At 43.6% G+C, this 60,948-nt stretch overlaps 3 protein-coding genes and 1 long non-coding RNA gene across 6 annotated transcripts; 3 read left to right on the forward strand and 1 right to left on the reverse strand.

The window, feature by feature from the left end:
• Positions 1 to 908: 908 nt before the first annotated feature.
• LOC115208536 (uncharacterized) lies at positions 909 to 2,556 on the forward strand. Its single transcript, XR_003881196.1, has 3 exons — positions 909 to 1,345; positions 1,714 to 1,866; positions 1,989 to 2,556. It is a non-coding gene; the product is annotated as an uncharacterized LOC115208536 (long non-coding RNA).
• Positions 2,557 to 33,138: 30,582 nt separating this feature from the next.
• On the forward strand, positions 33,139 to 38,563 carry LOC115208540 (mitochondrial import receptor subunit TOM20 homolog). The gene is made up of 5 exons (XM_029776670.1): positions 33,139 to 33,373; positions 34,666 to 34,712; positions 35,304 to 35,385; positions 35,626 to 35,768; positions 37,652 to 38,563. The coding sequence occupies exons 1-5, from the start codon at positions 33,250 to 33,252 to the stop codon at positions 37,697 to 37,699; spliced, it is 444 nt and encodes a 147-aa protein (XP_029632530.1). The 5' UTR covers positions 33,139 to 33,249; the 3' UTR covers positions 37,700 to 38,563.
• Position 38,564: 1 nt separating this feature from the next.
• LOC115208539 (RNA-binding protein 34) lies at positions 38,565 to 51,682 on the reverse strand. Its single transcript, XM_029776669.1, has 11 exons — positions 51,648 to 51,682; positions 41,708 to 41,861; positions 41,266 to 41,384; positions 40,948 to 41,164; positions 40,716 to 40,775; positions 40,486 to 40,529; positions 40,276 to 40,359; positions 39,875 to 39,938; positions 39,641 to 39,683; positions 39,418 to 39,536; positions 38,565 to 39,207 (listed from the first exon to the last, which is right to left on the reverse strand). Exons 2-11 carry the CDS (start codon positions 41,843 to 41,845, stop codon positions 38,788 to 38,790), a joined length of 1,308 nt encoding a protein of 435 aa, XP_029632529.1. The 5' UTR covers positions 41,846 to 41,861; positions 51,648 to 51,682; the 3' UTR covers positions 38,565 to 38,787.
• tbce (tubulin folding cofactor E) lies at positions 46,633 to 59,152 on the forward strand. Of its 3 annotated transcripts, none has more exons than XM_029776667.1 (17): positions 46,633 to 46,795; positions 47,063 to 47,244; positions 47,421 to 47,505; positions 52,555 to 52,731; positions 53,126 to 53,211; positions 53,597 to 53,696; positions 53,798 to 53,900; positions 54,337 to 54,413; positions 54,517 to 54,609; positions 54,918 to 54,982; positions 55,224 to 55,288; positions 55,631 to 55,783; positions 56,243 to 56,396; positions 56,682 to 56,750; positions 57,510 to 57,569; positions 58,299 to 58,390; positions 58,628 to 59,152. In XM_029776667.1, the coding sequence occupies exons 2-17, from the start codon at positions 47,112 to 47,114 to the stop codon at positions 58,721 to 58,723; spliced, it is 1,608 nt and encodes a 535-aa protein (XP_029632527.1). In that variant the 5' UTR covers positions 46,633 to 46,795; positions 47,063 to 47,111; the 3' UTR covers positions 58,724 to 59,152. The 3 variants fall into 3 exon arrangements, with proteins under 3 accessions (XP_029632527.1, XP_029632526.1, XP_029632528.1); XM_029776666.1 differs by having other exon boundaries at positions 47,074 to 47,244; XM_029776668.1 differs by having other exon boundaries at positions 46,748 to 46,795; positions 47,068 to 47,244.
• Positions 59,153 to 60,948: the final 1,796 nt, after the last annotated feature.

Genomic DNA, 60,948 nt, shown 5'->3' on the forward strand with positions numbered 1-60,948 from the left:
ATGTTTACCAAAAATGTACACAAATTCACAGAGGCCCCTTGAACATTTTGTTTCTTATATGATTTAATTAGTGCACCATTTACATTTAACAGCCACCCATATAGTTCTGTTATTGTTAGACCCACTGGCGCAGTGAGGTTGTGCTTTTCTAATCTTTATGATCTGTAACTGAACAAGGCGGCTTTGTCAGGGCTTCATATTTCTGGCCTTATACAATACTTGTGATCAAGTTATAAAGGTGACACTTTACAATAACACGTACTAACACGTATAATTCTCCCATTTTAGGTAGATATGGCACCACATTAACACCGGATGGCTCAGCCCACAGAAGAACGCTGTCATTTTTCATCATACCCCAAATTGATTGGTATCTACAGGATTTATTGAAGAGCAAAACCATTCACAAGACCTCAATGTTCTTCAATTCAACTTTTTTTAATTTAACCTTTATTTAACTAGATTAAGAACAAATTCTTATTTACATTGACGGCCTTCCAAAAGGCAAAAGGCCTCCTGCAGGGACGGGGGCTGGGATTAAAAATAGAAATAAATTCAATAGAAATATAGGACTATCTGGTATGTGCTGATAGGGGGCCAACTGGAGTGAGTTATATCTTTCACATTGAGGCCCTCAAGGTCGGCATTTTCTATTCAGTCCTCCCCATTCTATCCACTCAGCATTGTGGAGGTTATTTGATCTGCCGGGGGACAGACACAGATTCGACCTGGCTGGGAGGCAACATCACTGATTCATGGGGCGTTGTCTTGGCACAAACACAGTTCAACAGTTGTCTGTCCACGTTCTCTTTTTCTTGCCATGAATTGCCTGACTAATAAATCGGACTGCTGTCTGAGTTTGTTTCCAATTCATCCACTTGTTTTTGCACTATTTGCAAAATGTATGACGCTACTAACTCGACAGTGGCGATTGATTTGTGTAGTTGGTCGCAACCAGAAAAGGCAGTGAAAATGACACACTTCTCCTCTCACATTTTAATTACAACCAAAAGGCTTTGTTTGAAAACGCAGCCTGACAACTCCGTAGCTGAACTATCTGTAGAATTTCACCCAGCAATTAACATGTTGACACATCCTGAAAGAGAGAGAGACTCTGGACTCTGGAGCAGACACACCTGAGAGGCATTATTCAACCCTTGGTTGTTATTTACATAAACATGTCACAGGAGAGTTGGTTGTGATTGATAATGGAGAAGTGCCAGAGGAAAAGGCACAAAGCATCTGGTATTTGGTTGAGTGGTGAGGTCACTGGGGCCATTTAGAGTCTAAAATGGGAGTCCGGTTTGGGTGAACTCGACTGACCTTGCTTAGGTACAGAGAACTGGTGAGACCGCATGTTTAAAGTGTTTAAGGTGTAGTATCAGTCATCTAGTTGAAATGTAGAGAGTGAACAAATGTGAACCACGATGAAGACCAGTGTTTAATTGAATTGCATGTTTTATGGTTGGTGTATTTTGGCTGGTTATCGGGCACATTCCTGTTATCTGGTCATAACATTCAAATTAAGTTGATTAGATAAGAATCTGGGTGTGTTGTTCCTGCCTTTTGTTTTCACTGTAAGAACATAACTGTTACCAAATTAAATGTAAATACCCATTGGAAATATCTGCAATTTGTCTTTAGACTGTCACAATACATGTTTTTAAAATATAGGGGGTGGGAAATATGTTAACATAGTGTGTAATTTCTTAGGTTTCTGGCTGTAATGCTAAGGACCTGAAGTTAACAGTGTGGCCGATGCTCTACATTGCATTCTGTCAAACCGCCTTGCCATTGCCACAACCTGGACTGGGGCAGAGCATAAGGCCTGTTTCAGGGACTTGTTTCTGAAGACCATTCTTCACAGTAAGTTTTGATATTATTAAATGTATAACATTTGTTTTCTCAACTTTTAAGTAAATTATTAAACTCATGCGTAAGACCTTGTGCTATTCAAATCTAATTCAATGTTCTATCTTTGTGTATAGAAGCCATTCGGAAGAACCCAGGATGCCATGGATAAGGGGGTCCAGATTCAGGTCACCCTTTAGCTGAAAGGGGCCTCCGATTGTGAAGGCGGGAGAAGGCGGCGGACAGGGGAGAGGGATCCGCTGCAGTGAGGGTCAGCATCAAGTCTCGGACCACCTATCTCAAAATCAGCCTCTACCCCCAAGCCACAAGACTGATCCAACAGCTGAACCCTGGGCTGACTCCTGCACCCTACCACACACTTACCATTTATTCATATTCTGTACACACTTAAATCACTTTAGTCTACTGGACCAATGAAATAATTATGTCACCTAATTGCACTACGTAGATATACTTTCATTATAATTCTATGCTGATACTGCACTGTTGTTATTCCACTCTAAGCACATGGGCAAAAAAGTGTCCATACTATATGAATGTAGGCTATTTTGGTTTTAATCTTAAGGCTATTTTGGTTTGATCTTATTCTTATTTACATCTTATTTTCTTTGATCTGCATGCTTCTTTTGCACTTGTTTTTATTGTTTTATTGTTAGTACATCACATAGTAAAGGAACTATTACACATTGATTACTGTCAGTTTTGTCGCCATTGCCAAGAGCGGTTGAAGGGCGGGTGAAGGGCGGGTGAAGGGCGGGAGAAGGGCGGGTGAAGGGCGGGTGAAGGGCGGGTGAAGGGCGGGTGAAGGGCGGGAGAAGGGCGGGTGAAGGGCGGGTGAAGGGCGGTTGAAGGGCGGGAGAAGGGCGGTTGAAGGGCGGGAGAAGGGCGGGTGAAGGGCGGGAGAAGGGCGGTTGAAGGGCGGTTGAAGGGCGGGTGAAGGGCGGGTGAAGGGCGGTTGAAGGGCGGGAGAAGGGCGGGTGAAGGGCGGGTGAAGGGCGGGTGAAGGGCGGGAGAAGGGCGGGAGAAGGGCGGGAGAAGGGCGGGTGAAGGGCGGGAGAAGGGCGGTTGAAGGGTGGGTGGGCTGTGTGAGGAAAACGACACTTGAACGGCAGGAGCACAGCTGCCGCTTGACAAAGTGGCATATCGCGGGCGCCCCGTGAGGCAATGGGTACTCTGGAGGTACGCCGGCCTCCTAATTGCTCATCGCTAACTGGGTAGCAAAGTGCAAATAAATGTTAATTCAGGTTCGGGGGAGTTCCTGCTTGAATTTGATTAAAAGGGTAGTGAATTCGCTCATACTTTGAGAACTTGTTAGCAAGCTCCTGAGACACATCATTTTTTTCTCTGAGATTATTATTAACTGAAGACACGTGTCACCACTTTAAGTCTCATTTAGTCAACAGTCATTTACTCTGTGTTATTATGTAATGTATCATATATTTCATGTACTCTGTAATAGTTTAGTGTCAATTATTTCATGACTAATAAATCCTATTAGTGAGTGAATGCATCCCTCGTTTTACAGAGTAACACTTTGACTATATGTTCATCATTTAGTAGGTCTATTGGTAAATATAATTCACAATACACATAGCATAAATGCTTGTCCTCTAACTATGCATCTCTGAGCTAAGGTTAGCTCAATCATTTAATGCTAAGACGTAGATCGCAAGATATTAGCTCTTTTGGTCACATGTAACTTCTAGTATTCCGAGTGGTGATGCAAGGCTTGCTACCTTAACAAGACCCAATGAATAGGCCTATGGACCTATGGTATTTATTCACCTAATAATGGAGTCAGATTGATGAATGCAGTTTATTAGAGTCAACATCATTTCCATTCAACTACAGTCGGAAATATTGGTTGTTTACATAAGAGGATGTAAATAATAACACAACATCTCAATTTAAAGCCAAGAAACGGCAACATGTTGTTAAAGTTGGTGTATGTTGTACTTGGCTCTTCCTGTGCTGTGGAGTTGTGGAGACCAGCAACTTAAGAGCATTCAATGGCGCTTGTTAGAGACCTATATTGTTGGTGTGTCTATTTAGTGTTCGGGTAGGTTTAAAAACTCCCCAAAACAAGCTACATTTAAACAAGAAGGGTCCCGACCCTTGTGATACACCACTCTAAACAAAGTCATAGGATAAAAGTGTCCCCTGTCGCCTCTTTACTGTCAACACTCTGATGTCACTTCCTTTTTCATAAATAACATTGTTTTGACCAGGACTTTACAAAACAACCTCCAATGTCACGTCTCCACACATTGGTCGATGTGATTTACTTTTAAATCTGACTCACCCCGGGGAATGATTGACTTTCCTTGCTTGTGTTAAGCTCTCTTTTTTCACCCTGTTAGCAATGTGTACTCCATGCTGCAAGCTGCAATTACTCACATTCCACCCCCCACCCCATCCCGACTAGAGTTAGTATATCTGGGTGTCTATGCTGCGCTAGGTTGCACTTTGGAGGGGGGGTGGTGTAGTTGATCTGGAGTATGGAATTCCCCTCCATCAGCAGACCACACAGTCAGACACACACACACACACACACACACACACACACACACACACACACACACACACACACACACACACACACACACACAGAGAGAGAGAGTTCCTGTCCCTCCCTTCCTTTTACCTATCCGCCTCTCTTTTTGTTATTGTGTGTTTAGTGGACACAGTGAGCTGCATGATACCCTCTGATCAATGACTCACATTGACTCAACGTGAATAATTTTATCAATGGTTTGAAGAAATATAATTTTTTACGACCCGTGACCTCAGATGCCTTGAGGGCCACAATTATTTTGTCATCTGTCAAGGATGAAACTCTTTTTTGCTCTGGACTCCCTTGGCCAGTTTCCTGGACAAAGATTAAACCTATAGTCCTGGACTTAAAAGCACTTTAAATGAAGAACCTCCAGTAGCCATCTTTTTAAGGAACATGGAATATGCTTCTTTTTCCAGGACTAGGTTTAATCTGTGTCTGGGAAAACAGCCCTCTGTGTGCAAATATACAATATTTTTGGCTGAGACGTCCAGTTGTAGGCCGGTCTGTCTGTGTTTGTAAAATCCAGTTTGAGTCTGTCCAGAGGCTCCCTAATGTGTACTTAATGGTCTGCCTGAGGGGTAGAGCGGGGTCTGCTCTGGTCAGCCAGTGTGAACACACACCAACCTGTTTTTCAAAGAGTGCCCTGTTCTCCCCTCAGCATTGCCTAGCAACACCAGAGGTCAAAGCCAGTTGAGATTTTACAGGGTTCCAGCGAATCAGAGGGCCGGTTGGCCAACACTCCCCCACAGACTGACAGAGGTGCTAACCATGATTCATGGAGGGGGGACTGAGTGAGTCAAAACATGGGGACTGTCTGACTGCTCGTTCTGTGCTTACATTGCAATGACAAATGCATATGCACTACTTACGTTGCTTGTTTTGACAAAATGCTTTCATCTATATAATTCATTGTTTAACTTTTGTAGAGCCAGTTGACTTTCAACTTTCAAACGTTCAAATCAAATATTAGTGCAATGTGATGGTCTATGACTCTTACCTCAAATGATGGCTTTGCTGAAACGTGTATGCAAGTTGTCTGCAAATGTGCATGAATGTGTGTGTGTGTGTGTGTGTGTGTGTGTGTGTGTGTGTGTGTGTGTGTGTGTGTGTGTGTGTGTGTGTGTGTGTGTGTGTGTGTGTGTGAGTGCGCGTGCATGCATGAATGCGTGTGTGCCAACAAATGCACGTAAGAGAGTTATAACATTCACTAAACTAAGCCTTAGGGCTTATGTCGTTTCCTGGTTTAATGGACGCTGATGTTGTTGTTGTTTTATCCTGAAAGGACGCTTTAGCGGGCAAAATATTCCAAGATTTCCAGTAACAGGAGCAAAGTGGTGCTTCCACCCCGGTAATTACTGAACGCTGGCTTGGCACAAGTACACTGGAGGTTATATGGAATGTTTCAACAGCAGTTATCATTACGATAATGCAACGGAATGTGACCCCCCACACCCTCACACACAGACAAACACACACCCGCACACACGTGTATATGCACGCACAGGCACTAACGCACACACACACACACACACACACACACACACACACACACACACACACACATATAGTTCTAAATATGCATGCACGCACACTCACACAAACATGCACTCACACATGCACGCATACACACACATATGTGCATGCATGCACACACACACCGCTATCTAGTGATGACCACAGAGGAAACTTAGATTTGGTTCCTACAGTAAATTGTCCATATTGGGTTGCAAGGAGCAGAGGAATGTGGCATGGAAGTTAGAAGTAGATTGGAGATCTTGGCTTGGTGTCCCAAATGGCACCCTATTCCTTATATACTGTACATATGTTCTTATGTGAACTACACAGCACATTTCTAGTGTTGATTCAGGAGTTAAATTCACTCTGTAAGAGTGGAATTAACACTAAGTGGTGTAAAATAACCCTCAGTGTTGGTTTTAATAACCAGAGTTATTGTTTTACACTGTGGAGAGTAAAACAGTCCCATTAAAACGACATCATTCATTCTCATATTTCCCAGCATGCTCTACTGCAGGTAGATTTTTTGGGTTTGTTTTTAATATCTGTGTTTTTGCATGTGTACTTATGCTACACAAAGATAACTTACATTTGAACTATTCCACTCAGTTAGTTAGATTTATTGCACCCGTTACTGTAATGTTTTTTTCCAGTTTAAATGGTTTAGGTTGTTATTTTAAAATCAAGTTTCCTAATCCCGATGGTCATTCTGAATGCAGGTTGTGGGTCAATAAAAATTCCAACTGTTGGATATCCTAACTCTGTCTGGATTCCAATAGGAATTACACATCACTTTGCAAGCCAGCATAATGTCACACCACTGTGTTATGGTAAAACTAGGCCAATATGTAAAGCCTTACGATATATGTCATATATTGTCATAACATTTTCATTGATAACATTCACTTAGGAACTCACTTGGTGAAAACCACAGGCCTTTAAAAGGAAAAGAATTCAACAACCATGCCTCTGTCACAAACAAATACATTCATGGTGTAACGGCTGTCGTAGAGAGGGGACCAAAGGGCAGCGTGTTGAGTGCTCATGATGAAATTTATTATAACTCAAAAACACTAAAGACAAAATAACAAACAGAAATCGAAAGCGCACAGTTCTGTCATGTAGCTAGACTAAACAGAATACAACTACCCACAAACACAGGTGGGAAAAAAAACGACTTAAATATGATCTCCAATTAGAGACAACGAGGACCATCTGCCTCTAATTTGAGATCATCCCCCCCAAAAAACATAGAAATAGAAAACTAGAACTAAACATAGATATAGAAAACATAGAAAAACACAAAACACCCCCTGTCACGCCCTGACCAACTCTACCATAGAAAATAACATTTTACTATGGTCAGGACGTGACACATGGGTGTTAACTGTAACACTTTACTGAAAAAGTAAAGGCACACTGGGAAATAAGCAAATTAGGCTTTACACCATACAGTGTTAAAACAATACCCCAAAATGATTTACAGTAAAACTACAAGTGTTAATTTCTTGCACTGAGAAAGTGTAACAGCTTACTGTAAATCAAGTGTTACGTTTTACACTGCATATTACTCTACATTAGAGCTATACAGACACCACAATCAAGTTCCTCAAGAGTTAAAAGGGGAACACTGCAACAGAGTTAAATCTTTAACACTTTAAACAGTGTTATTTTAACACCAGTACACTGGGACTCATATTTTCACTGAAAAGAGTGTACATTTGACACTTTCAGAGTTAAATGTTCACCATTTATATTGCTGTGTACTTTTGACCAGGGCCCATAGGTCAGTATGGATGATGCATTTTTCCCTTACTTTTTTCCCTCTGCTTCATCATCAGAAAAATTCTCTGTTACAGTAGTTTGTGTCACAATAATTAAAGGAATCCAGAGTAAGGCAGAAATCTAGATGTTAGTTACAGAAACAGATCAAATCCTGTTTCGTTACAGCCATGCTGTACTTAGTCAATAGCAACGCAATAAAATTAGATAACATGATAGTAAAAAGAGACAGAGAGCTGGAGAGAGAGAAATTAGGGGCCAAATTCAATCCAACGTTATGTCCGCAATGCATGTTTGAGGAAACCACATTCACGGTGAACACTGCAGATGTCGGCTCAATCGGAAATGATCTTTAAATATCAGTATCTTTCGTGGTCCCGATTGAATCTCGACCAAAGAGAGACTCTAGTTTGTTTACAGTTTGACCCCGGGGATACATGCCGACATCCTTGGGGTTTTCCCTTTCACACAGTAGGGTATTGCAGATGTTTACACCCAACACAGACAAGGGTTAGGGAGGAATGACTGTGCCATGTTATCTCTCATCACAATGTCTGTATGTGCATATGAACGTGTGCGTGTGTACGTGCATCTGTGCATATGCTGCCCCAGCAGCGTGGGGGGGGGGGGGGGGGTCATTCAACGGCCAGTTCTGAAAGGAGAGAGGCCTGCCCAGCTGGGGCTGGCAGCCGCACAGTTCCACCCTTTTACGAAAGATTACTGCATTCTTCTGAACAAACGGGAACCCTCCACACACACACACACACACACACACACACACACACACACACACACACACACACACACACACACACACACACACATGCTGAGTAGAGTGGAATGCTAAGAGGAGAACGGGAGGCCTTTCCTCCTCCTCCCTCCTGAGTTTCTCCCTCCACTTTTCACTGCTTTCTCACTCTGTTGTTCAAAATGGAGGATATTTGAATTGCACCCTTTACAACTTTTCATGTGTACCATATTTCACTGCAAGGTGCTGTTTACTTGATGTGTTTGGTTGTTTGGTTTGGTTATCGGTATTAGTAGATATAATGGAAAGGGTGGATGTACTGCAACATAAACCAAAACAAAGATGGTCATCGATGGTGGTGATATAGTCATAAACTCAGCAAAACAGAAACGTCCCTTTTTCAGAACCCTGTCTTTCAAAGATAATTTGTAAAAATCCAAATAACTTCACAGATCTTCACTGTAAAGGGTTTAAACACTGTTTCCCATGCCTGTTCAATGAACCATAAACAATTAATAAACATGCACCTGTTGAACGTTCGTTAAGACACCAACAGCTTACAGACGGTAGGCAATTAATGTCACAGTTATGAAAACTTAGGACACTAAAGAGACCTTTCTACTGACTCTGAAAAACACCAAAAGAAAAATGCCCAGGGTCCCTGCTCATCTGCGTGAACGTGCCTTAGGCATGCTGCAAGGAGGCATGAGGACTGCAGATGTGGCCAGGGCAATAAATTGCAATGTCCGTACTGTGAGACACATAAGACAGCGCTACAGGGAGACAAGACGTACAACCATGTGTAACAACACCGGCACAGGATCGGTACATCCAAACATCACACCTGCGGGACAGGTACAGGATGGCAACAACAACTGCCCGAGTTACACCAGGAACGCACAATCCCTCCATCAGTGCTCTGACTGTCCGCAATAGGCAGAGAGAGGTTGGACTGAGGGCTTGTAGGCATGTTGTAAGGCAGATCCTCACCAGACATCACCGGCAACAACTTCGGCTATGGGCACAAACCCACCATCGCTGGACCAGACAGGACTGGCAAAAAGTGCTCTTCACTGACGAGTCGCGGTTTAGTCTCACCAGGGGTGATGGTCAGATTCGCGTTTATCGTCGAAGGAATGAGCGTTACACTGAGGCCTGTACTCTGGAGCGGGATCGATTTGGAGGAGGAGGGTCCGTCATGGTCTGGAGCGGTGTGTCACAGCATCATCGGACTGAGCTTGTTGTCATTGCAGGCAATCTCAACGCTGTGCGTTACAGGGAAGACATCCTCCTCCCGCATGTGGTACCCTTCCTGCAGGCTCATCCTGACATGACAATGCCACCAGCCATACTGCTTGTTCTGTGCGTGATTTCCTGCAAGACAGGAATGTCAGTGTCCTGCCATGGCCAGAGAAGAGCCCGGATCTCAATCCCATTGAGTACGTCTGGGACCTGTTGGATCGGAGGGTGAGGGCTAGGGCCATTCCCCCCAGAAATGTCCGGCAACTTGCAGGTGCCTTGGTGGAAGAGTGGGGTAACATCTCACAGCAATAACTGGCAAATCTGGTGCAGTCCATGAGGAGGAGATGCACTGTAGTACTTACTGCAGCTGGTGGCCACACCAGATACTGACTGTTACTTTTGATTTTGACCCCCCCAGGGACATATTATTCCATTTCTGTTAGTCACATGTCTGTGGAACTTGTTCAGTTTATGTCTCAGTTGTTGAATCTTATGTTCATGCAAATATTTACACACGTTAAGTTTGCTGAAAATAAACGCATTTGACAGTGAGAGGACGTTTCTTTTTTTGCTGAGTTTACATGCCAGTCATTGTAACTGAACCAGTTAGTTGTCTGAGACCAGGGGAGTGTTCATTAGGGCATGAAACGGAAAACATTTAAAAACCTTTTTCAGCTGAAAAGTGTTGAAGTGTTTCTTGTTGGACAAGTCCAGGTGGGTCCAAACCGCTGATGCCACTCTATCTCCACTGACCCCTGTTCTCTCTCTCTCTGTGTATGAATGGGACAGAGAGGGCTTTCCAGAGTCACTGACCGGTGGTGAAAGAGAAAGAGAGATGGAGGGAGAAAGAGATAGAGAGACTGATGACATGGCCTGTCTGTTGGCCCGGTCACAGTGGAGCCACTGTGGTGTGTAGCCCCCTGTTCATTTGCAGCAATCGGGGGAAAGGATAGACAGAGAAAGAAAGAGAGAGATAGAGAAAGCAAGAGAAAGATATTTTGTGTGTGTCAAGTCCAATAACATCAATGCACTCAGCCTCGCCGATATGAACTGTTCTATTTTTAAACCTACTGGGTTTGCGTAGGGGGCTGGGGTCCGCCCTTGACGCTAATGGCCCAACCCAGTGAACTCATACAACACACACACATCTCCCCCCCACATATGGCACCACTACGTGTCCTCGCTTATTGGGGTCCTATAAGTGGGGGGGCAGGGGGTCATGTCCGCCTCTCTCTCTCAGAGAGAGAGAGGCTGGTGCTTTGGTCTCCCCCTATACAACACAAAGATCTTTGTCGGAGAACCAATACCTGAATTTTGTGAGACCCCACTTCGTCCTCCCCCTTTAATTCCAGAGGGGGACTTTCAGCAGTATTGGGGGGGGGCTTTTGGGTGGTCTTCTCGAGTAAGAGGTCAAGGTGCCAGGAATAAGTTGGCAAAGCAACAAAAAAAAAAACAGACACACATGGGGGCTTTTAACGACGAACATCAGAGGCTGTCTGCGTTCGCGGACTTTGGTATTTTCGAGGGAAAAAAACCCTTATTGTTAAAGTGCAGTGGACTTGTGTGTCTGCAACTGTGAGCAATGAAGAGCTGCAGTTTAGATGGAGTGCATTTAGCTCACTCAGTAAAGGAACAGTAGACAGAAGCCCTTAGAATAGATCCTACCAGGCTTACGTAAACAGTGTTGTGAGGATTTGGGCTGTGTTTGATGTCTCTTCCTCTCCTCTCCTTCATTTATTTTCTGTTCACTCCCTCCTTTCAGAGAGGAGAGTTAGCAGGTTGTGTTTCCGTGGATACTAGGCCTCTGTGGATGTGTTGCAGGTAGTAAGCTACCGATCGATGTGCTCTGGTGAGGAAATTCTGCTCGGTAACTCGTCGTCATGGCAGAGGCCCTGCGTGGTGATTGGAGGATAGCTGTCGCCTGGGGGGCTCGCTCTATGATTGCAGTGCATTTTTTATTTTCTCCCCCCCTCCCCTCCCCTCCCCAGCCAGACCAAACAGAGCTAACGCTGTGGAGGGAGCCGCCGTTGCATAACAGCCCCAGTTTCATCTCTTCCTCAGTCTGTCTGTCTTTCTTTCTCCTCACCTCTCTCTCTACGCCTCGACTCTCATTTCTCTCTCCCGTCTTTCACTCTCCATTTCTCTCCTCCAGTCTCTGCCCTGTCTTTCTCTCTCTCCCTCTTCATCTCTCTCTCTCCTCTCTCTCCCGTCTTGCGGTGTCCTCAGGGGTCGTCCAGCGGAGACTTTATACAATTACTGGTAGTGGAGCGGTATAATTTAATCGGGAGAGGGGGAGGATGGAGGGAGGAAGGAGACGAACGTAAAGGGGGCACGACAGCTCGAGAATACATAATGGATCAAAGGGAGAGGAGGATAAAAATAGACAGGGGTAGGTGGCGGAGGAGGGGAGGAGAGAGAAAGGGAGTGAGTGAGGCAGGGATAAAGATATGGGATGACAGGGAGACATAAAAAGGCAGAAATCCTTAGTTATGGCTAGGTTGTTGTGCCGGTTTATTTGAGTCTTATAAACCACCAGTCTGCCACAGAAGTGTTTTTGGACGGTGGTTGGTCCTGGTAGCCATTACTAAAAGCTTACTGTTGGCTACCTTATGAAAACATCACAGAGCTTCGAACCACTACCTCATGTTGAAACCAGATGTAGTTTGAAGACCTTTGCAGAGGCCAAATACACAATCAAGTTACCTCAACCCCTTCAACCAAAGTTGATACAGAATTAACTATGTCAACGTACTGTATTAAATCGGGACACGGAATGTTCTTAGAAAGATGCTACTTAAAGTGCCGGAATTCAGTATGCTAGCTTGTAGGCTACATACTGGCCTTAAGCAGGAAGAGACATATTAGTCAGTGTCTGTAAAAATACAGTTTCAACTCAAACCGAATTAAAAATAGCCTCGAAAATAAAGATTTATTTCATTAACCTACAAGATTTGAACTAGTTTTCAGAGTTTTCACTTGAAATTGAATTGATTCTAACCCTGCACCGAATATCAATAATCAATTATTCTCTGTCCTCCAATGGTATTGTTAATAACAAAATTGCTCAGTAACAAAAGGAATATTTCTGAGTGATTTGGGTTTGCCCCACGTCCATATTTATTTATGCTATCATTTTCCAAAGTAACAGAAAAAAGGTGAGTTGATGGTACAGGATTATAGAATGGAGGCTTGTTGAAGAGTGGATGATGAGAGCTGGCAAGGAAATAGCTAACACCATTCTATTTTTGAACTGCTTCATTAGCGAGTGCTGGATTTCACGTCACAAATGACTAACTGTTAATGATGGTGAGATTTGAAGTGACACATTTCTAAAAGTAAAAGGTGGCCTATCTTTGTAAAATCTACAGTATATAGATTATACTACTGTAAGAAGCTTGCTATTGTCCTATCTACCAGTTCACGAAGCTGCTTGAGTCTGATAGAAGGATAGTAGAGAAGCAGAGATTTTCTCAAATAGTTTTAATCCTCAAAGGGGGATTTTTGTACAAGACTGGAACTTGGCACATCCCACATTGACTGGAGCGGCCTCAACCATAAACCATAAACATTCTCATACGCCAACATAGCTCCCTGTCCAAATCCAAACTCTTTTCCCCCTTCTCTCTCATAAGTAACGGTTCACTTCTGGGTTTCATTTTTGTACGGCCTCCAGTTCTCCATCATTTGGAACATAACAAAACAGGACAGACTCTGTAACCAGAGAAATCTCAGTATCCGCTCTGGTCATTAAGCTCCCGGGCCAAATCAGAAACAAATGTTCCTTCTTAGCCATCTTTGGCCTGCTTCCCGGAGCCCTTGTCCTCCGGAGTATGGCGTCCGTTCCCTTCAGAAAAAGTGCTCAGCATCAGCATAAAGGGAGCCGGTGAGAGCACTTCCGTTCATAACGTATCAGATGGCCCATCGGGCTTCATCGGGTAGGACCCATCTCCTTGACAGAGATCGCTTGCCAAAAAAAAGACTGTAGAGTGCAAGGTTTAGCGGAAGGGGGGAAAGTGGGGATGTCTCAGGTATTTTATCTCATTGTAGCCTTAGCCATTTGTTTAGTGGGCTAAGTTGAATCAGCGGTGCAGTGAGTTTCGTTTGTCGGGGTGTAGTGGTGGCGCTTTATCCAAAATGTTGAAAAAACCTGCAAGGGAGGTATGTGGCCGAAAGCCTACAAGAGGGTGAACTTTGTATCAATTTTCAGTTCTGCAACAGTGAGATGAACTCAAACCGGTATACCAGATAAAGTTAAACAGTTATCAGTATTATCCAACGTTGGCCATTTTACACCGGGTTTGTGTTCAGGCACATTTCCCAAGTTCAAAACGCTTCACTCCCGTTTCAAAACATTTTTTCACTACAGAAGAACACAACTGTGATTTTTTCCTCTTGGCAAAGCGTTTTCAAACCTTTCCCAAGTTCAAATAGTACGTTTCCTTGTTTCACACCATTTCTAAAAAGGTTCACCATGCTGAACACAACCTTGATTTGTCTTGACTTATCTTCACTTCGCCACAACAGCCTCTTGACACGTACACCAGCCTCTGACTGACTGACAGTGAGATGGGATTGGAGTTTAAGATCATTCATCTTCTGATGGGCCGTGGTTAACTGAACACTAAAGATGATTAGCCCGGGCTCCAGGTACCTTGGGTCTGATACATTGGGAAAGGTCACCAAAGGTCAATGGTCACAATGTGATACGGTCAGGTGAAGCTGGTAAATGGATTGTGATGTAGGGTTGTAAATGGTGCGTGTAGGTTGTAAATGAGGACTACAAGGCTGGAATCCGCCAGTCATGCAATCTAGAGTAGAGCCAAGACTTTATCAGGCAAACCCAGAGCACATGGCCCTTGGAATCAATTGCATACCCCATAGAAATAGAATGACTAGATTTACTATTTCTATGGGGAACATCATAGATTCCAATTATATTTCTATGGGGAGCAACATGGATTCCAATGAAAGGGATGTTAATGGGTTGGCATGTTAGTCTTCCCAGCTAGCACATAACGTTCTGAGAACCATTTGTTTCTTAGAGCTTGGTGAGAGTGTGGTTGTCCTATGTTTATTTTGCATACAACCTTACCACAAATTTCTAGGAATGGTGCAAGATAGTTGGTTGGCTTTGGAACATTCTCGGCACATTTAAGACACTAGACAAAAAAAAACTAGATTTTCTTGGTATTTCATTACTTTAACTGAATGTTTCCTGAAAGTTCAAACATGATTACGTTTCAATGTTGGTAATATTCTAGGAACGTTCTCCAACTGGTTTGACATTGGGAATGGTATCAAATAGTTTGGAAAACTTTAAGGAACAACATTCTCCTGTGGCTCAGTTGGTAGAGCACAGTGTGTGCAATGCCAGGGTTGTGGGTTTGATTCCCATGGGGGGCCAGTACAAAAAAAAATGCCTGAAATGAAATGTATGCATTCTCTACTGTAAGTCGCTCTGGATAAGAGCGTCTGCTAAATGACTAAAATGTAAAATGTAACGTCAGTACTTTACCATAACGTTTCATTTAGGTTTCCTCGTGGTTTTATTCAAAGTAATATGCTCAAATTGTTCTGAGAATGTTAAAGAAACTTTCCATAAAAAAACTCTTGAAAACTTTAGTAACGTTCAAAGAATGTTCTAAGAATGCTATATAAAAACATATACATTACGTTCTCAGCATTAACAAAACACTCTCTATCCTCTATCTTGTTTAGTGTGTTCAGGTGTGTTGGCCACACCGACTAATTGGCCACACCGGATCTTAACGAGTGCTTGTTTCCTTTGAAATGAGGTCTGTTTGACTTGACAAAAATTAACAGGTTTGTATAATAAATAAATAAAACATGCCACGCTAGCTCAATCCTGGTGGCGCAGTGGACTAATTTCATGGATAGAGAACAGACGAGCCGTATCATAATATCAAATAAATGTGCTTTCATGATTAATGCGTAAACAAATTAATTTCCACGTGTTCTATCTGTGCTTGGAGTTCAAAACAATTAACCCAAACTAAGCTAGCAGTGCTACTAAAAGTCTTGTTGAAACATTTTCTCAGAACGTTATTTAATTACCTTTAACGTTAATAAAATCGTCAAGAAAAATGTTCAAGGAACCATTGTAAAACATTTTCAGAACCTCCCTGCAACTTTAAAATTAACGTTCCCAGAGCAAAATGTTCACTTCCGTTCTCAGAACGTTTAAAAAACTTTCAGTTTTATCAGTCAGGAAACTTAAGGCTTCATTCCCAGAACCAATGGGAAACCAAAAATATACATTCTCACAACTTCCAAGGAACCAAATATGCTAACTGTGTTTTCTCTCCTATAGTGCATGAAATACAATCCAGTGATTCTATATCTGTGACGTTCCCACCGTCAAGAAGTCTTTGTAGCGAAAACAAAAATATGATTTCATGACGCATTGTAAAGTCATTTGGGACAGGAAACTGAACAAAAGACCTCAAGTAAGAGGAAGTGGGCTCTTCACGGGAGGCCTCACCTTTCTTCGGCCGTCATGAGGTGAAAGTTCAACCGTCCTACTGTCCCTCGATATCAGCGAAAACTGGATTTGCTGTCTTAGCCTAATTCTGTTTCTCTAACCCCGAAACGAAAGGAAGTGTGCGATAAGCAAACCCAAGACTCTTTCATCTATTTGGGTCTGTGCTCGCCCCTACTGTGATCGCCTGGCAGCAGAACAGAGCCTTCAGTCCTCTCTCCTGGGAAATGGCTTCAGGAGGATTACTGGGAAATGGCTCTGCCCCGCCGTTTCCCAGTAATCTTCCTAGTGCAGTCAGTGGTGGCTGGTGGCTGGCTGGTCCATTTGCAACGGGCCACTGGGGTTTATCGATTCACAGTTTGCCACAGTGTATTACTATTACACAAGATTACCTAGTGGTCTATGGGCTACTTAGATGTGCGTGTGGCCATTCATGCTGTTGACTGTTTGCAATGGCAGGAAGAGGAGGAGGTTTGAACCATCCTGTTCTCTCTCTCTCTCTTTCTCTCTCTCTCTTATTAAGAGCTTAGCCTACCTATCCTGACCTTTGACCCCTAAACTTGGACAGTCCCTTGATGGCAGTCTGGTAAACATACTGTAGGTGTAAAGATGCTTACGGTCGCCACTTACGCTCATAACCGTATGCGGGTTGAAAATGGCAGATTTAGGCACTAATAAGTGCCTAAATTAGAACGTAGTGGCTGTACATGATGTCAGAGCTCTAGCTCTGCACTTCACAGCACTGTATGGGTTTTGGCTGACAGCCGTTCTGAACTTGAGCACTGCGCATAACAAGAAGGTGCCTCCATCCCTCCAGGTAATTGGGGAACTTCAGCAAATGTTTTGTTGTCTGAGTGAGGGAAATGCTGTAAATTAAGATGACTCTATGTATTTGAAAGATGAGACATGAGGATTATAATCAATACCGCTTTGACATCATACAAGCAAGCCAAACACCCATGAGTCCAAATGTGCACTTCACATCTCCAAATGATGTCATATACAGTGTCAACATTTATGATCACTATGTTTGATGTACAGTTACAAGATGACATGTTGTCATATCACACACATACACACAGGCCAACACATTTACAACTGCGACCTGGCCAAGATAAAGCAAAGCAGTGCGACACAAACAACAACACAGAGTTACACATGGAATAAACAAACGTACAGTCAATAACAGAATAGAAAAGTCTATGTACAGTGTGTGCAAGTGAGGTAAGATTAGGGAGGTAATGCAATAAATAGGCCATAGCGGCGAAATAAGTACAATTTAGCAATTAAACACTGGGGTGATAGATGTGCAGAAGATGAGTGTGCAAGTAGAGATAATGGGCTGCAAAGGAGAAGAAAAAAAACAATATGGGGATGAGGTAGTTGGGTGGGCTATTTGCAGATGGGCTATGTACAGGTGCTGACAGCTGATGCTTAAAGTTAGTGAGGGAGATATGCGTCTCCAGCTTCAGTGATTTTTGCAATTCGTTCCAGTCATTGGCAGCAGATAACTGGAAGGAAAGGCGGCCAAAGCAGGAATTGGCTTTGGGGGTGATCAGTGAATTATGCCTGCTGGAGCGCGTGCTACGGATGGGTGCTGCTATGGTGACCAGTGAACTGAGATAAGGCGGGGCTTTACCTAGCAAAGACTTATAGATGACCTGGAGCCAGTGGGTTTGGCGATGAATATGAAGCGAGGGCCAGCCAACGAGGGCCAGCCAACGAGGGCATACAGGTCGCAGTGATGGGGCTTTGGTGACAAAACGGATGGCACTGTGATAGACTGCATCCAATTTGCTGAGTAGAGTGTTGGAGGCTATTCTGTAAATGACATCGCTGAAGTCAAGGATCGGTAGGATAGTCAGTTTTACGAGGGTATGTTTGGCAGCATGAGTGAAGGATGCTTTGTTGCGAAATAGGAAGCCGATTCAGGCCCACCGATTTGACACACTGAACTCTGTCTGAAAAGTAGTTGGTGAAACAGGCAAGGCAGTCATTTGAGAAACCAAGGCTGTTGAGTCTGCCGATAAGAATGCGATGATTGACAGAGTCGAAAGCCTTGGCCAGGTCAATGAATACGGCTGCATAGTATTGTCTTTTATCGAGGGCGGTTATGATATCGTTTAGGACCTTGAGCGTGGCTGAGGTGCACCCATGACCAGCTCGGAAACCAGATTGCATAGCAGAGAAGGTACGGTGGGATTCGAAATGGTTGGTGATCTGTTTGTTAACTTGAACAAGCTTAGAACAAACTTTCAAGTCATGCCCCACCTGACCCAGATTGGCATTTATAATGGACTGTTTTTGGATTGCGTAAACAACAATAATAATTGTGTGATAGTGGGGATGCAGGGTTGTGTTTCAAACAAAACAACTACAAGTGTGGTTGCTCTAGTTCCTCAACGGCACAGCTAGGAGAGCTCATAAAAGTACCTTATAGTTGAAGACTCTTCTTTGAGTCATAAAAGTGCATTGAAATTGCTTAGGAACTGTGCACACTTTAGAGTGGTGTGTGGCCACTTAAACACCAGTTAGTCCTCTCACTCAAACCCTTGTTTTTCTTATGTTGCACCTACCTCACATTTTCCAGGAATAGTCTTATCAAGTTAGTCAATGTATCCATCAATGTATTTTCAGATATCGTTTTCAATAACTGCAGCGAAAAGTAAAGTAAATGTAAAATGCAGATAAAGTCAACAGTGTGAACAGGTGAACTGTTATCTCCAAACTGTTCCCTTTCAATTGCTGCCATTATTATGCATATGCTTTCATATTTCTTCTGTATAAACATTTCATTTTAGCCCCGTCCATATAGGCCAATTCCCACGACTGTAAAGAGTTCAAGGGCCAGTTCACATATAATTACAGAATTACCTATACTGTATGTTTTCTTTAATTGTCTATGGACCTGAGGAGATTGTTATTCACGCTCTTTGAATTTGTACAACATAACACAGTCGCTATGTGCTAACATGCTAACATTAGCATCAAGCTAGCATTAGCATTGACGACCAAAAAGCTATGGGAATGAATGAACCTAAGTTTAAATCACTTTAAAGAGTGTGTGCAGTTACTTAATGTAGCGAATGGAATCATTTACCTTTTTTTTTTAGAAAGACAGACACTTCCAATATAGACTGATACTGATTCAAAATCATATTTTTTTTAACAATCTGCAAAAAGTGCCTGTCAAACATCACGAGTAAAAATCTGTTCAAATCTTTATTTTCACCACAAGGCTTGACCTCTGCTTGCTTGCGCAAAAGAAAACAACACTTTCCCAAGTAAGTCCCTCTCCATAAAAATGAAAATGCAGAATTTGTTCAGGTCCCAGATTATATTGACTGCAGGGGGCCCGGAGAGGTGAAGTAAAAGCAATAGTGTTTAGGTTGCGCCCCAAATGGCACCCTATTCCCAACATAGTGCACTACTTTTGACCAGGGCCCATAGGGTGCACTATGTTGGGAATAGGGTGCCATTTGGAATGTACCCTCAGACTTAATCGCTGCTCTGGGTTTGCGGTCAGCCAAAGCCCTGAAGAAAATCTAGTGTGCGTGAGAAACATTACACGGGCCGATGTTGTGGCTTGTTTCTTAGCGTGACCCTCCATGCACCATGGATTAGCTCCAGTTACCATTAATGGAAAATAGAGCAGACTCCTGGCTAGGCTGTTTGTGTGATAGGCCTCTCTCTCTCTTGCTTTCTCTCTCTCCCTCTCTCTCTACTGAGTGTCCCCCCTTCTTCTCCTACCTCATGTACTCAGTGTGTGTGTGTGTGTTTGTGTGTGTGTGCGTGTGTGTGTTGGTCTGTGTGTATGTGTGTGATTGTGTGGGTCTGTGTGTGTGTGTGTGTTTCACTATTCTTGTAGAGACTCCGAGGGCTCCCGAGTGGCGCATCGGTCTAAGGTACTGCATCTCAGTGCTAGAGGTGTCACTACAGACCCTGGTTTGATTCCAGGCTGTATCACAACTGTCCGTGATTGGGAATCCCATAGGGCGGCGCACAATTGGCCCACCGTCGTCTGGGTTTGACCGGGGTAGGCTATCATTGTAAATAAGAATTTGTTCTTAACTGACTTGCCTAGTTTAAATAAAGGATACATAAAAAAGAGGTCCCCACAAGAATAGTAAACAGACATTTTGTTAGTCCCCACAAGGTCAAATGCTATTTCTAGGGTATTTAGGGTTAAGGTTAGGATTAGTGTTAGGGTTAGAATTACATTAAGGGTTAGGGTTAGGAGCTAGGGTTAGGGTTAGAGTTAAGGTTAGGTTTTGGGTGAGGGTAAGAGGTTAGGGTGAGGGTAAGAGTACGGGTTAGGGTTAGGGGTCAGGGAAAATAAGATTTTGAATGGGACTGAATTGTATGTCCCCACAAGGTTAGCTGTACAATATTGTGTGTGTGTGTGTGTGTGTGTGTGTGTGTGTGTGTGTGTGTGCGTGCGTTGGGGGCTAGGGAGTGCATGTGTGTGTGTAGACCGTGTCCATGTCTGTGGCCCCCAGACAAAGTCCAAATGAAATACCAACACAGATCAGCAGGGAGAAAGGTAAATGTACAATTTCCTGGAAACACACATTCTCCAAATCCCCAAAAGCCTTAGCCGCAGACTGTGTGTGTGTGCTTGTGTGTGTGTTGTTGAAAAAGCAGTTATATCAGTGCAGCTGAAAAGGGCAGATATGCAGACACAGCCACACACACACATTAACCCCCCCCCCCCCCCGCCCACACACACACACACTAAATCCGTCTAACCCCACCCCCGACAAACACAACGCATACCATGAGGCTTGTCTTTTGAACCAGGGCCTCAATTAATGCTATCCTGCCTCCAAGAAACTCCCTCTCAGCACCAGAAACCCAATGCCCTCAGGGATGGACGGATGTGGAGAATGTGTGTTTGTTGGGGAAGAAGGGAGAAGAGAGGTGTAGGCAAGGAGGGAAAGAGGGGTGGAGGAGTAAGGGAGGCCCATTGAGAAGTAGGCCCCAAACAAGGGCATCCTTTGTGCGAGCTGGAGGCTCATGTGATGAATTAGCACTAGCTCGCTGCTGCTGGAGAACATTTTTCTCCTCCCTCCCTCTCTCTCTCTCGCTCTTTCCCTATCTCTTTCTCTCCCACTCTCTTTCTCTCTCTCTTCCTCTCTCTCTAAACCGTGTGTATCTAATAACTAAGAGCTTGTGTTATGCTTTACGGTGAATGAATGTGGCCCCCCATTGCTGACTATGGGAAATTATGAGAGTACATTGTGTACACACACACACAGTACACACAAGGTACACACAGTACACACACACACAGTACACACAAGGTACACACAGTACACACACACTGTGTTTGGTAAACACACACACAGTTATGAGTTGCTATCCTTGTGGGGACCAAATAATTTATTCCCATCCAAAATCCTATTTTCCCTAACCCTTTACCCTAAATCTAACCCTTAACCTAACCATAACCCTAACCTTAACCCTAAGCCTAAAATAGCATTTTTCCTTGTGGGGACCGGCTAAATGTCCCCACTTGTCCGAATTTTCATTGTTTTACTATCCTTGTGAGGACTTCTGGTACCCACAAGGATAGTTAAATAAATCACACACACACACACACACACACACACACACACACACACACACACACACACACACACACACACACACACACACACACACACACACACACACACACACACAAGGTATACAAACTAATGCTGGTACAGGCACCCCAAACTTTTAGGCCAACAACTGACTTGTCAATTTGGCAACAAACATCCTGACTCGTGGGGCCTTGATTGGGTGGAGGGGGAAACACGAACTGTGACCTATATAAGGTATTTAGAAAAAGTCCTCCAATGACATTCCTGGAATATAGCATTTACGACCATGTCGTTTTTCAGGGGATGCGTGCCAAATAGCACCCTATTCCCTAGTGCATTACTTTAGACCAGGGCTTTCCCTATATAGGGCCTATTGAACCTGGTCAAAAGTAGCTCATAGGGAAAATTGTGCCCTTTGGGATGCAACCAGGGCCTACATAGTCGAAACAAAGCCTTTCTGACACCCATGACACCGTCGACACTATGAATACGCGGTTTCATTTTGCGTCGTGATATGATAGACAAATACCACCGGGATTAGGCTTAAGCCTATATGGTTGACACATGCAGCTTTCTTTTATGTGTGTGAGTGTGTGCGTGTTTGTGTGTGTGTATGTGAAAAAAGTATGAAAATGGTCAGTCGCTCTGGATAAGTGACAAAATAATGGCTAAAATATAAATGTGTGTGGGTTTGCATGTGGACCCCTTTTGTTTGTGTGGGCGGATATTGCTTAGCTTTCCGTTGACATAGTCTCTTTGCCAAGCCCTTGGTGAAACCATTCCACAGTTTGGGATTCCACATAGAATGCCTTAGAGATGTTTCTTTTTCAGGCATCTGCCATGTATGTCTGATTAGATAATTATGGATATTTTGCATCATTGATGTGGGCCCCCGACCAGGGGAAGGGTACAGCTTGCTTTACTGTGTGCTGGCAGGGGTAACGGCTCTACTTTTGTTTGTGTGTACATGCGTGTTAGAATTTTGACTTACCGATACCAGGTTTAGTATTACGATACTCGATACCCTCACAATCAATTGATACCAAAACGATACCAGAATGATACCACAGCAAAAAATAAGACATATTAGCCAAAGTCACAGAATGGTACTTCACAGTGTGTGACAAAACTGCACATTCTGGAGTTGCCTTTTATTGCCCCCAGCACAAGGTGCACCTGTGTAATGATCATTCTGTTTAATCAGCTTCTTGATGTGCCACACATGTCAGGTGGATGGATTATCTTGGCAAATGAGAAATGCTCACTAACAGGGATGTAAACACATTTGTGCGCAACATTTTAGAGAAATAAGCTTTTTGTACATATGGAACATTTCTATGTTTTATTTCAGCTCATAAAACATGGGACCAACACTTTACATGTTGCGTTTATATTTTGGTTCAGTCTACAGTACATTCAGAAAGTATTCAGACCCCTTGAATTTTTCCACATTTTGTTACGTTACAGCCTTATTCGAAAATGTATTAAATCGTTTTTTCCCCTCATCAATCTACACACAAAACAAGCAAAAACTGTTTTTCAGAAATGTTTACAAATTCATACAAAATAAAAAACTGAAATATCACATTTATATAAGTATTCAGACCCTTTACTCAGTACTTTGTTGAAGCAGCTTTGGCAGTGATTGCAGCCTCAATTCTTCTTGGGTATGACACTACAAGCTTGGCATACCTGTATTTGGGGAGTTTCTCTCATTCTTCTCTGCAGATCCTCTCCAGCTCTGTCAGGTTGGATGGGGAGCGTCGCTGCAAAGCTATTTTCAGGTCTCTCCAAAGATGTTCGATCGGGTTCAAGTCCGAGCTCTGGTTGGGCCACTCAAGGACATTCAGAGACTTGTCCTAAAGCCACTCATGCGTTGTCTTGGCTGTGTGCTTAGGGTCGTTGTCCTGTTGGAAGGTGAACCTTTGCCCCAGTCTGAGGTCCTGAGCGCTCGGGAGCAGGTTTCATCAAGGATCGCTCTATACTTTGCTCCGTTCATCTTTACCTCGATCCTGACTAGTCTCCCAGTCCCTGCCGCTGAAAAACATCCCCACAGAATGATGCTGCCACTACCATGCTTCACCGTAGGGATGTTGCCAGGTTTGCTCCAGACGTGACGCTTGGCATTCAGGCCAAAGTGTTCAATCTTAGTTTCATCAGACCAGAGAATCTTGTTTCTCATGGTCTGAGTCCTTTAGGTGCCTTTTGGCAAACTCCAAGCGGGCTGTCATATGCCTTTTACTGAGGAGTGGCTTCCATCTGGCCATTCTACCGTAAAGGCCTGATTGGTGGAGGGCTGCAAAGATGGTTGTTCTTCTGGAAGGTTCTCCCATCTCCACAGAGGAACTCTGGAGCTCTGTCAGAGTGCCAATAGGGTTCTTGGTCTTCTCCCGGACCAAGGCCCTTCTTCCACAATTGCTCAGTTTGGCAATCCACAGGTGGATTGCAATCAAGTTGTAGAAACATCTCAAGGATGATCAATGGAAACAGGATGCACCTGAGCTCAATTTTGAGTCTCATAGCACAGGGTCTGAATACTTATGCAAATAAGGTATCTCTGTGGTTTTTTATTGACACATTTGCTACATTTTCTAAAAACCTGTTTTTCGCTTTGTCATTAGGGGTATTGTTTGTAGATTGATGAGAATTGTTTTTTTTTAAATCAATTTTAGAATAAGGCTGTAACGTAACAAAATGTGGAAAAAGTCAAGGGGTCATACTTTCCAAATGCACTGTATATATGTAGGCTATGCCATATGTATTGGTTAATATGCTTATGCAGCTGTTGTTTTTAAACCTCCATTCTAGCGTACATGACACACACATCTTTCTATCTACTTGCTTTTATTTGGGTTTCTATGCGAATTATATGATTTAAGGTTTTTTTAAGCCTGTAGCTAGTTTACTTGAAATGAGACATATAATCATGCCAAAACATGATTAAAAAAAATGTCATTCACTGACAGAGAGATAGTTATTGAAACACAAATTTGCATATTACAGTAGCTGGCTAGGCTAGTCAAACTGTAACATTGGCTAGCTTTCAATAAATTGGCTAAATGGTCTCTCTTCATACGATCAAAACAATTCGTATTGCATGCTGCATATTTCAAGTGCACTCGAAAACAGATACAGTATGTATCTTATTTCAGTCTTTGGGAGCTATGTATATCTGCTCCTCCCTTGACAGGGATTGATCAACTTCACTATTTTCAGCTACGGCCCACCAACCTATCAAGCAAAGATGATCTTGACTGGGAGAGATGTGAGGCGTGGGAGATGAAGTCAATTAAGTTTTGGCTGACAATCAGCCATGTAATCAGCAATATTTTGCATAATGGTTTTCATATTGTCACAAACAAGGTACTAGGGCAGTGAATGGATGTCGGCTTGAGCTGTAGCTAGCAAGGAAAGTTAGCCTTCAAAGCTGGAAGCTACCGGTATCATCTTGCATTGTAGTGTTCTAGCCTGTACTGGACATTATTTTGGAAACAGTAATTAGCAGTTTCAACATTTCTACATGCCTTGTTGCATTATTCAAGTGTGTTAACTTCTGTGGGGGCGTAAGTGGTAATGCCGTCCGGACTCCCAGTGAGTTCAGTCGTTCCTCATGGCAGGCTAGAGCTAGCACTGAGTAAGTGGAGAAGTCATGGTGCTCTCGCTCTATAAGGGGACATCTTCATCCTCTCTTAATCAGTACATGTAAGACACATTTACCAAACTGTTTTTCATGTTCTAGTATCAAGAAAGTACAGAAGTTTTGGTATTCCGTGCAACACTAGTGTGTGTGTCTGTTGTTCTTGTGTGTGTTTGTGCATGTGTATATGTTTGTGTGTGCACGTGGGTGTGTATCAATGCATGCATCAGTGTGTACACGCCAGCAGGGCTATCATTTGACCGTGGGGTGTGCCGGGCCTGGAGGATCATGGGAAGCATTGTGAACTCGGGATGATTCAATTAAACACTGTAAATAATTGAGCTAATGGAGAAACTCTAGCCGGCAACCGCATGGGAGAGCTGACATCATGAGGTAAAGTGAAACCGTACACCTCCTCCAACTGGAGACATAGCTGTCTGTCTGTCTCCCGAACAAACCATCCGATCTGATTACTCACACACACACACACACACACACACACACACACACGCACGCACGCACGCACGCACACACACACACACACACACACAGTGGTATATCCCCATCCTAAGTCAAAATTAAAGTATAAGGACAATGTATGATCAGTACACTGACTGAAATAGTAGGGTTTATTTCGGGACGTAAACAGAGGACAGGTCAGGGATGGAACTCGCTGATCCTCACAAACAACATGAAACCCTAACATGAGTTCCATATCAATAAATTATCATTCACTTTATATAATCGCTATGAAAAGCTTGGTATTTTGAGTCTCTTCTCTCATCCAAATGATTTAAGCTCATATAATATATGATAAAATGTAATTATTAAATCAAAGAAATCTAAAAGTTTGGATTGATGGAGGCATGGGCTAGAGTAGGGGTATCAAACAAATTTTGCCCTGGGCGCCACATTCGGTTTTCACTTGGGTCAGGAGAGCAGCATTTAAAATGTATTATATTTCCTTACCGTCAAAAATAATCGTCTATCCATCACTTTTTGGATTTTTGATGCTCCCTGACTGTCTAGCTTTCGTTTTGATGACTGTTAGCAAACTGGACAGAGTGAAGAGGCTATAAAACGTAGGTCCATTAATATTTCTACCCAGTTTCAAATTGGGTTTAGTCATTTCAATGTCGATTGAGACTGCCCCAAAGTAAAAAAAGAAACAGAGTATTTTACTCAAACCAATCCTGGGACAGATTTCCAACATACATTCCATCTGAAATTCCCCGTCTTTTGATGAATGTTTCTCCTCCCCGGACGGCGCACATGTGATGTGGGAAGCGGTGGCCCGGTCATCTGGACTCCCCCGAAGCTCCCCTTTAAGTCTGGGGTGACCACCAGAGCCCTCCTTTAATGCGGTGGGTAATCATTGCCATGTGCTAACGGGAGGTCGGAGGGCACGGGGAATTTGAACACACTCGAGGCAGCCATGAGAAAAGCATAGAGAGATGGTGGGAGGGTGGGAGGGATAGGGTTGACTGTCTGAGAACAAGGTATTTTCTGTTTTGTGGAGGAGGGGATGTGAGTGGAAGGGGAATGTGGTTGGGGGGGCTGGGCTTTGCTGGGATGTAGAAGTCGATCAATGACTTCGACAGAGACCACGAGACAGTCAAATGAAAGGTGTCAAGATCAAACGAGAGGCGGACCAGTCCAATTGTCTTCTTTCTTTATTTTGCGCGCTCACTGGCTGGTGGTGCCCCTTTCAAAAAAGGTCACTGTCCTAACCTTTTAAAGTAGGTCTACCTCCTCGGTATATACTCTACACTTCTTAAGCCCTCTCTTCTTCTCTTCTCCCACTTTTTCAAAGGGGTGCCGTCATGCTTCCATAAAGCCTCCTTTCTTGACTTCGCCCATGATCCCGATAAATCCGGTTGGTTAACCCCTCTTTTCTACCCCCCCTCCCCCTACCACTTCATTGCTACATATCCCAAGCTGTGACTGGGCTATTACACATGTTAGACATATACATTCATTTCTATTGGCCACATATGTAGTCCGATGACCCATTTCTATCAGCCATAGGTGGACGCTATTGCTCACGTATCACTCTGAATCGAATCATGTCTACACTATTCTGAATCATACTTATGGGTACGGTCAAAATGACCTTGCATGCTATAAGGGGGGGATGATACTGGCTCTGCAATATCCTTTTGCAACCTTATACTACAAACCATTTAAAAGCTTTGCATTCCTGTCACCAGGAAATGAACACATTCCCATGACTAAGCTGAACAACATTATATGACCCCAAGCAATATGGCCGCCTCCTTCACTACACAGCCACAACCATGTTTACATTTTTCCCCTGCCAGAAAAAAAGAGCGAAAAACAGTTGCTGGGGAATCCAAACAACAGCTTGGCCTGTGTGTTGAGAAAGCCCTGGGCTCTGTCATAATTTCCTGAACACAGCACCTCTTTAACACCCCTCTAGCACTCCTCCCCCTCCTTTCTCCTGGTACAGCGAGCTAAACTAAAGGCAGGGTGTCTGCCTACATCCTTGACGACCGGAAACTCCGCTAAAAGCTCACAGACAACCTCATTAATCCCCCCAAAGACTTAACCCGAAGGAGTGCAGAGATTCGCTGCAAGTCACTGCATGGTGGGTATCCCACGAGCACGCTAAGGCCCACTCTGGTTTTAAATAGTCATCTACTGATCAGTCTGCTTGTTTGTTTGGTTTACCCACCTCCAGGCAGGCTGGGACAAGCCACCTTTGTGGACAAAACATTTGTGGACGTCGACCTATACTCAGTCTTCTCACCGCAAAGCAAAGAGGCTGAATTCAAAGAAGATTCCCTCTATTCAACCCTTCCTTCCAAATCTGTTGATGACCAAACAACAACAAAAATAATATGTTCAATTGCTAAGACAAAAATAACACTATAGCTACATTACATAGTGACAACACGATAGCTATACTTCAAAGAAGAGTGAGACCTCCAAGGCCAATTGGTATGCTGAGAGAAGAGCCTCCATGTAAATGGATGTCTATCTCTTTCAAAGAGGGTCTAATCATCTGAGGCATCTAAGGCAGAGGCGTCACACTGAGCTGCCATCCCCGGCCATCTGCACAGACAGCGTCGCTGCCAAGGCCTTCCTACGGGCGTGCTTGGCCAGGCAGCCGTGATGGCAGAGAGACGATATAGCTAGCTAGCTTGCTAACCAGGCTACAGCAGACCGGGACGCTATAGCTAGCTAGCACTACTAACCAGGTGCCGCAGAATAGGGCTGGGGGTAGATGCATGTTGCCACCCAAGAACAGATCTAGGAACAGCTTACCAGGACCCAATCTTTGATCTGACCATAGGAGATGGTTCTCCTCAGCATAGATCAGTGCTTACGAGAACTGTCTCCCTATAGCTCCTGCAGCTGCAGTAAGCTGTTACGGAATAGTGCCAAGAAAACAAACAAATACACAGATTGACACTGAAAGTAGCTTTACAGGTTGAGCTGTGCTAGATGGCAATTCCCCAAGTGTAAGAATCTGTATTTTGTACTAAACTACAGCAATGACAGAAAAGCATCTATTGTATACAAGGAATACAATCCTGTTCAGTTAGCAACACTAACTTCCAAGGCCTTGTTTTGTCCACTCTTAAACTTCCCACTTGGCAAAAACGGGTTGAATCATAGTTGTTTCCTTGTCATTACGTTGAATCAAGATGGAAAACCGATTGGATTTGAAAAAAGGCATCAATTTAAGGGATTTCTTTTTTTTTCACCCAACTTTTAAACTAAATCCAATGACACGGTGAAATGTTTTGTTGATTTCACGTTGAATTCATGTTAGTTGACTGGACGTTGAGCTGCTGACGTCTGTGCCCAGTGGGTTGTGTGTATTGATATAACCTACTCGTAGACTACTACTTTTGTAGTGTCATTCACCCATTACTTCAGCTGAAAGTTATCATGTTTTAGGAGAGTGTGTGTTTCTCTGAGTGTGGGTGTGTGTTAGTGTTTGAGTGAGCGAGTGTGTTTTTCTGTGTGTGTGTGGTGCTGTGAATGTTGTGCTGGAGCAGCAGCTACCCCTATTGAAAGCTGAAGGGTGGTGGGCTATCTGCCTCGGCTCAGCAGCCTCTTCTCTCTCACTGTGCCAAACAGCCCACTCCATCTTCCACTCTCTTATCAAATCCCTCTAGTCCTCCTTGGCTCCCTCACAGCTCAAACCCTAAACTATATCTCAAGCTCTACAACCAAATGATAATCCTAGAGCTAAATCATAATATAGAGTTAATTATAAAATGCTAAATAGCATGAAAGCTCACTCTTGGTCCTGGAGCTAATTCAGCTAACTTTTGGAGATAAAATGGTAGCCAACTCTCACTGGCCAGAACTCTGTTGCACTCATATCCGTCCAGAGATTCCACTCACCCAGAAGGGTGGAGGGAAAGGGAAGGAAACTGTCTGGAGCTGTAGCCAGCCTCCACCGCCAGCGCTTACTTTCCCCTTACTAACCCCAGAGGGAGGGAGTGGTGATTTAAACATGGAGGACTAGTTGGAGCACTGCAGAGAGGGAGACATGGTTCACTTACAGCTGCCAAGAAAACCTCCACCGCCAATGCTGATGCCAAGAGCTGAAGAGAAAGCTAGCTAACGGGGTCCTGGGGCGCAACACCATGCTAACACAAGCGGTCCTCTTTACCTCTCGCTCTCCCTTCCCTCTCTCTCTCATTTTCCACTCCTTTTCAGTCAGCACTCTCTCCTCCATTCAGACAACCTAAACAGAAAAGTCTCTCTCTTTCTCCACTTGGCTCAGAGAGTTGGCAAGCCTGCCATCCTCTCTCCCTCCTCCCTCCATTCCTGGTTCCACTACGTGTTTCTCCCTTGAAAACACATCTAATGACATAGCCTTTGGAATGGGGAGAGCACAGGGTTCATGGAAAATACAGGGTAGGCCTGCCATTTCCAGTTTTATGGGACGTTCCTGGGCCGGGATTCAAAACGTTCTGTATTTTATTCCAATAGTAAGAGAGGGGGATTTTTTCAGTTCCTGTCTCCTGGCCTGTCTCTCTGCTGCTGGAGCCAGGGCTGCCAAGACAAACAGAAAAACAGCTGCAGCCAGGGTAAAAATAATTACTTCTCTGTTTGTCCCTGCAAGCTTTCCTTCACTGGAGCCCTTGTGCAAATCTCCACTCAAAAACACTTTGTGTGTGTGTGTGGGTGTGTGTGTGTGTGTGTGTGTGTGTGTGTGTGTGTGTGTGTGTGTGTGTGTGTGTGTGTGTGTGTGTGTGTGTGTGTGTGTGTGTGTGTGTGTGTGTGTGAGCGTGTGCGTGTGCGTGTGAGCGTGCATGTGAAGCATCAGTGGGAAAGACCTGTGGTTGTGTGTGCATATCTGACTTATTCAGCTGCTCTGAAATAACCGCTTTTAAAAAATCCTGTCATGTTTGAACAGCTTTCTCTCTCTCTCTCTAGCCCTCTCAACACCCCCCCCCCTCCCCCCCATCTTATCTCTCTCCACCGCTTTAGGGAATACCAACAGTGTTGCCATGGTTACCTCTCTGGTCCAAAACCATGGCAACGGAGGAGTGCGCGCACCATTCCAAGGAAGATGACAGTGCAGAAGAAGATAATTGCTTTTGCACTCGCAGACGCAAGTCGCCGTGCCAGGTTTTGCAGTAAATGTGCCGAGTCAGCATGGCTGCGAACGTCATATAGCGATGAGCTCACCGTGCAGCTTCATGCACACTGATTGGATTATGAGCCCAAGCATTCTAATTGCCTAGCCCTTATGGAGCATGCTTAATTAATTGAATACTATTATGTGCACAGCCAATAAAGGTACAGTGTGGCTCGTATACTGCACAATAAGCAACTGCAGGGTGTCTCCTGTCTTATTGCCAACCTTAGCACACCCAGGAGAACAGTACAGGTTATTCCCATATAAGTGGTTTTAAGAGAGATATGTAGGAATCAGTCGGTAAAGCATCCCCATTGGTTGGTTCTCTTCATAAACTCTAAAGTCTTACATAATTCTACTATCTGATTGAAAGATAGTTTTGCAACAACCATTATTTGTACAACATCCCTAAACAGTCTCTGATGTGTGCGTCGAAGTCTTTCTATCCAAACCTCCAGTCCCAGCTATTGACAAGAGTTCTGGTTTTCTAGGGAGTTGTTACAGACATGTATAATGTGGCCTGGGATGACAGCATGGATTAGGAGACCTCCGAACACACACGCACAGGGATCACATACAGTAGGGCTTCCAAAGCAGCTTCCAGGAACGATTGAGTAATGGTAATAATAGCCCACCGCCGCGAGAAGACGAGCCTCTGGCTGAGCCGCCTCACGTCATGCCCAGGCACCGGCGGAGCTAGATGTCCCTGAGGGGCGAATTCTTCGCCAACCCCCAGGCAGCTGCATGCCAGGTGCGAGCTGCTAAGCCGCTGGCGAGAGAGACGACAGGACAGACGGATAATCCTCCTACCATGTAAACTGTCCACAGACAAGTGTACGCACATACACACGTACGCACATACACATACATGCCAGTGGAGGCTGCTGAGGGGAGGACGGCTCACTTTATTTCCAGCCATTATTAATGAGTCGTCCTCCCCTCAGCAGCCTCCACAGCCTCCACTGATACATGCATGCACACACACACGCGCACACACACGTAAGTATGAAGAAGTACACATGCAATGCATGCGCACATACACACACACATAGAGACACAAATAAGGGTGTGAAGGTGTACACACTCTTGTTCAAACACACACTTGTACACAACCACACGCCCACAGCTTAACTGGAAACCCCCCAAAAGCACAGACACCCTTCCAAAAACCCTGTCAACCGGCAACGTTTGGTCAATGACGCCAATCTCTAAGGTTCAGTTATCCCTTTAATAAACTGTAACCACAACAACCGGCCACAGAAATTGTGCAAGGGTGCAGAACAGCTCGGTTGCCATTTAAAGGCAAAGGCGCACGTAATGCCAGACCCAGTATGGCGATGATGTAATCCATGCAAGGATGTGCATGCCTGATGGTTTGTATTAATGCAGGTCTGAGCATGTGCCCTCAGAAGCCTAATAGTCAAGGTGGTATATTTTTGCAGCAGTCTGGACTTGCACATGTATTGCAGCTGACCATCTGTTCTGTTGAGCAGCACTTCTAGGGATTTGCTATCATCTGGGAGATGAGAAGTGCCAACTAAGGCCAGACAGGCATATGAGCAACTGGCATCATTTTTCGTAAATGAATTGGTCATAGTGAAAGCAGAATTGTACATGTTTTCTTACTAGTCTTGATGATTGTGTCACTCACCATGTAGCCTAATGTTCAATATTTCACTTGGCCATTGTTTGCTGCTGTGTGGTCTACCCCAGACAGTCAAAATACCTAGAGTTGTAGCTAAATTGTTTCTATTTTTGTTACTCTGGGGAAAATACTGTTAAATTGTATAAAATGTGATCATTTGCCTGCTGCTTCTTTTTTCGTGAATTACTACTGCCACCTTGTGGCTTACATTTCAATGCGACCGACTGCTACTTACATCGATTTGAAGAAATCCTAACGCATATGTATTTTTTCCCATCTGAGTTCAACAACATCCAACACTTTATATGCACTCAAAATGCATACGTTATCGGAGATATCATGTGATTGGGAATTAACGTTGGATTATTTTTCATCAGGCGTTCAATGCGGACACCCTAGCTGTCAAATTAGTCAGTGGTCCTACTGGTCCTTTTTGCTGGGAACTTGCGCCTGTGTGAGGTCATGTACCGTCTCTGATATAAGCCAAAATTGAAATATTATCTTTGTTAACACAGAAATATAAACCATTTCGGAAGTGATGATGGGCGGTAAATCGAGCACGATAGCCGCCGGTGTTTGCGGGGCTCTGTTCGTCGGCTACTGCATCTACTTCGACAGGAAAAGACGGAGTGACCCCAACTTCAAGAACAGGCTGCGAGAACGTGAGTGTTGTCTGCATCCTGTACACCGGTCTCTGTTTGGGAGACCTGAGGTGCAACAAAATGCCCGAGCCAGGCCGAACTAGTTTAGTTTACCTATTCCCAATTAGCGAAGTATTGGTTGGTAACGTTAATGGTTTGTGCAATAGATCTGATTCATTCATTCATTGTCAGCGCACTACTGACCCCAAAAGCCCTGCACTTAACTAGCCAGTGCTAACGTTAGCTCCTAGCAGAGGAACGCTCAACTCTGTTCTCTTATAGCGGAGTTGAGCGTTTCTCAGCTAACTAGCTTCTATATCATGTATTAGTGTGCTTCCTACTCACTCACAAGCGTTCTGTTAGTTGAATTCGGACATGGACAGCTGCACCTACCCTGATTCATTCATTGATAGTGTTTTGAACTGTTATGGAACCTAAACCATCCATTCTAGGCTGCTAGCCATATCAGACAGAGTTTGCCAAGCAGGATTAAAAGCAACCTGGATATCCCTAATGTTGCTCTATCCAGGCCTACCGTTCATGTAAGGCCGTGGGTTGTTGGTATGAAGAAGCTGACAATGCGCCTTAAGTGCATTAGACTGCGAACTTTAATGATGAGACTGCATAACTCATAAGGGGATATAAAATAAATATGAGGAGTGGGAATGGCCACACCTCCACACACTACATCATGGCATCTCCTCCTTGTCTTCTACCCAGAATCCCTCACTCTAATAGAGGAGTAAATTAGAATACAAATATGGATGCATGTATGTCACAAATCCTATACATATATCACACCCCCCCCCCAAAAAAAATATTAACATTCCAGTCCCACATTAACTAGACTACAATTCTAGCTGGACTACAGTATGAAAGCTGGACTTTGGCTGTCAGCTGGCCACAATGCTTTATACACCTGCTTTACTGCAATTGAATGAGCCATGTTCCTCTGTTCGCATTTTTGTCATTCACCTTCCACTGTGGTAGTTCATCACCTTATCAGAAAAAAAACTAGGATTGTTTGGCTAGTTGTCACTTGCTACTTAGCGGCTACGCTTATTTCCTGATTCTGACCCGGGTAAACCACTTTATCAAGGGATATCAGAAGGGGTGGGGATTATATTGGAGCTTTGTTCAAGACTGAAGCTGTACTTCAGGGTGTCAATTTAGGATGTTAATGTGACTTCCTTATTGTTCCTAATCATAGTCTTGCATGTGGGATTGCCAGAGAAACTAAGATGTCCAAGTACAAACAGGAACAATCCCCAAAGCTATTTATATTAACAGTGATTGTGTTACCTCTGCCCTAGGGAGGAGAAATCAGGCGGCTGCAAAACAAGGGACAGGACTGTCGAAGGTGAGTAAAATCCCCTCAAGGTCATTTTTAAATTCTTCCTCAATGAACACACAAAAGAAGTCATGTCTAGTACGCATCAATGATACCATGTGGAAAATAATCTTCAATGATCTCCAGTGAAATAAACAAGAGACAATCTTCACTGGCATGTATTGGGACACAGCAAGGGGATTACTGGGTAGGACTGATTTTTAGACTGGAATTAGTGCATTGACTAAACCTTTTGTCTGTACAGTGGTACCAAATTTCAGTCAACACAACTGTATAGCTCCCCAATAGAAACTGACCGACTTGACTACTCTTCCCTCAAATCTGTTACTTAAGGCAAGAACGGTTCTGTGGCGAACAAGCCATTGTTTTCCAATGGAGGAAGTGCAAACCCAGCAAGAACTGCTCTGCGCTAAGAGCTCACTTAAATTGAACCTTGCACCTGACGAAGTGGCACGCCTCTGTGGATTGCCCGACTCATTTGAATAGGCCTTTTATTCCTCCTGGAGCATAGGCCATCGACAACAGTTTTTCCACCAGTACATTATGTTTTAGTTATTCCTTGACCTATGGAAAGTAGTGTGTGTTGTGGGACTCTTGCAGCTCCCAGACCTGAAGGATGCTGAGGCGGTCCAGAAGTTCTTTCTGGAGGAGATTCAGCTGGGAGAGGAGCTGTTGGCTCAGGGTAAACCAGTCTTACATTGACATCACTTGGGCTGTGTGTGTGACGCACTATTCCCCATATAGGCCTTCTAGAGCACTTCTTTTTACCAAGCGATGACCCCCTATTCCCCATATAGTGCACTGTTCTCCATATAATGCACTACCTAACTTACTTGTGACCAGAGTAACAACACTGTTCTCCATGTGATGTACAAGTCGTTTTGTCAATCTAAACCTCTTTGAACTTGGTGTTCCGGTATAGGAGACTACGAGAACGGCGTGGAGCACCTGACCAACGCCATCGCCGTGTGCGGCCAGCCCCAGCAGCTTCTCCAGGTGCTGCAGCAGACCCTCCCGCCACCTGTCTTCCAGATGCTACTCACCAAACTGCCCACCATCAGCCAGGTACAGTCCTTTTCTCCACTTCAAGGTCATTTAAGACACTCCTACCCTGGGCTGCGTACAGTAAGTGCATACAATCAAGGAAGCTAATGTATCTAATATGTAATGTATCTAATAATATTAGATGTGTATAATATGTAGTCAGAACTGCAAGCCTATTCGACATTGAGCTACCATCAGCCAGGTACAGTGCCTCTCATACGTTTCAGGATAAAGTTGCTGCGATATTAGCAGAACCATTTCCACAATGTGTGTGCAACACAGTGCTCTGTCGTCTCCTACTGTTTGTGACAAACTAACTTTTTAGTGCCCGGAACTGCAGCAGATCCGCTTCTATTCAGAGCAACTTGCAGTAAGTGTATTCAAGCAAGGAAGCGGAAACCAATTATGGATGGCTGATATGGCATAAAAATCACATCTTTATTTTTAAACATGGGCGATTCCCAATATACCTAGATTTCTCTCATAAGCCTTGTTGCAGTTAAAGGTCAACACACTGTATTTCAAACAATCAGCAATAATGAATTCAGGGCTTGTAAAATTATAACTCGGCTAAGTATAAGCCTTCCACAACCATAAGACTGACTAATTTAATTAAAATAGTTTTAACCTGCTTTTTAAAAATAATTGATTTGGCTTTCAAGTCCATGAAAATGCCATTTGTTACAAATTTAACCAGAAACATGCACAATGACCAACTTCTTGTAGCAGGCATTACAGAAAATTTAACAGGTCTCTTGAACAATTTCTCAAGCACAAACCCACGTGCTAGTGAGTAGCCAGCTAACGTTTTATATTAAGTCTAACCAACGTGGATCTATTTGCTTGCCAACAAGGTAGAACACTTATGAACAGACCCTCCAAATCTGTCTCAAACTGTTTGAACAACACAGCCTGTCCACTTTATTTAGATATCGAAATCAAGTGGCCTACCTGGATAAACCAATGCTTATTTCTCAGAATGAGAAAGAGTTACCAATTCCTAATATAAATGCGTATTTTTATGCTCGTTGCTTAAGGCTGTGCCGCAATCCCGCTCCAGACAAACTGAGCATTACTTTTCCACAATCATGTTCATTGATACTCGTTTTAGTACGGTCTGCACGGTCTACATGTTGAGACATAAAAAGGGTATCATCAGAAAGGTTAAGTCCTCGTCTATTACAGTAAAATAGTGTCTAAGCGTTTGTCCATATGAACGATTCTACGTTTTTAAACTGCTTGTCAGAGGAAGTTGTTGTGAGGGGCTTGTTGTCTGTATGCTAGTGGGAAGGTGCACAGTGCACACAAGGAGGAAAGGAGACGAGGCCAAAGACAGAACGCTAATAAAAACAGATTCTCGCGATACAGGCACTTGAACATTGTGCTAAAACAAATTCAAATGAATTAGATATCGCCCAGCCCTTAAACCATTTGTATAATATGCTAGACAGAAGTCAAATCTGATTTCAAGAATGAGTTTAGGTAACAAACATGTCAATATAAGACAAACACAGCTCATGACTTTGGTAGAGCTGGAGGTGCCTCCAAGTACAGTTCCAGCATTATTATTATTATTTTACAAGGCTTGAGAGGTGAAAGCAGTATGGTGGTCTTTCTAACCTAATGAAAGGCACCCACCACACTGTTTAACCATCTTCAGGATATCTCAACCATAGACTAGGAGTGCTGATTTTAGGATCCGTTTTTACCTTGAGTAAGAACATGGATAGAAGGGGACCTGAGCCCGTATTCATATAGCATCTGAGTAGGAGAAGATGCTTTTTGAATACGGGGCCTGACCCCAGATCAGCTTTGATTATTGTCCCATATCAACAATGAAGAGGAAATGGGACACATTTCTTAAGCATGTTTATGGATTTAGAATTTCCCTCTCTTTCCTGCAGCGTATTGTGAGCGCACAAGGTAGCTTGAATGAAGACGACTTAGAATGAGGATCGTCGATGGAAGTTTCCCCTCGGAAACGCTCTTCCTCTGGACCCTCCTATAACAGGAGTTGGGTGAAGTTGCCCCTAGATGCTGATCTTGGGTCAGTTTTGTATTTTCCCCACTAATGGTTAAGGTTAGGATTGGGGAGGGGAAGGTGATCCTAGATCGGTACTTAAGGGAAAGTTCATCCCGGAGCTCCTATAACCCCTTATCCTGACTTGTATAGAAAATTGGTTAACTTTTTTTTTACTCACTTGAGGGTATTCTTTTGCTTGTCCAAATGGAAAAACATGAACCCGACCAATTACCACACGTGTTACTATTGGTCGCATCAAATTACCATCTCTTGATTTGCAGCAATGGTAACCAATCAAATGCCTATCGGACCCATTTTATTGGATTCATATGCAGTTAGTGTTTTGCTTCTCTTACAGTTTGTCTCTGAAAGTTATAGCAAAACATTTCTCAGCATTTACAATACCATCCCTGCAACCACTCCCACGTTTACACAGCTCTGGGACCATATGTATTAAGCATCTTGAGTAGGAGTGCTGATCTAGGATCAGGTCCTGCCCATGCAGTCTTATTCATTGTGATCTAAAAGGAAAAACTGATCTTAAAAAAATAATTCCTACTATGAGGCTTGATACATATAGCCCCTGTACTAAAACCTCTTTCTACAAACTTCTTAGTCTTTCAATTTCCTTGTTCCTACATGTGATCTGTCTCAACTCTGTTGCTTCATTGTATAAGTTATTGTTTTGTTTTCAGTCCGACATGGATACTTTAAAGTGATTGAATGTTCTGTTACGCCATTAAGAGGTTGTTCCTCTTTGTAAGAAATCTAAATAAAAAGGTACATGACAACACTTTTGCTTCTTCAAATTTTATTTAGTCTGTTTAATGTCTAGAATAGTTCATGAATGTTTTCCTTACCATTAGGTGGGATTGACATACATATTTGGTGGGACAGCCCCAACCAAAAACAACCATGTTTCAACTGGAAATGTGGCTAGGCCTGGATGTTACATCAGAAACATTTACACACCATGATAGTTGTACAACAAATGTTCTGCTTTAACGATACATCACATCAAATGTGTACAACCCGATTCCTTTTCCTCGGTTTGAGTTTCTTCTTCAGTGCTTTCGCCTTTGCTTTTTTGCTGTTTGGGTCTGCCATCTCACCTTTGAAGGAAGAGGGGCCTGTGGTGGCTTTCTGTGCCTCGCCTGGACTTTTCTTGAATGTCTTCCCCATCGATTTGATTTGAGGCCCCTTCCCCTGCGGCCTCCCGGAAGACTTGTTTTGGGGACCGCCCTGGCCCAGTCTCCCCTTAAATCCCCCTTTGATAGGTTCCTTCCCTGCACACTTAGTCTCCCTTTCTTTCCCTCTAGGCCCTCTGTGCACCACTTTCTTCTCTTTCTCCTTCTCCACCGACCTCTTCACCCGGACCGTCCTCTCGAGGAGTTTGGAGCCGTCTAGTTTCAAGGCCAGCTGGACAGCATCGATGCTCTACAACAAAAACAGCCGTTAGAGATGATGCAGGGGTGTAGTTAGAAAAGAGGTTTCATAAGATGAATTAGTAGTCTAAACCCAAACTGTGTGCATGCAACGCATTGGCCGCAGTATGAGACTTGGCCAACTCAGTAGTGGGAAGCCTCCTGAAATGCATACATAATCTCTGAGCGGGTCTGGTGCATATGAAATGTTTTATTTCCTCACCTGGAATAAGATGTAGCCGAAGCCCTTGCCCATTCCAGAGTTCTTGTCCCGCACCAGCCGCACCCCCTCCACCTTGCCACACTCCTCAAAGTGCTGTCGCAGTGGCAATTCGTTTATATCTGCAAGTTAATACAGTATGAAATATGAACCTCAACCTGCATGTTATTGGTTTCCTTTTGACTGACAAGTTCACAGGGAAGTAAACCCTCTTATAGTTACTCACCGAATGGTAGATTGCCAATGAATATTGACCTCTTGTGATCGTGCTGAAAGACAAAACAATTCTATTCAATAGATGTCGCAGCATCCTTGCTCAAACAAGTTTATACAAAATCAAAAAGATTAAGCAAATGTATGACCTTTAACGGTCAGAAAGTGCATTCTATTGCCACCAAGTATACCGGTCTTAACGCTCGGCATGTTCTTTTTAAAATATCCAGTGTCGTGGGACACTTACCGATGCACTTTTGGAGACCCTGTCCACCCGGATGTGAAAGTCTTTCTCAATCTCCATGCCGTTCCTGCGAGATTTAAAGTAGTGTAATCCATATTAACCCACAAGGGCCTAAAGAGAACACTTTATGTTAACCTCTCGGACAGATGCGCGTAACATGGTGTGTATATATAGCTTCTCAACGGACTGTGGGATGTGACGACTAATGAGCAACTTTGTTCTAGTATGCAGATTTATTTCTTTATTTAAATTTTCACATCACGATTTCGCAGGTGCTCTCAAATTTCTTAAGGGGAATGTAATAGAGCATCTGACGCAATTAAGCAAGACTTTAGTTCTGGGTTTACGAGATGATAACTTAACAGTCACGCTAAAATTCAAGTTGAAAGCTTGTCAGTGACTACCTTTCCAATGCCTTCTCGGCTCCTTCCTCAGCTTCGAACACCACGTAGGCATTGATGCTCTGCTTCTTTGGGTGAACCTTGCGTCTGGAGAGGGAAAGCAACAACAAAAAGTACTCGAGAATACATGCGTCATGTTACCATGGATAAACTCCCATTCAATCAGTGTTAGCATTTGTCATGGTAAAAAAAAAAAAAATCTGGGAAACTTACTGAATAGCTGCTACTTTGCGTGACATAGATGGATCCTCTCTTACCTGCAAGAAAAATGCCATGTTTTAGCTTCACCGATCAGGGTTGAGTCTTCAGAAAGCGTTGTAACACTAAGATCATCTTTCATCCGTTACTATGAAGCATTCAAGAAGCTCAACCCTAGTGGAAATGAGCACTCGCATTGTCTGATGGGTATTAGGTTCATCTAATACAGTGAATGGAGTACTTACCACTGATCGAAATCGAACGCTTTCAATGGCTCCCTGATCCTTGAAGACAAGCTGTAGTGTCTGGAAAAACCAAACAGGGAAACAACATAAGGCATATTTGTATTTTCACTTGATCACCATTTTCATTTGCTTTGATTTCACATGCTATTTGAACCCAGGTCTGCTGTTGACATACCTAATCAATGAGATTATTGTCACTGCTTATAACGACTAGGACTGGGGCTGCTGTTACCTTCTTTGTGCAGCTGGGAGGAAGGTTGCCGACAAACACCGTCCGTTTCTGCTTTACCCTCTCCTCCGCAATTTGGGCTCCAATCCTCTTTTTTTTTGTCTGCCTGTCCTCTTCCTCTGTCGCACCCCCTTCTCCCATCTCCACAGCTTTCCTTTTAGTCTTCTTGGGCATCTTTGGGACCTGTTCATCTTCGTCAGCATTTTGTAACGCACTTTCTCTGAAAGCGAGCGAGAGAATGGGGGAGAGAGAGAGAGATCTTTATCTATCAATCTACATCTCTTGCATATTCTTTTGCATGTCATTTACTTTATCGCTCACCTGTTTTCTAGATTTAGGTCTGCAGCCGATTTGTCCTTTGCAGCTTTCTTCGTTTGTTTCTGGTTGTTCGGGACTTTTGTGACTGCGCCTTCCTTCTCCTCCACGCTCCTCGGTTCAGGCTATGAAGGGAATAAAAGTAAATTGTAATTTCACTCAGTTGGCAAACAAAGAAGATTCTAGCAAGGGTACACGACTCAGGCCCTCAAGCTCTGTAATCCTGTTGGTTTTCCAGATAATGGGGAGGTATTATGTCCCTACTGGACACTGATTTATCATTTTGCAACGGAAAGCAAAAGTGTGTTTTAGTGGACAGGTAGAAACTCCGTTTCACATTTATTTCAAAAACATTTTCTCTACTGAACATGGCCTTGGTATCCTGGAAAACTAAAATTAGCTGGGCTGCATCATTAAAAGACCTGTTACGTCCTTTCCTTGGCCTTACCTTGGGAGCGGGAGCAGGAACAAAGAACAGAGTGTCAACTACTGGTGCAGCTTGGAACAAGGCAGATAAAGATCCCGAACTGGATGCAGACTCCTTTGGAAACAAGCTGCCTGATACTGATCCCACTACATAGTCCATGGACGGCCTCTCCTTACTAAGGAAAAACAAGTAACATTGTTAGACTCATGAGATACTGCAGCAGTTCACGACCACAGTGCTTTGTTAGGTAGCTAGATGTGCATGAATGCCAAGGTACGTGTAATATTTATTGCTACAAAAGACGTCACATAAGGGCAGCAAGCTATCTTCATAAGCATTTCCTGAACATCCATAGAGGTAACACACAATCAAAAGGTAGGCTATCCAGTGCCAATGAGCTGCCAAACGAAATTGGTTGCTAACTAGAAGCAACTTACTGAAAAATATAAACGCAACATGAAACAATTTGAATGATTTTACTGAGTTACACTTCATATGATAGTCAATTGAAATAAATTAATTAGACCCTACTCTATGGATTTCATGACTGGGACTACAGATATGCATCTGTTGGTCACAGGTAGGGGCGTAGATCAGAATACCAGTCAGTATCTGGTGTGACCACCATTTGCCTCATGCAGCATGACATCTCCTTTGCATAGAGTTGATCAGGCTGTTGAATGTGGCGTGTGGAATGTTGTCCCACTCTTAAATGGCTGTGCGAAGTTGCTGAATATAGCAGGACCTGGAACACGCTGTCGTACACATAGATCCCGAGCATCCCAAACATGCACAATGGAACTGGACATTTTCTGCTTCCAGGAATTGTGTACAGAGCCTTGGAGACATGGTGCCGCACATCATCATGCTGAAACATGGTGTTGGCGACAGATGAATGTCACCACGACGAGAGGCCAATTGTCGTATCTCTGTGCATTCAAATGACCATCGATAAAATGCAATTGTGTTCGTTGTCCGTAGTTTATGCCTGCCCATACAGTACTATAACCCCACCATGGGGCACTCTGTTCACAACGTTGACATCAGCAAAATGCTCTCCCACATGATGCCGTACACGTGGTCTGCAGTTGTGAGGGTGGTTGGACGTGCTACCAAATTCTGTAAAACGACGTTGAAGGCGGCTTATGATAGAGAAATTAACATTCAATTCTCTGGCAACAGCTCTGGAAATTCCTGCAGTCCGCATGCCAATTGTCTATAATAGAGTGGCCAGCACAGTCACCGGATCTCAACCCTATTGAGCTGTTGTGGGAGCAGCTTGACCGTATGGTACGCAAGAAGTGCCCATCAAGCCAATCCAACTTGTGGTAGGTGCTTCAGGAAGCATGGGGTGAAATCTCTTCAGATTACCTCAACAAATTGACAACTAGAATTCCAAAGGCCTGCAAGGCTGTAATTGCTGCAAATGGAGGATTCTTTGACAATTATTATTTATAACCTCGTCAATGTCTTGACTATATTGCCTATTCATTTTGCAACTAATTTCATGTATATTTTCATGGAAAACAAGGACATTTCTAAGTGACCCCAAACTTTTGAACGGTAGTGTATTTAACAGATGTTATTGCGGGAGTAGCGAAATGCTTGCATTCCTAGCTCCAACAGTGCAGTTGTGTCTAACAATTCACAACAATTTTTTTTATTTCATTTAACTAGGCAAGTCAGTTAAGAAATGTTTTATTTACAATGACGGCCTACCAAAAGGCAAACAACCTGTGGGGACGGGGGATCAAAGATAAATTAAACAAAAATATAGGGCAACACACACACATCACAACAAGAGAGACAACACTACATAAAGAGAGACCTAAGACAACAACATAGTATGGTAGCGACAACATGATAGCAGCACAAAACATGGTACTAACATTATTGGGCACAGACAACAGCACAAAGGGCAAGAAGGTAGAGACAACAACACATCATGCAAAGCCTCCACAACTGTCAGTAAGAGTGTCCATGATTGAGTCTTTGAATGAAGAGATTGAGATAAAACTGTCCAGTTTGAGTGTTTGTTGCAGCTCATTCCAGTCGCTAGCTGCAGCGAACTGAAAAGACGAGTGACCCAAGGATGTGTGTGCTTTGGGAACCTTTAACAAAATGTGACTGGCAGAACAGGTGTTGTATTTGAAGGAAGACGGGCTGCAGTAGAAATCTCAGATAGGGGGGAGTGAGGCCTAAGAGGGTTTTATAAATAAGCATCAACCAGTGTGTCTTGCGATGGGTATACAGTGATGACCAGTTTACAGGGGAGTATAGAGTGCAGTGATGTTCTTCACCAATGCTCCTTATAGGACACATCTAGCCGCTCAAGAGCACTCTTACCTGCCGATCTATAAATTACGTCTCCGTAATCTAGCATGGGTAGGATGGTCATCTGAATCAGGGTTAATTTGGCAGCTGGGCTGAGAGAGGAGCGATTACGATAGAGGAAACCAAGTCTAGATTTAACTCTAGCCTGAAGCTTTGATATGTGCTGAGAGAAGGACAGTGTACCATCTAGCCATACTCCCAAGTACTTGTATGAGGTGACTACCTCAAGCTCTAAACCCTCAGATGAAGTAATCACATCTGTGGGTAGAGGGGCATTCTTCTTAGCAAACCACATTACCTTTGTTTTGGAGGTGTTCAGAACAAGGTTAAGGGCAGAGAAAGCTTGTTGGACACTAAGAAAGCTTTGTTGTAGAGCATTTAAACACAAAATCCAGGGAGGGGCCAGATGAGAATAAGACTATCATCTTCATATAAATGGATGAGAGGACTTCCTACTGCCTGAGCTATGTTGTTGATGTAAATTGAGAAGAGTGTGGGGCCTAGGATCGAGACTTGGGGTACACCCTTGGTGACAGGCGGGCAGTGGCTGAGACAACAGATGTTCTGACTTTATACACTGCACTCTTTGAGAGAGGTTGTTAGCAAACCAGGCCAAACACCCCTCAAAGACACCAATACTCCTTAGCCGGCCCACAAGAATGGACTATCGTATCAAAAGCTTTGGCCAACCAAACACACATCTAAAAGTAAAAGAAGAGAATTAAGAAATATTTAAATATTAGATTGAGCAATGTCAGAGTGACAGTGACTAAAATACAGTAGAATAGAATACAGTATATACATATGAGATGAGTAAAGCAGTATGTAAACATTAAAGTAACTAGTGTTCCATTATTAAAGTGGCCAGTGACTGCAAGTGTATGTATATAGGGCAGCAGCCTCTAAGAGGCATGATTGCATAACTGGGTGGAATCCAGCTACTAATGGCTATTTAACATTCTGATGGCCCCGAGATTGAAAAATAGCTTCTGTCTCTCGGTCCCAGCTTTGATGCACCTGTACTGACCTAACCTTGTGGATGATAGTGGGGTGAACAGGCCTTGGCTCGGGTGGTTGATGTCCTTCATGATCTTTTTGGCCTTCCTGTGACATTGGGTGCTGTAGGTGTCCTGGAGGGCAGGTAGTTTGCCCCTGGTTATGTGTTGGGCAGTTGCCGTACCAGGCGGTGATACAGCCCGACAGGATGCTTTCAATTGGGCGTCTGTAAAAGCTTGAGGGTTTTAGGTGACAAGCCAAATTTCTTCAGCCTCCTGAGGTTGAAGAGGTGCTGTTGCACCTTCTTCCCCACACTGTCTGTGTGGGTGGACCATTTCAGATCGTCAGTGGTGTACGCCGAGAAACTTGAAGCTTTCCACCTTCTCCACTGCGGTCCCGTTGATGTGGATATGGGCATGCTCCCTCTGCTGTCTCCTGAAGTCCACAATCAGCTCCTTTGTTTTGTTGACGTTGAGTGAGAGGTTATTTTCCTGGCACCACTCTCCCAGGGCCCTCACTTCCTCCCTGTAGGCTGTCTCATCATTGTTAGTAATCAGGCCTACTAGTGTTGTGTTGTCTGCAAACTTGATGATTGAGTTGGAGGTGTGCGTGGGCATGCAGTCATGGGAGTACAGGAGGGGGCTGAGCACACACCCTTGTTGGGCCCATGTGTTGAGGATCAGCGTCTGGGCTGGCAGCCTTGCGAGGGTTAACACGCTTAAATGTCTTACTCATGTCTGTCGGGAGAGCCCACAGTCCTTCGTAGCGGGCGGCGTCAGTTGCACTCTGTTATCCTCAAAGCGGGCAAAGGTGTTTAGCTTGTCGGGAAGCAAGACATCCGTGACCGCAACGTGGCTGGTTTTCCTTTTGTAGTCCGTGATTGTCTGTATACCTTGCCACATATGTCTGTGTAATGATCATGCTGTTTAATTGTCTTCTTGATATGCCACACCTGTCAGGTGGATGGATTATTTTGGCAAAGGACAAATGCTCACTAACAGGGATGTAAACAAATTTGTGCACAATATTTGAGAGAAATATGTTGTTTGTGCATATGGAACATTTCTGCGATCTTATTTTAGTTCATGAAACATGGGACCAACACTTTACATGTTGCGATAAAATGTTAGTTCAGTGTAATACACAGTGTGAGTTTCACCAACTACCTTGTATTTCCAACAATGTACAAATTGAACATAATTATTAACGTTAGTTACATGCGGACACTCGTGGAATGGCGACTAACCTCTCTCCACAAAGTTTATTTTTCATGGTCAGTTCACTTCAATGTTCTCGATGGTCGATCCCAGCTGGTTTGAATGAGACAATCTTATAAAAACGTGCTTTTTATCATGGAAATAATTAATCAAATAAGTTGGACGGAAAGTTCTAATGAACACATCTCATTAGAACTATTTGTTGATGCCAAAAAGAACTGTAGCTATTTACTCACGCACGTAGTCAACGAAGGCCTGTCCTTCACCTAATTATATCCTACCATGCACAACGCAATTGTAAATGGTTCCTAGCTGTAACATACTGGTGGGCTTTCATCCAGTGATCTAAATATTGACGCATTGATTACCTGATTATAACGATGATAGCTATTTAAATAATGATACTAAAATAACGTTTATTGCCGATAACTTAATCATTAATAATCCATCAAACTTGTACGACAAACGTGTGCCTCATCATATTCAGTTACTTCCTGTCGGGATGTTGTGAGCTGTGATTATTTATGCTGCTACGAAATATGACCAACACTCTCTGATTAAGGTAACTATCAAACAAATATTTGGAAATAACAGCATATCGATTCTGTGGATAAGTAGTACTCGTGTTTCTTTGGCGTGAAGATATGTGTTGTAGCTAATCTAGCTAGCCAAGCAAATAAAGCTAAACAACGTCGCAGTTTCCTGGGAGTTGATATGACAGCAAGTATTTTAGCTAGCTACTATAACGTTATTACCTAACTCTTTCTTAAACAGCGCTGTCAAAGTACAGTAAGTACAGAAGGCTTTACCTGCTCATTCTTTTTCATTGTACATATATAGGTAGAATTATACCCAACGTTATAAATACAGTGAGTACAATGAGAGTCCCTGACCAGACACAACCCACCACCATGCACGAGGGCCTTCCATCAGACGCAGTGGGCAGACGTGTGGCTTGTGACGGGGAGCGTGGCACGGTGCGGTTTGTTGGCACTGTACCGCCAACTGCAGGTAAGCTAACTAGCTACAGACTGCTTGGGATATGGTTATAATAGGCAAAATAACATAAGCGTTATCAACGGTGGGTGTGGCAGCACTGTTTGAGAGAAATTCTCCATTATTCTTGGTCATATACTATAACCAAGTACTTATTAAATGTCTGTGCTTACCAATGCCTCTTTGCTTAGGGTTGTGGCTTGGTGTGGAGTGGGACAACCCTGATCGAGGCAAACACGATGGCAGCCATGAAGGTGTCCACTACTTCACTTGCAGGTAAAGTGTAATATTCATATGTGAATACATACTGAATTATAATTGGATGCATTTTACCGCCGTATCCTACTGTGCAGTGATTGGTTAACACCACCCAGACGGCTAGGGCATAGTCAGTTGATCGTGGTTGGAGATAGGCGAACATGTAGTTGTAGCTAGTTAATAAAGAGTTATGTTAAGAAACATCCTGTAGTTCTGCGTTTTATTATTTGTACAAAGCGTACAAAACAAGACATGGTGTCAGAGTAAATGGTCTTAAAAGATGGATTTTTCTGGAGTTCCTTCACCTCGAATGGACTGGGAGTCTACAAACTTACCTGATGCATGGCGTAAGTACAAACAGCATGTGGAGCTAATGTTCACGGGTCCTCTGAAGGAAAGAGGAGAAGAGGAAAAATGTAGCTACCTGCTCCTCTGGATCGGTGAAAAAGGGAGAGATATTTACAACACATGGACACTTATCGAGGCTGAATCAAAGGTACTGAAAACATACTACGATCGTTTTGAAGCATATGTTGTGCCGAAGACTAATACAATTTTCGCTAGGTACAAATTCCATGAGAAAGTACAGGGAGCTAGCGAGTCTTTTGAACCGTTTGTGACTGGGCTGCGTCTGCTTGTGAAAGACTGTGATTATGCAAACAAGGATGAGATGGTCAGGGACCGTATTGTATTTGGAATACACTCACCGCGAGTGAGAGAGAAACTTTTGAATGTTGGGTCTGAGCTAACGCTGGACAAAGCTATCGACTTCGCTAGATCTCACGAGCTAGCACAGGCTCAGATGAAAACCATTTCGCGCCGCAGCACGAGCGCATCACGTGAACAAGCAGTGCACGCAGTCAGGCAGACATCAAAGCACACCTCCGGTGCCCAGAGAGCGCGTTTCAGAACGGAGAGAGACATAACTCCAAAACAGAGCGACACAGACTCAAAACGCCCCAAAACATGGGGATATTGTGGATACAAAGTGCATGGCGAACAAGGAAATTGCCCAGCTAAAGGCAAACAGTGTACTAAATGTGGTAAATGGAATCACTTTGCAAAAGTGTGCAGAGCTTACCGTGGAAAAACAGTACACACAGTGAGTGAAGATGAAATGTCAATCAAAGAGTCAAATGATGATGAACTGTTTATTGATTCAGTGACAGGAAAAAGTCACATATCAGAGACAGAGCAAGCCTTTGCTGACATTGAGATAGGAACACAAGGCACAAAGCTAAAGTTCAAACTAGACACTGGTGCACAAGTAAACATTATTCCTCTGAATAAGTACCGCAGCTTGACATCTGAGTGCGAGCTACAGCCCACCATGCGCAGACTGACTGGTTATGGTGGTGAACAGCTCCCAGTAAAAGGCACATGCACTTTCAAATGCAAATACAAGGAAAGTGACATGATGTTAGACTTTTACGTTGTTGACACTAGAGCACCTGCAGTGCTAGGTCTTAAAGCATGCTTAGACATGGACCTCATCAAGCTAGTTTTATCAGTAACAGCACCAGTAGAGACAGGAAATGTACTGGAGGAGTTTGCTGATGTCTTTACAGGAATAGGATTATTCCCAGGAGAATGTACCATTCACCTTGACCCAGACGCAACCCCTGTGGTCTACCCCCCGAGAAAGATTCCCCTTGCTCTCCGTGCCCGTCTGAAGAAAGAGTTGGAGAGCATGGAGCAATCTGACATAGTCACCAAGGTTACAGAACCGACCGACTGGGTAAACGCGTTAGTGGTGGTGGAGAAACCACGCACAGGCAAGCTCCGAGTATGCCTCGACCCAAGAGACTTGAACAAGGCTATCAAACGGCCCCATTACCCTTTACCGACGCTAGATGGCATCACACACAAGCTAGCGGGAGCACACTACTTCAGTGTCATGGACGCTAGATCAGGCTACTGGGCTATCAAGCTCACAGAAGAGTCATCTAAGCTCACAACATTCAACACACCGTTTGGACGCTACAGGTTCCGTCGCCTGCCTTTTGGGATTATCTCAGCCCAAGACGAGTTTCAGCGAAAGATCGACGAAGTGTACGAAGGCCTCGACGGAGTTGTGGCAATTGTGGATGACATCCTTGTCTATGGTCGAACCAAAGAGGAGCACGACCGAAACCTCCGCGCGATGCTGCAAAGATCCCGCGAGAGAGGAGTCCGGCTCAACCCAGAGAAGAGCACAGTCGGCGCTACAGAGGTCAGCTACTTCGGACATCTTCTCACAGCGAATGTAATCAAGCCAGATCCACAGAAGATCTCAGCCATAAAAGAAATGGAGCCACCAAAAAACCGTGCAGAGCTGGAAACAGTGCTTGGCATGGTCAACTACTTATCCAAGTTCGCACCCAGCCTCTCCAATGCTAATGCACCCCTGCGTCAACTGCTTAAGCAGTCCAGTGAGTTTCTTTGGGACAAGCAACACGACATTGCTTTCCAGAATGTGAAAGACTTGATCACGAGAGAACCAGAACCAATTCTTGCCTACTACGACCCCAACAAAGAGCTCAGACTCCAAGTGGACGCGTCGAAGTATGGACTAGGTGCAGTGCTACTGCAAGAAGGAAAGCCCATCGGCTACGCTTCCAAATCTCTCACAGACTGTGAAATCAACTACGCTCAAATTGAAAAGGAGCTCTATGCCATTCTGTTCGGATGTAAACGTTTCCATCAGTACGTATATGGACGACAAGTCATTGTGGAATCCGACCACAAGCCCCTTGAGTCAATCATGAGGAAACCACTAGCTGCAGCCCCGCCAAGGCTACAGAGAATGATCCTTCAACTACAAAAATACGACTTCACAATCACTCCCCGTCCAGGCAAAGACATCCCTGTCGTAGACACACTCTCCAGGAAGTTTCTTACCTACAAGGACAGCAGCCTCAGTGAAGGCATGGACATGCAAGTACACACTGTGTACAGCAACTTACCAGTTAGTGACACAAAACTGAAGGAGATCCAAGCAGAAACAGGAAAGGACTCTCAACTCACACAGCTGAGGGAAGTCATACAGGATGGATGGCCTGAGGAGAGGAGAAAATGTCCTCAGAGCGTCTCAAAATTCTGGAACCATCGTGATGAACTATCACAGATCAACGGAATCATTTTCAAAGGAGAGAAAATCATTATTCCTACCAGTCTCAGAGAAGAGATTTTGACAAAGATCCATGCTGGACACATGGGCATGGAAAAGTGCAAACAGAGAGCACGGGACATTATGTTTTGGCCTGGAATGTGCAAACAAATAGAGGACATTGTTGGTAGATGCACCATCTGTCTTGAAAGACGCCCCTCAAACACCAAAGAGCCAATGTTACCTCACTGTATCCCAGACCGACCCTGGCAGGTCGTGGCAACCGATCTGTTCACCTGGAACAACGAGGACAACATCGTAACAGTGGACTACTACAGCAGATACTTCGAACTCGACAAGCTTCACAGCACCACATCTGCAGCTGTGATACTCAAGCTAAAAGCAGCCTTTGCCAGGCATGGCATTGTAAAGACTTTAATATCTGACAATGGGCCCTGTTACAAATCAAATGAGTTTGAATCCTTCACAAAAGCATGGGAGTTCACACATGTCACCACAAGCCCACATTACCCTCAAAGTAATGGCCTTGCTGAAAAATCTGTGCAGATTGCTAAATCACTCATGGACAAAGCAAAAGCAGACAAGAGAGACCCCTACCTCAGTCTCCTTGAGTACCGCAACACTCCAGTTGACAACTTCAAATCACCAGCCCAGCTGTTGATGAGCCGCAGACTTCGCTCAACCCTTCCCAGCACCAACCAGCAGCTGCAACCTGAGGTCGTCAGCTACAATGAAATGCATGGAAAACGTGCACAGAGACAACAACAACAAAAGCGATACTACGACAGGTCAGCTAGACCACTGCCACCACTGATCGACGGAGAGTCAGTTAGAATCCAGGAGCATGGCCTCTGGAAACCAGCAGTCGTCATCCAGCCAGCTGACACTGAACGTTCATATCACGTCCGCACAGCAGAAGGAGCAGTGTACCGCCGCAATCGTCGTCACTTACTGAACACAAAAGAACAACACACTGATGAGATGAACTGTTCCCCTGAAAGAGTACGTGATGGACTAAACACACACACAGCACAACATACACCATACTTACCTGCAACACCACAAGAGCTGTTGACTGACACAGAAGCATGCTCAACATCATATTGCACAAGGTCAGGAAGAGAGGTCAAGCCCAGAGCTGTCCTCGACCTGTGAAATGTCAAAGGGTGTAGGCGGCTCGCTGCCCTAAAAGAGTTCCAGACTGTAAACTTGTTATTGAAAGTTCACTTGAAATGCTTTGGTATCGTATTTGTTTGAAATGTTAAGATGTCATTTCTACAGTGAAAGCTGAGTTGCTGAGAATCCCTTGTTCTAAAAGTAACAGTATGTTGGATCATTGTTTCAGAGTCTATGTTGATTCAGTTGGTGTGTTATGCAATATAAATGGTTACTTACCTTGAGTTCAAACTTCAGAGCATGTATTCAAAAGAAAAGCTTATAATATGTAAACATTTGTATTTTGTTTTAAAAGAAGGGGGATGTAATATTCATATGTGAATACATACTGAATTATAATTGGATGCATTTTACCGCCGTATCCTACTGTGCAGTGATTGGTTAACACCACCCAGACTGCTAGGGCATCGTCAGTTGATCATGGTTGGAGATAGGCGAACATGTAGTTGTAGCTAGTTAATAAAGAGTTATGTTAAGAAACATCCTGTAGTTCTGCGTTTTATTATTTGTACAAAGCGTACAAAACAAGACATAAAGTAAACCCTATCTAGTATAGGTGTCATCCTAATCTCTGTTAACCCATAAGTCAAATATTGCGTAATTTGGTCAGCTGATTCATTTCTGTGTTCATACGTGTTAGAAATTGAGAGTTCCGGCAAAAATGAAGTCTCCACCCTCAAAAAAGGAAATGGGAAACATAATTTTTTGGGGTTTGGAATGTGGCCATTATGTGTTTTGCTGCTCTCAGACAAAGGTTCTCTCCCCCCTCCACCCCACCTAAGGCACCCGAAGGGAGGCTCTTTCGTCCGGCCTAAGAAGGCCAGCTTCGGGGTGGACTACCTGACGGCCATCAGGCGGCGTTACGAGATGGAGGTCCAGCAGGTCTTGGGAGAGGAGATCCAGATCTCCACGAGGACGGTGGAGATGGTGGGCTTCGAGGCCATCACAGAGAAACAGAAGTAAGGGGACAACAAGGCTTTGGAGCCTGAGAGTGAGAGTGCATTTTAGTCCAAGGCTAGGCTTAATCTGACTCGGGGAATCTGTCCCCAAGTGTGCTTATTTGTACGGTCAACTCTGTATGTACTGTTTGGAATATTGTTAAAGCATACCACCTATACCAGAGGATGCCAGTATCAGGCCCCCCTCGCAAAATAGGTTTCTAACCTAAAGGGTATTCCCTGGTTAAATAAAGGTTAAATAAATGTTAAGTAAAGAATGGTTACAAAAAGTAGGCTAATGCACTTGAGTTGGGACTGTTGAACTGCACCACACTCCAACAGAGTTTCACTTATCTGATCTGCAGTCATCTGTACTTATTCAGTGTAATGCGTTGTCATCTGTGCTCCTCCACAGGGTGGAAAACCTGACTGATGTTGCACTGAGGTTGTGCGAGGTTTCCAGCCCGGGCCCTGCAAATGAAATCCGAAACACCACTCCCCGTATCCTTTCATTTAGTAGCTTTTAATTAGTTAAATAAGTGCTCATGTCCAAAAAGTTACAACTATCAATCATATGAAATTGTTCATGTTAATAATACTTGAGTGCACTTCTCTGACCTGGACTTACTGTGATATGTAGCTACTTTACACCATGTTTGCGTCCCAAATGGCACCCCTTTTCCCAATATGGTGCACTACTTTTGACTAGGGCTCTGGTCAAAAGTAGTGCACTTTAGCGAATGTGTGTGTTATTTGGGATGCAGCCCCATGTGTCTCATTAGTAAATGTACAGTCCACCCACCCAATTGAATTAGCTTGGGGGAAGCGTTGATTGGACATTTAGCTGATGGTGTACTACAACTACATCCTTAATGGTCCCTGTCAGACGTGCTGATGTTGGACCTGTGTGGGAACCTCCTGTGCTGCTGGGACGATGTGATGGCCGTCACGGAGCAGATGGAGGAACTCAAAGAGCTTCAGCTCAGGTAGATCACGCTGAATAATGATGTGTGTGTGTTTTTGTGCCTCACTTTTCTCAAACTCTGATCCCCTCACTGACTGTCTCTCTTGTCCTCTTTCCCCTCAGCCACAACAGACTGCGTGTGCCCTCCAACCCTACGGTGCGACCCCGGGCCTTCTCCTGCCTCAGGGTCCTCTCCCTCACCAACTGTGCCCTCACGTGGCCTCAGGTGACAGCCACCACCCTGTACCTTTCCCTTAGGCATTATGGGTCTCTTTCTCAATTCATTTTTCCTCAATTCCTCGCATCCTCTATGCTTACATCCTTCTCAAAACCCGTTGGAGAAGAAGGCTGGAGGGGAAGAACCTTGGATTTTATCCACCAATATGGTTGAGAAGGAGGCGAGGAGATAGGATGTGAGGAATTGATGAAAGATTAATTCGGATCGATCCCATGTGAAGGAAATACAATATTGTAGGCTGATTTTATTTTTAAAGGTGTTTTTGTACCAGTTAATACGGTAATAGATAATTAAGTTGCAGTGCACAATATGTTAATTAACGAGCTGGTGCAAACATGTGAAGGCCTAATGAAATGAGAAGAACTGATCTATATGCTGAGTCTCTTTACATTTACCCCATCTCCCTTTGGTGTTGGTCTGTTAGCTGCTTGAGTGTGCCCCCATGTGGCCACTGCTGGAAGAGCTCTACGTCTCTGAGAATGACATCACTGAACTACAGAAGTAAGGTTTTATTCGTCTGTTTTGGGTCTCCGTTCAGATGTAGTTTTTTTTATTTCTAAAGCAACATATAGGACTGACTTGTATTTCCGCCTCTTTCGCGCAGGCCAAACAATGTCTTACAGTCTTTGACAGTTTTGGATCTCTCAACAAACCCTTTGGTTGATAGAACCGTACTGAGTATTGGCGAACTGCCTAGGTAAGAGCGGGCAAAACCGTACCAACACAGACACTTCTCATAACTGTTCGCTACACCTTATGACAAATGACATAGCCCTGTTGTTAGCTTCGACTTGTGCATTTATAGTTCTTGGGAGTACTTCACTTTACTGAGCGTTATCAACAACAACAAAATGTATACTATTATCCTAATAAATGTCATTATTTGTAAACATTAGCATTTCAATGAATAAGCATTTGTAACATTTATAATAACTTATGTATCATTTATAATGTAATTTACCATAAAGTGTAACCTTTTACATCCATGTTTTTCATGAATTTCAGACTGGAGAATCTAAATATGTCTAAGACTGGTTTGTCAACCTTGCGGTTTGATGACGCACTGCCTGGTAAAGTTTACGTCGGACATTGTTTGAAAAACGTAACACTTTTTTTGACGTGTTTGTTAATGGAAGTCAAGTTGAATTAGCATAGCAGTAGAGGTAGTTGAACAAGATCCCAGAAGATGCATGTGGATATGTGTTTCGATGACACAGGCATTTGACGTGTGTAGAACTGTAAGGGCGAAAGATCGGCATTGAGTATACCGGTAAGACTCTGTAAATGATTATTTTATCACGTCTTCTGAAGGTTGCAATACAGCTATGTTTCCTGCCCTGAAAATTCTGGCAGTTAACAGCAACAACATTTCAGAGGTGAGTGTTGTCTGTCTTCTAAGAAAGATTTGATCGTAGTGAAATGTATCCGGATATATAAATGATTAATTACTAAACAAATTTGATGAATGTCACTAAGTCTGCAAAAAGTTAATACTTGTTTTGTGATGATGGATAGTAAGAGAGAATATGTGAAATCCTTCTAACTCAACCCTTTCTCCTCTCTCTCTCTCAACCCTGCACATACACTTGCTTGTGCTTACACACTGACACGGCAATACGTACAACAATAAAAAAAATTGCACACAAACACAAACTCACCAACACACTCTTACAATCTCATTCACTCACTGACACATTCATTGACACACACACACACAGTGGTCGGTAATAAACGAGCTAGAGAAGCTGCAGAGCCTGGTCCGGTTGTCGTGTCGGCAGAACCCCCTGCTGAGCCAGGAAAGGAACCCCGCCACGGCCATGCAGCTGCTTATTGCCAGGGTGGGCCGGCTGGAGGCCCTCAACAGGTGGACGGTGAGGCCCCGTCCTCTGTTTTAACGCTACCGCCAAACCTGGGGGTGTTCATTAAGCTCCATTTTAATATACCCGGTTCTGAACGACAGACCCGGCTTCTTACAGTTGATCCCCACATGGCCGACATGCAATTTATACTGGTGCGATTAATGGTCAGCCACTGCGCACGCAAACCTAAAGTAATCGCAGTGATAGATCCAGCTCTATGCCTCCATCCCAAATGAATGGAAAAGATATGCACTGAAGAAAACCAGGAAATTAGACAGTGCATACTATATCTTCATTCGAGATTGAGGCATAATGTCTTGGAACTTCACAACTTTTATCTAGACATTATGAAATGTTCCTTTAAAGCTATATATGTTTCCTTCTCGCATCTTCTACTGAATACATCAGTGTTTGCAGATGCGCTTGCTGAAATCCTCCATTCTCTTTCCCTGTTACTGTGGTTACCTGTAGGTCCTGCCTGAGGACAGGAGGGGGGCGGAGCTGGACTACTGCAAGATGTTCGGGCTAGAGTGGCTGGCATCCGGGGGACACCGAGACCCCCAGCAGAACCGCCCCAGTGCTGAATTCACCTCACAGCACCCCCGCTATCAGAGTCTCATACAGAGTGAGTCAAGAGTGGTACATTCCTCCCAAGGTTTCTCCGGCACTCGGCTGCAACACCCTATTTCACACTGAGAAGTGGTACAGCCCATCCTATATCTACTCCACTATAGGCATTTCTGAAGAAAAAAAACATCTGCCGTACTGCTACCCATATCCCGAGAAAGAAGTGATACAACGCAACCCATGTCACTCTTACAAAGAGACAATGGTGATCCTAATTCCCGCCCTGTAGTCATTATGAATTCAATGAATTGACAGAGAGGCTCGATTTTCTTTTGTTTTTCAGAATACGGAGCTCCAGAAGACAGCGAACTGAAGAAGCAAGAGCCATTTGCACTGAAAAACCAGCTCTTAAGTGAGTCCTCCTCACTTCTCTTAAGTCTAATTTATACTGTACACAACGCATGAACGCAATTAGCTATGCAAAATGGCGATCCTGTGTAGGTGCGTCAAGTTACAAATTCCGGGGCTGCGCACATTTGTGTAAAGCAATGTTACTTAATCCTGGTCCTGGGATTTTTGCCCTAGCACTACACACCGGATTCCACTAATCAACTCATCAAATATTTAATAAGTGTAATCGGCTGTCTAAGGCAAAAACAAAAGTGTGGCCCCCAAGAGCAGGATTATGACACAGTTCTGGAATTAATAATATTTTTTTGATGATTTGCTAACAACCGTAATAATCTCTTTCCCAGAACTGCATGAGCTGTGACCCAATAAACACATCTAAATATTTACTCAGGAGATGAGTCAGGAGATGAGTTAGAGTATCTAAATTGCATTATAAACTGGGTGGTTCAAACCCTGAATGCTGATTTGGCTGAAAGCCATGGTACTGTATATCAGACCGTATATACCACGGGTATGACTAAACATTTTTACTGCTCTAATTATGTTGGTAACCAGTTTATTATAGCAATAAGGCACCTCGTGGGTTTGTGATATATGGCAAATATACCACGGCTAATGTCTGTGTCCTAGCACTCAGCGTTGCGTCGTGCGTAAGAACAGCCCTTAGCCATGGTATATTGGCCATATACCACATCCCCTCGGGCCTTATTGCTTAATTAGTTCTTAAGAGTAATATAGCTTTTCAAACCTCCCCCACCAGGCATAACATTTGTTTGTCCAGATGAGACGGACCGAAAATCTGTGGTGAAGAAACTCCCAGGTAAAGGCTCCCACCTGTCTTCATCAGCTAGTTAGATGGCATTTAATATTATTATTATTATCATATTATGTTCGGTAGCTAAACAAATGAATTGAGATGTGCATGGACGTTAGAGGACTTTTCACATGTGCCAGACTCAGACTCACATATAGCCCCTGGTAAATGTCTGTTCCTCTTAATGTTTCTCCCTCTGTCATTTCTGACTGCTTTCAAATAACAGTACAAAACATGCAAGGAGGTCGCGACCCCGATTTTTTGTTTTTTTGTTTTTGTTTTTCCCCATAAACTGAACCTAGCCGAGCCAAATGAAAGTACATCTATTTGACACCCTCGATACCTGTGTAGAATTATAGTAAGAGACACTTTACTAGGCAATAGGAAACGTGTTGGACTTTTTTGTATTGTGGTCAACATCCAACAACTGCAGACGTTGGAATGTTTGCCGTTGTCAGGCAATGTTTTGGGCAGTGTGCACAATGCATAAAGTTGTCCTCTCTTGACCATAGACCCACGTGAAAATGGCACGCCAAATCATAAATAGTTGCACTTATCCACTGTTTTCATACTCTTCAATCTCTTTGTGCCAATGGAAGATCATGCATGTAAGATCCTAATGAAATGGCACCATCTGTGTGTGACCTTCAGTGTAAGAGCAATTGAAGTGACGGTAACCTATTGCATTTTAATAAAGATATTCAGGGATCACTCCACTCTTTTGATTTGTTTTAGATTCCATGATTGTTCAGAAAGTGAAGGGGCTGCTCTACAGACTGCTAAAGATACCGAGTGCTGAGTTGAAACTCTCCTACACTAGCTCAAAGGTAAAGAGGTTTACTGACAACAGAAACTGCCCTATACTACCTCAAAGGTAAGGGGGTCTAAATAGACTAGGTGAAATGGTCTTACTCACCTAGACTAGCCCACAGTCTAGTTTTATTTCTGTGTTGGTGTAACCATACTCGCCACTCATAGGTGAATCTGTTTAATAGACCAATGGTGCAGTCCCACTTTCTTAGCAGTGGAATGGGCTCCCTAAAACGACATTTGTCTTTCCTCAGATGGAGGGCAAAGAGATTGAGATCGACAATGACCTGAAACCGCTACAGTTCTACTCCATCGAAGACGGAGACAAGGTCCTTGTCCGCTGGTTGTGATCCGCAAAGGTCCGGATTGGCTGCCTGATGACTCAAACTGAGTTCTTCCATGGCATAACGTTTGGCCGGAGCAAAGAGTTTGGGTAGCCAGGCAACCGGATTTGAAGTTTAAGCGATATTCCGAAATCCATGAGGAAAAATGTACAGCACTAAACCTGGGACGAAAACACAGCGCAGCTCCTATTCAGCCAGAGGAGACCAATCAATGTAGGAGAAAGAAACACAGGGTCATGTTCATTTGGCACAAAACGGAAGATAACTGTCCAAAACGGAGTAAAACAGGAAGGGAACATCTGAACTTGTCCAATAAGAGTTGTCCTAATGAACACAACCCAAGTGTGCACGATGTGAACAATGTGTATTTGTATTTATTAGGATCGTATCAACAGCTTACATCATAAATAAAATAATTCATCATCCAATAAATAATAAAAGAAATGACTGTTATTACTCTCACTCAATGAGGCACCAGGCAAAAGAGAATTAGGAGACATTTAGTCCCTTGAGTGGGGGATTTTCCCATCCCTGAGCTATGGTAGCTTGGCCTTTAGTGACTTGGCAGCAGTTAAGGTATTCTTTACTTAACTAGGCAAGTCAGTTAAGAACAGTTTCTTATTTACAATGACGGCCTACCAAAAGGCTTCCTGCGGGGACAGGGGCCTGGGATGAAAAATATTTAAAAAATACAATATAAAATGTAGGACAACACACATCACAACAAGAGAGACAACACTACATAAAGAGAGACCTAAGACGACAACATACCAACACTGCATGGTAGTAACACAACATAACAACATGGTAGCAGCACAAAACATGGTACAAACATTATTGGGCACAGACAACAGCACAAAGGGCAAGAAGGTAGAGACGACAATACATCACGCAAAGCAGCCACAACTGTCAGTAAGAGTGTCCGTGATTGAGTCTTTGAATGAAGAGATTGAGATTAGGCTGTCCAGTATCATCATGTGGTGTCAAATTAACCTAAAACTTTCATGCAAATATAGCTCTGAATATGTGGTCGATAGGCTGTTGGTCGACCAATATGTTTAGTTGTAGCAAATAGATTTTTTTCATGCCAAATGAGACACCTGTGTGATTCGCGCCTGTCTCAGTGTATTAATCCATTGAGGAGGCCACAGGGATGCCACGGTCCAAGAAGAAAGGGAGCGTGGCTAAGATGCACAAGGCACATCTCTCTCTAGAATGCGCTCTCCAACCATTTTGTGCACATTCACTGTTTCCTAACTTCATTGTGTTAATTGTTTGCCCTTTGATGTTAGAGTCTATCAATTCCCCATTACATGTCACCAGTAGTAGCCTACATTTACTGTTAATTCCCATAATTTCTAATCTACAATGTTTTTTTGGTTACTGTAATTTCTGCTAATGCATTCAATATATTATTTTTATAGTCATTTACCATTCTCTTTGTCGGAGTGGACACGTTTGCAGAGCTCACAACCTGTACTACACTTGTAAGAAACACGTTTTGGTTTATTTCATTCCATTTATGAGTTTTGTCAATTTTATTCATTGTCTTTTGTTTGGAGCGCTCCTGTCAATGTTGAGTAAAGACGCGCACCTGATTACACGTATAGAAGTACACCCACTCTAAAGTAAAAAGGTTAATGAAGACACCTTTATGAGTTCCTCAGATTGCCACACCGGTGGAACCACCAAAGGTACTTCCAGGAACCTTTCCCTGAGGAACCTTTTAAACAGGTTATTATAAATAACAACAATACAAATAACATTGAGTGGAAAACTTGTAAGTCACAAATCACACATTGTATTGACTTTAAAAGTCACAGAAATCTCACTTGCAGACATCTCAGGAATATCTGGTCTCCCCTATCTCGCTCTACAGCAAAAAGTTTGCCATTCATACAATATTTGTTGGTAATTTATCCCCTTATCAATTCCCAGAAGACATTTCTGAATTAACAGCATTGTGCTTTTCACTGATGCTGCTTTTTAAAGTAACTTTTAATACGGCTGGAAATTCTGGAAGTCTTAACACAGACGGCAAAACACTCTGGTTGATTGATGTGTCCTGTTGCTGGCCAGTTGATATGTCATGCTAAAGGCCAATTGGTGTCTCATTTTGCTGGACAGATGTTGGCTCATTTTGCTGGTCTGTTTGCTGCAGCTGTGAGCTAACAATAATATACATTCTTTCACTTTCAGGCTCAAAAAGCAAAAAAGAGCAGAGAATTGGA

The sequence above is a fragment of the Salmo trutta genome, chromosome 14 (assembly GCF_901001165.1).
Source record: "Salmo trutta chromosome 14, fSalTru1.1, whole genome shotgun sequence".
NCBI lineage: Eukaryota > Metazoa > Chordata > Actinopteri > Salmoniformes > Salmonidae > Salmo > Salmo trutta.

Bases quoted from the DNA above. Each gene is read 5' to 3' on its own strand.
- LOC115208540 (XM_029776670.1), top strand. From the start codon at position 33,250: ATGATGGGCGGTAAATCGAGCACGATAGCCGCCGGTGTTTGCGGGGCT. The intron at 33,374-34,665 runs GTGAGTGTTGTC...CCTCTGCCCTAG, and splicing joins CAAGAACAGGCTGCGAGAAC to GGAGGAGAAATCAGGCGGCT. The intron at 35,769-37,651 runs GTACAGTCCTTT...TCTTTCCTGCAG, and splicing joins AACTGCCCACCATCAGCCAG to CGTATTGTGAGCGCACAAGG.
- LOC115208539 (XM_029776669.1), bottom strand. From the start codon at position 41,845: ATGGACTATGTAGTGGGATCAGTATCAGGCAGCTTGTTTCCAAAGGAG. The intron at 40,776-40,947 runs GTAACAGCAGCC...TGGTTTTTCCAG, and splicing joins CTCCCAGCTGCACAAAGAAG to ACACTACAGCTTGTCTTCAA. The intron at 39,208-39,417 runs GTGAGGAAATAA...TTTTTGTTGTAG, and splicing joins TCGGCTACATCTTATTCCAG to AGCATCGATGCTGTCCAGCT.
- tbce (XM_029776667.1), top strand. From the start codon at position 47,112: ATGAGAGTCCCTGACCAGACACAACCCACCACCATGCACGAGGGCCTT. The intron at 52,732-53,125 runs GTAAGGGGACAA...GCTCCTCCACAG, and splicing joins GCCATCACAGAGAAACAGAA to GGTGGAAAACCTGACTGATG. The intron at 53,212-53,596 runs GTATCCTTTCAT...GGTCCCTGTCAG, and splicing joins AATCCGAAACACCACTCCCC to ACGTGCTGATGTTGGACCTG.